Here is a 70,415-nt window from a genome sequence, read left to right as displayed (position 1 = left end):
TGAATTTAATGAAATTTGAATGGACCTAAACGGAGACTAGATGAATTACTTATGAATTTTAGAAGTTTTCTGGGTTTTTTAACTAAACAGAAAAGTCCTAAATCAATTATTGCGCAATTAATGGGGCTGCTCACGTTGCCGAATCTCTGGACGTAGTCATGGACCGATTCGTCTATTTTTTGTCGGACAATGGTGAGATCGGTCAACGTCATTTCCTGCACTCCTGCGAAGAAGTACTTGTGGAACTACTTCTCGAGATCGATCCAGCTCCTGACCGAGTTTGGTGGTAGGGACGAGAACCACGTGAAGGCCGACCCGGACAGTGAGAGCGGGAAGAAGCGCACTTTTAGCGCATCTTCATCCAAAGTGGGCCAGGAATCGGCTGACATGCTCGATGGTTGATGTCCCATCTTGTCCCGAGAATTTGAAGAAGTCCGGTACCCTGTACCGGTGTGGTAATGGCACCCTCTCAAACCAGTTTGGGTATGGGCGCCGATACATAGTAGTTTGTTCCCTCGGCCTTAGGCCGAAGCGCTCCTGCATGACCTCTGCTATCCGGTCTGTCCAATCTTCATCCCTGAATGCCCCCTGGGCACTGGGTCGGGCTGACAGATTTGATTGTCGTACATCGGCTCTAGCCGATGTGGCCATGCTGGAGGTGGTTCGTACTTTTGGTTGTCCCGGTAGTACGGATCAGCGTGTAGGGTTGTCTTGGCCTGTCCGGGATCTCTTCTAATTGCACGCGGGGATGTTGCGGTACCGGCTCCTCATCCCTTGGATCTCTCTCTTCTTTGTACTGCCGATACCTGGGTCTTTCCTCGTCTGCGAAGTATCTAGGCCCCCTTTGGTGTGATTCTCCATCAGGAGCTCCATCAGGCACCTGCCGGATCAACCCCGATAGGGTATTCATCAGCACCCCCGATTGGTTGATGTGTGCATGGTGTACTGCTGAATCTACCATGTCTTGTAGATTCGGCTGGTTCTCCAGGGGTGGTTCCTTGCTCTTCCCTGGCTCCGACTCAGGTGTCGAAAGTCGGGACTTCTGCACCGGGCCTCCTCGAGTCATGCTGATGGACTCGAGGCGCAGCTTTTGGAATCTATCCATGTGTCGCTGCACCAGGGCCCGCTACTCGTCAGTGGGTTCTCCAAGGTGACAGGGAGAATGTTCTCGGCACTGACTTCCTTTGCTGCTATCGCTGTTGTCTTGACATGACGGACACTTGACTGGCTCGTGGCTGAATTGGGTTCTTGACGCTGATATAACAACCAACGGTCACACACGTAGGCATGGGAATCAATCTTAGACCATTCTAGTGCAGGACCTAATTGTTAGAAATACTGGGCATGCCAGTCAGTTTGATTCTGTCACTGACAAGATATATCATGGAAAACAGTTAACCCCGAAATCGCTATCGGCCGGACAGCCGATACTATCCCGAGACCCTAGCCGATAGACTAGTCGACCGGCTTTACAGGAATTTTACGGTAACAACTATAAACATGCCCAATCGGCTGAGTCGGAGGTAGGATAAATACTGAATAAACCCACCAGCCAATTAACCTCAAAAGATCGGACCTAACCGAGACAGTCTTGAGATTAATCAGCCGACCAGACTAGTCCAATACTTATCGCATGTAGAAACATAAGCCGATACGGGACTAAGCATTGAATTACTTGTAAACTAGAATGCCATACTAATTATGAGCATAAAACAATAACAACCAATAGCACACGTGACCAGATCAGATCTAGAAGATCGAACCTAATCGTGACAGTACAGATCTAATGGCAGCCACGCACAACATTAGGTTAATATTATAGCATGCGAATATTGAAATAGCAACCAGCGTAATCCACCAACTAATCTATTAATCCCAACCGATCGGACAGACTTCTGTAGCCTAATCGTACCAAACATACATAGATCAGACTTAACCGAGACAGTATGCAGCCCAGCACGATATAACCACAGAAACATGAAGATCAATGAAATTAATAGACCAATCGACAGACTACTTAGGATAATGCTGGCTAGAACTCCAGCAATAAGCCTCTGTAAACGCTCGATTCAATCTGACAACATAGATCCAGCAAACCAGATTGATCGGACCAAGCCGAGATAGAACCAAGTCAACTAGAACGACGTTAGCAGACTGAAAAGAGAAGTTCCTAGAAACCTTAGCGAGCACTAATACTACTTCAAGCCAAAACAGATTGAAATAATAATAGAACTCAGCTCGCCGATCAACCAAGCAGAAGATCAGATTTAACCGAGACAGTTCTGTCTTAGTCGATCGACGGGTTTTGAAAAACTAGAACTTACATTGCGAAGCTGACAAACCCCGCGCCGAAAGATCAAGCAAGTCGAAGGTTTTGTGGCGATGTGCCAAATTAGATTGATCTAGTGACGATTTACAAGGACCCCGGGCACTTATATTTATAGCCCTGGGAATTAACTAACCTAACCGGACAATAATCCGCTATTAACTAACTTACAGGGCTCGAACTCGAACCGGATAAAAGAATCCCAACCGCAATCTAAGATAGTCCTAATGATACTACACGGGCACATAATTAAAACCGAATCTATCCCTAAGATTTGATCCTAATCGGACTTTACCACTTGTCCGATTCGGACTCCATCGGCTGCAACTCTACTGCTTCTGGATTCCTGCCTTCGACCGATTCACCCCCTCTTGTCCGATTCGGTCTTTAACTATGCTTTCAACTCATAACGTCAATTTGCCAAAATCTAGCGTTAACAGCAGTGGATGAACACCATGTGGTGAGCTCTTCGCAGCGGACTTGACTAGTGCTGTGTGGGCAAGTTGTCCCCCACGTAGATAGCCCCTAGTGGGCTAGCAAGCTCCTCGAACCTCGGTAGATTCGGAAGGCGACCAATCCAATACTGTGACAACGTAACCCCTTCATGCCTCCCCTAGCCTGAGTGTCTAGGACTAGACAAGGCTATACTCCAAGCCCAACCTATGTCGAGTAAGGCCAAAAAGGTACTTTTATCACTAACTTTAACGTCGTTACTGTTGTGTGTCCAAAAGACGGGCAAACTGTGGCTTCATTTCAAAAAACCTGGCACAAAAATTAAAACCCTAACAAACAAGCGTAAAATCAATATTAGACATCAATACAGGGATAAGAACAAAATTGCCCCTTAAAAATATACCTGTTTTGAGTAATACCACTACTATTTGATTAATTGTGTGGATTTCATTACAATTTCACTACTACTTGAGATGTGCTATACTAATTATTAGCATAAAACAATAACAACCAATAGCACACGTGACCAGATCAGATCTAGAAGATCGAACCTAATCGTGACAGTCCAGATCTAATGGCAGCCACGCACAACATTATGTTAATATTATAGCATGCGAATATTGAAATAGCAACCAGCGTAATCCACCAACTAATCTATTAATCCCAACCGATCGGACAGACTTGTGTAGCCTAATCGTACCAAACATACATAGATCAGACTTTTGATAGAGGAGGCTTGTGGCAAGATGGTGGATGGCGAGAAGGACATTGTCATGGTGGTGGATGGGGAAAAGGATGGTGGCACACTGGTGGAAAGCCAGGAGCAGTGGATCTGGTTGTGGTGGATGCCCTTGCTTTCCCTCTGCGTATAACACCCCAGCCCGTTTGAAACCTGTTAGTAATGTGTGTGGCCCAAGTAGCCCAGAAGTCAAAGTGTAGTGGTTGTTTAGTACCACCTTGGAAGTTTAGGAGGGTGAGGGCCTGCTTATAAGCCTTGGTGCTCCAACCATGGTATCCCCGGGTTGACCCTTTTACACGAAGTGAGGATGAAAGTGTTGTAAGCGGGAGACCATGCGAACGTGGGTCTGCTCAACGTGTAGAGCGGACTAATGTGGATTTTGGACGTAGGGTGTTACAGTTGGTTTCAGAGCATAAACCTCCGTTGTATGATGCATGTGCTTTGGGCCATGGTCTGCACCGGAGGGGGTTCTGGGCCTCTACCATGTAAACGGTAGGCTGCCGGGGTGTCAGCCCTTAATGGGGGGTGAATGTAACACCCCAGTCCGTTTGAAACCTGTTAGTAGTGTGTGTTGGGCCCATGTGGTCCAGAAGTGGAAGTCCAACGTGGTTGAGGGCTTGCTTATAAGCCTTGGTGTTCTCCAACCATAGTATCCCTGGGTTAATCCTTTTACACGACGCGGACTAATGCGGATTTTGGACGCAGGGAGTTACACTCCGCCAGGCCATATCTCAGCCTTCCTTAGGCGCCACTCTCCCCCTTTAATCCATAGGCGGCAAATCCAATGGCAGCGGTGTATGGGAATGCTAGATTCATTCTACTCTCTCCCAACCCGATCCGATGTCGCGGTTAGGAGATGATCGAGCAGGAGGTTTGGCGGCTGTGGCTAGCAACGTTGACAATGACAAGCATCTGGTAGGGTCCATCGTATGTGCCATTGCCGGCTAGTGAGGTTCGTCTCCTTCATGAGTGCCAGCAAGCTGTCCGTGCATCAGGCGCACTAGCCCGCCATGGGGATGGAAGAAGATGGAGGCATCTTGGTCAAAAAAATTTACTGTGTGCATCTAAGGGGTACGTAGTAATATATCTTGGATAGATGTAAAATCCTAATGACAAACTTCTACTTAGTGGGATAGTAATGGTATTTTTCCGAATAGATAAATTTATGTTGGCATGCACCAATAAACCCAATGTTAATTAGGGTAGAAAGGTTGCATCTACTCTCCCATATCTACTCCCCCAACATTACCATCAAATGCGATCTCATGGGAAGACCTTCCCACCATACAACCGCAAAATAATGCTAGGTAAAGCAAAAACATGACACTATTGTCCCTCATCAGTGATGAGGAATAAACATTCTGTAAGGTTTGGACACATCATCTCTGTTGGATATTGGACCCAACACTAATGACCTCGCTCATCAGTGCCGGTCCTTGGACATCACACCATCACGTAATGTGTAGTGCAACACCTTCATAAAGGTCACAACATTTTGAATGCCACCACCTCTATTCTTTCTACCTAGAGAGTCTAACCCAAGGTTGCAATAAGGAATTATATTTTTCAAGTCGTTTCTTCACATTGTTAGATCCATCAACCAAATCCAAAGCTCAAGGTTTCAGTTCCCATCTCATTCACGCATCTTTTGAATCTAGTTATTCGCATAATTCATCCATTCGATCCGGCGCGTGTCTTTTGAGTCGACATTTTCACATACTTGGATCAAATTAAACCGGCTATTCGGCCAAAATGAACTCTCGGTCAAACATAATTATTTGTTAGCTACATATATGAATGCATGGATTCCATGTGCATTGGTGTGCCTTTTCTTGTTGAAGATATTGTAGTTGCTCATGGCACCGCGGTCGTCGTCTCTGCACTGACATTGGGAGATTTTGCTGTTTCCGTCGTTTGTTTGGCACTGCTACCCGATGTATTCGTCATCGTCGCCATCACCCCAGTCCCAGGAAATAATTCCTGGAGGGAAGCCTCCATCAGATCCAACAAGCTCCAGATATAGTGGAACTTGGTTGCGAGGAGGGCCTCGCTATTTGACGACGACCTGTCAGGGCAGGCACTCTTGCAGGGCGGCGGCTGATGGCCTCCATGGAACAACACGGTCAGGTTCTGATGGATGATGGGGGGTCTGTCTTCGAGGCGGATAAATCCACATTTCAAGATGGCATCGACTTCATTGACAGTCCTGTTGCAGCTCAAGAGGCACTTGCCTGGGGCTGTGGCATCCTCCCCTTTCTTTTCCAGCATAGCTTCCGCGAGCGATGTGGCCTCGTAGGTTTCGGTGCTGATGTAATCGAATAGTAGAGTATAAAGCTCGTGGTTGTCTGACACCTTGGCGACGTCGTCCGGGAGTGTTGGGAAAACCTTGAGGCAAGACGCCTTGTCTGTGGTCTTGGAGCACAATGCCTTAGGGTCATATGTGCTGCCTGTTCCGGCGTTCACTACAACGATGAGGAGGAGTTGCAGCAGCAGCAGTGAGCGAGGCGATGTGAGATATGGGGTGGCCATTATTTGCATTGCTAGGACAAGAATTAAGGGTGACATATATGTGTATGGTGATGCCTTCTTATATACCCTATGTACATATATGGAAGTTCTTCTCCCTTCATTTGCATGGCCGGCTAATAAGCTGGAGAGATTCACAAGTGTCAGGTTCAGTTTGGTTTTCAATACTGTCCGTTCATTCTTGTTCCACTCCATTTTTCGCGTGTAAGAATGTATTTTTATTCAAATTTATTCTTTACACCCTACCCATCCGTTTGCCCCTAAGTGTCCCTCCCATACACCGTGTTAGGTGGAGAGAGCGCATGCTCCAGGCTTGCCAACGACACCTTGTCTATTTTTTACCTTTCTATATTTCATCATGCGTCGGGAGTTGGGAGCGCAGGCTCCTGGCTTGCCACCTACACCTCATATTTGCTTTTGGTGTCCTAATCCACGAATCACGTTGGGGTTGTTCGTGCTTAAAACAAACAGTAGTTTCCCTCTCAATATGAAGTTAGAATGACTCATCGCCTTGAATGACTTTGTATAAGATTTTTTTCACAATGTTGTGAACGATAGTAAGAGATGATCGTGTTATTTACATATTACAAAGGACAGTGTCTTGTAAATTATCACGCTCACTCATGCCCAATCATGTTTGCACTTTACATGATGGAAATGAGTACTTTCCATTTCGAATGATCTTGATGGAAATGTGTATCAGGGTATTCATTTTATACATAACTAATGTCCTGGATTGGTACATATATATGTGCATATACTGCATATTTATATGTACATGTAACGAAACTGCAGACGAAGATGTTAGAAGACAACGAACTTTATATAGGTTTGGACCATTTGGAAGTAATAGCCCTACTCTAGTTTGATCGGACATCTAGTGCTTTTCACTGTACCAATCTCACGAGATATAAGATTTTTATTGTGGTAAACAAATATGGGTACTATTCTAGGATAACAAGAGACTTGGATGGTGCATTGCTTGGGTTTCACAAGATTCACACACTACTAGGTTTGAATTTTACTTGGGCTTGGATGGTGTTGCAATTTTGTCTTAGAGACTATTTGGCACACGATATCTTGGATGATTGATGATTTCTACCATACAAACGGAAATTTACCCTACGATGGAGATTGTTAAATATGTGATATGAATTTTAGAACTCACAAGAATAACAACACATCAACGAGTGAGGGAGGAGTGCTGTGAATGGCCATGCCCAGAAGTAATTATCAATGTCAAGGCTTAAAGCTAATGTGTAGGATGACCAATGTTTCAATGGACATTATCAAAATCAAAGAGGAAAGAAAATGAGTGGACAGAAACATCGGCGCCCATGAAAACTAGCCAAAGCATGTGTGTAGGTCCTGTGCTGCTACATAGAGAACCATCCATGCCGCGACAAGGTAGGAGCTATTGCCTCTTCACCACTAATCCATTGTCCTAGGAAAGACATATATATTCTGGTTAATCGAAGGTAGGAGTCGAGTTGTATGTACAATTATGTTTGATATACATGAGGAAGTCTCTCTGTTTCTAGCAAAATCATCTCAAGGCATGGCATCTTGCATGCATGTCCGGCTATCGCTAATGGCCCTCCTCATCCTGCTCGTCGCTAGTGGCACCATAGTCATTCAACCAGCCCATGCTGAGGCGACGATGGTGGCGCACAATGTCCCAGTGAGCATCCTGGCGCCATGCTCACGTACCAGAGACAAGAATGCATGCATTGAGTTCTTGTCGGCCTTCCCAGAGGCCCAGAAGGCGACGACGGTGGCCCCTCTCGCTGAGCTGTACCTACAGGCCATCGCGAATAGGACGATGGAGGGGAAGGAGATGGCTAGCAAACAACTAGCCATTGAGAAGGGGAAGGGCGTACCTCCTGTGTGCCTTGAACAATGCGCCACCAGCATCGATGCCATGTCCAATGCCCTGGCATCCTTCTTCTCTACCACCACCAAAAAGGATGTGGACGACGTCAACAAAAAGTATAGGGAGATGGACCGTTTTCTCACGGAGTTTCTACGAAAACCGATTGCTCGTAAGCAAATGCCGATTTGCCAGAGCGTGTGCCCCATAAGGTCCTGCTCGTTGGAAGAGATGGCTGTTGCCGACAAGTTCAAAGAAGCCTGGAAGCTGCTCAGTAACGCGGATGGCCTCATCACGCAGATCGTTCCTGCAGTTCAGGACAAAGCCACGAGCTCCTAGATATATATCTAGCTCATTTTGATTTGCTGTCCTATCTGCCATCATTTTGCTTTCAAAATTGCTTGGTAGGTTGGCAAACCAAACAAACTTCCGAAGCTGATTGCACTTGTGCACAAGCTGGATGCTTTTATTTGCATAATAAAATTTCCTGGTACTAATTGTTACATGTCCTTGCTGCGCTTGAAATTGACAATGAAACAAACCCACCTTCATCGATTCTACAGTACTATCTTTCGAGGTGCAAAAACTTGTCCAAGATTTGACTGCACTACAATTTTGGCAAGGTTAAACCAAAACAATGAGTACTCCCAATTCTGACACCACGATGATTTATTATTTTACATATTTCTGGCCTTACACCAAATTACATAGTAATATTCATACACTCAAGAATCTCAGCGCAATTATATTAAATTTGTGGATAGCATAATTTGAACCTTTTTTGGGAAAGTACATTGCACACCGGTATTTCATACTGTTAACACCAAAATTTGGTAAATTTTCTTATTGGATTCGGATAAGAAAAGGTACAATCTCTGATAGAATTTTTTATCCGGAAGAGTTCGAGTTCAACAGAGAATCATGAGGACCAAGGCTTGACGGCGTAATTTTGTCTACTAGTTAGAGTTAGTTAGGATTTTATCTCTAAGAGATTAGAGTCCGATCGGTACTTGTTTGTTTTCTTTTATCTATTAGAATCCATGTCGTATTCAATAGAAATAGAGTTTGTTATTTCTTTTTATCTATTAGGAGTCGTGTGTTGTATTCGACATGGACTACTATCCACCCGAGGATATAAATATGTGTGCCCTGGGTCATTGTAAATCATCTACATATCAAATAGATCAATTACACTCGGTGCATCGCCACCCTCCTACCCGAGTTTTCAACTCCGGTGGAACTTGGCACCTGACGCGAGGCTGCATCGCTTCGATCTCCGGGGGAGGGGTAGGTCCATCGTTCTGCCGGGATACAATAATCGCATCTGCTAAATTAGGACTGTCTCGGTTCAGTCTGATCTTCTAATTTGGTCGTGATATTGCTAGTTATCGTATCAGTTTCAACTTGAGTTACTTCTGTATCTTGAGTTGATCTGGTCAACCACTTTGCGCGATCTACCTGGGTTTGATATTTGCTGTTTGACATATTCAATCTAGTACTGTCTCGGTTCGGTCCGATCTAGTAGATTACGTTTGTCAGATGGTTTATATCAAATCGATGTATTTTGTTCATTGTTTTATCGGAGTACCAGCCGATTAGTTACCAGTCATCGGCTCATTGGCTTGATAGCAATCTAAATCTGTTTAGTATCTATCCTGACATTGCTAGGTTTAATCTTGAACTGTCTCGATTGGGTCCGATCTTCTATGATTATTCTTAGTAATCTCAGCTAGGTATTTTATAGATCTTGGTTATTTGTCCGCCGTCTATAGCCAATGATCTTTACCGATGTACATGCTTAGCATATTTACATCAATAGAGTAGCCGATTGCTTTACTGCATTATTTTTATACCAATCGGCCTGATTTTGTTAGATCGACGGTTAATTATGTTGCATCGGCTTATGAATTACATGCAAATTGGTTTTAGCCGATCGCAACACATGATTCATTGTTTATTCCAAGTAATTTGTCAGTTTATTTATTAGTCCTATCGATCTTCATGTTTCCTATAATCATATTGTGCTCGACTGCATACTGTCTTGGTTACGTCCAATCTCTGCACGTTTGGTTTGATCTGGTTATAGGGGCTCGTCCGATCGACTAAAATTACTAAGTAAATTGGCGGTTTACGTTGGTCTAATATTTAATTTAACTCTATTTCTATCAAGTTTCTAGACGATCCAAGCTTTTTACATCCGATCGTTCATCCTATCGGCTAACCTGTCACACCCGCAGTTTTGTCCAAAGCCTAAAATCGTAAAAAGAAATCCGTAAATAACAATTGGCTTAATTAACTCAGGAAGAATCCCTCTAAAAGGAATTAATTTAATTAAATCGAGGCTCGCAAATCGACTAACTGGATTTAAATTCAAATTGCAGAAGTATAAAATTTGGCCAAACAAATTAATTTAAAACTCGGCAAAAGTGGGGTTTTTCCTTTTTCCCTCCTTTTTCCTCTCTTTTTCCCTTCCTTCTCAAATTGGGCCGAAGTCCAATTTTCCTCCCTCCTTTTCCTTCTCCTTTTTTTTCTACTCTCTTTTCCTTCCCGGGCCGGCCCAGCCGAGCCGGCCCGCTTCCCCTCGGCCGGCCCAGCCGACCGGCCGCTCCCTCCTCCCCGTGCGCCCCGCCTGGGCAGCCGCCCGGCCCAGCTCGCCCTCGCTCGCGCGCCGCGCTCGCCCGAAAGTCCATCGCCGCTCCCTCCTCCCTCAGGCCACTGACAGGTGGGGCCCACCTGTCAGTGACCGAGCGCCGCTAGCCCGCGCCGCGCCCGCGCCGGCCGAGTCCGAGTCTGCCGCCGCGCCGTAACCGCCGCCGCCGCAACGGCCTGCGCCGCCGCCTCGGTCGCGCGTCACGCGCCGTCGCCGAACGCCGGTCGTCGCCGTCGCGCCATCCGCCGCCGTGCCGCCCGCCGCTCCCGTCGCCGGCCGCGCTCGCTGCTCCCCTCTCTGCTCCCCTCTCGCTGACCGACGGGGCCGACCCGTCCGTCACCCCGCGCCCCTCCTCCCTCTCTCCTCCCGTGGGACCCGCGTGTCAGTCTCTCCCTCCCTCTCTCTCTCACCGACAGGTGGTCCCCACCTGTCAGCCGTCAGCCTTCTCTCTCCTCGCTGACGTCAGCAGCCCCATTAATTGCGCAATAATTGATTTAGGACTTTTCTGTTTAGCTAAAAAACCCAGAAAACTTCTAAAATTCATAAGTAATTCATATAGTCTCCGTTTAGGTCCATTCAAATTTCATTAAATTCATAAAATTGTCAAGAATCCATTAAAAATACTTTCTTTTGCTGTTTCAGTAGAGTTTATGCCTGTTTTATTTATTTTTGTGCTTTGTCGCTTAGATTCGGACCCCGCCGACGAGCTAGTTTACTTCGAGATCGTCGCCGAAGTTCCCCAAGGGCCAGAGCAAGGCAAGTGACACTCATCTTTGATCATATTGAACCCATTATTGCAAATTCCCCGCTTTATTAATTCAAATATGCATTGTTTTAATTAAAGTATTTACTGTATGTTAATTTCCGGGTAAACCTTATTATTATGTCGTTGTTTATCCAACTTTATTCACTGCTGGACCAGGGGTAAATTGATTAGAGTTAGGCCTAGGTTAATGCTTAGCCAGGCTTAGAACAAATAGCTCATGGGATCCACATTTAATCATGCTTAGTTCTGAATAGCTGAGATATTGATTCATTACCCGGTTCGGGTTACTGTCAACTAAAATATTGATAATGGTGGGCTGTGGCTGCATGGTTTTGAGAGTCACACCCATGGTAATTAAGGACCGGTTCACGGGAAACCCTAGAAGTAATTAAGTGCTAACCACATGCCGAAATGGGTATGGTGGGATTTGAAGCATGACTTCGAACTATTTGACGTACCGTGGCAAGGGTAGGCGTGATGGAGTATGGACGGGCAATCGTCGTGTAACGAAAGCCTCTGCTGCTTCCGGATCTGCCGAGGCACAAGAGGGGACTGCCGACTTGGTGTAAAGGAGGGGGTGAAACCTGAAGTGTGGTACGATTAAATAGGGAGGGTTGTGTAACGGGTCCTATCACGGTCTCCTTTCCGGTATACCATGGTGGTATGTCGGCGCACGTTCAAGTGTAGTGGAGTCGTATCTTGTGGGTACAGTAGTACACCTCTGATCAGAGTATAAACTATTTGAATAGCCGTGCCCACGGTTACGGGCGAGCTCCCAGCCTCACTGTGATTAGTGAACCTTTAATAACTTGAGTAATTGGTTTGTCACTCGGGACTACTGCAACGTGGTGTAACGTTGAGTAGTGGTTGGGCCTGTTGCAACGTGGTGTAACGTTGGACAGTGTTGTGGTACTTTACAACTGTTATTTACTTATGCTTTACTGTATTCAATTACCTTTTTTCTTTTAATCTCTGTTATTTGTTTAACTGCTGCTTTATTGCAACTAACCCTAGCCTGTCCTTGTTAATCCCTATGCATCATTTATTTCCCCCTTGTCCGTGTTACTTGTTGAGTACGGTGGTTTGTACTCAGCCTTACTTAACTTTCCCACCCCAGAGCTAGAAGTCGAGTCCGATGGAGGTGCCTCTCAGGAGTGAGCTGTTCCGCCGTCGAAGCGTTGCCTGTGGACTGGAGCCGTACCCGCTGGAGCTAGTCTACCTTTTTTTTTTCTTTCCGCTGCATTTCCGCTAGAATAAGTGTACTTTTCAGTTGTTTCTAAGAACGATGGTTATGTAATCAACATTGTCTTTTTGTGTACCCTGGCTGGTCCTGGACAGGGATTTAATACACAATTAAGTTCAGAAATTCGTGTGAGGAATTTCTGTGCGTGACATAACCATTGCAGCATTGACATCCGATCGACTGGTCTTTTAGTTACCTATCGGCTCGATAGCCGATCGGCTTGTTTTATTGCTTATCATGTCAGTTGCAGGATCAAACTGACTAGCACGCCCACGCACCTTTTAAGATTTAGGTCCTGGATAGGGATTTTAATACACAATTAAGTTCAGAAATTCGTGTGAGGAATTTCTGGGCGTGACAGTACATCAGGAAGTTCTCGGGACCACCAAGTCCAACGAAAAGGCCTCTTAGAAGTAAGAAGGTTATTTTAGCCCCAAGGAAGAAAAAGATCAAGACAATGGCAATAGCCTTGCCGATTCCTGCATCATCTGCCGAGTTAGATGCTACCATCGATGCTGCCGCTGAAGAAGTTTCCGACGCTGAGATCCGTCAGCAGGTGATTTCCTATCTCTTTCCGCTATGTCAGGTAATTGCTTCTTGAACTATAGTTGTTGCTTTATTCAACCGATCATCCCTTTGATTTTTTTCCCACAGTCTCCTATCAAATCATCAGCTGAAACCATCCCTGCGCCAACAGATGCTGCCGACCCAGCTCCTGCTACCGATGCAACATCTGGTCCTACAAGCCCCACTTCGGCGTCCATGAGGACCGACCTAGTTCCAAGATATGGCACTAGGCAAAAAGCAGTAGTTCATCGGCCTTCTCGGCGAGCAGCATCTTCAACACAGGTAACCTTCTGATGATCTCACCACCACCTGAGTTTGTGCCTTCTATGGCTATCAGCTTACTTCTTTTTCTGTATCAGCTTCCTGATGCCTTTGGCACAACAACTCCATCAGCCAATGCGGATCCGGCGCCGGCACCTGCCATCGAGAAAAAGTTCCCTTGCCTGCCAGCACGCCTACCGAGCCAGTTGACATTGCCTCCGTGGCTCAGGTAACCTTTCTTCAGCTCATCCCTTTGCTTTGCTCGGGCTTTGCCTTACTTGCCATTTTCGTCTCAGGACTTAGGCGATTTCTTCTCTTTTGATGTCGGCCAGTATCTAGACCCATCCGAAGCTAACGTCATCGAAACTGAGAACCTGTCAGCCGAACTCAGGGCACGGCTTCGTGATATTCTGGCGAGATTAGACTACCCCCTTGATACCTTGATCAACAACACCGGCCCAATCGGGTCAAGAATCGAAGAGGTGCAAGACGAGCTACCCGATGACCTGATCGACGCCATTGCCCCGGCGGGTTACATTGAGTCCCATAGACTTTCCGTACTTAGGGCTCGCCGACGGATCGCAGATCGTGCCTCGTAAGTGACAGCCTAGGCCAAGGTGTGTGTCGATCGGGACAGGGCCACCGCTGAAAAACTAAGCTAGAAGAGCTCCAATAGGCTACGCCTGGCATGTCGGCCACCATCACTGACCTGAAGATGCAGAAGGCTGACTTGGAAGCAAGATTGGCCAAGGTCGTAGAGCACCTTGCCGGCGAAGAAGCAAAACTAGCCAATATGCCATTGGTCATCTTCTCCCAAGAGCTAACCTTGAAGTCGGCTGTTTAGGCCACCATCCACGGCCGCCGATCTCTGAAGGCGGTTGCCGGTACTGATGCCGACGATTTGAAGATAATCCAAGAAGCTGATGATGTTCGCCTGCGTGCGATTGCCGCCCTAAATAGACACCTGGGGCTGTAATTATTTAACCTTTCCCCAGTAGTCAACTTCTTAGTATAACTTGATGCTTCAGCTTAATGATATAGCTTCTGCTTTTTGTTGTGAATCATCTTCTGTGTTGATCTGTAATTAATGTTCTGGTTTAAGGGCGATGTATTAACATCGGCCACCTTGAGGCGATACATGGTTGTACCGGCTTTCATGTCAATCGGGTTTAGCCGATCAAGTGTTTATCCACACGCTCGGGTAGTATTTCTTTAGGTATTTTTCATTTAACGCTCTTCCGAACACTTCTCCATCTAGCCCCTCTAGCATATATGCGTTCCCGGGCGCACTTTTGTGAATCCGAAAGGGTCCTTCCCAATTCGGTGACAACTTGCCGAAGACGTTGTCTCTGGATCCAATCGGCAAGATCAACTTCCATACCAATTCACCTTCTTCAAATGTTTTTGACTTAAACTTCTTGTTGTAGTGCCTTGATACTCGAGCTTTGTTTTCCTTTATCTTTTCTAGCGCCCTTAACCAAGATTGGGCAACTTTTTCTGACTCGCTCATCATGAGATTATAGTATACATTGGCTGTCAACTAATCTTGCAACGTCAATCTCCTGGAGCCGATGGTATTCTCCCATGGGAGTACTGCCTCGTGCCCATATACCACGGTATAACACTACAACAAGAACCCCTCTCTAGCAATACATGCTTACCAATGCATTGTACATCTGTTGTAAGAAAAAAAACTTAGCAACACATTCTAGTAGGTGAGGTGAGTTTGCAATGGATAATTCGCGTTCTAGCACATGCGTTGCAACATCTTACATAATTGGTAATAAATAATAGTATATATTGCTAGTTATGTGTTGCCATGGATGAGCTGCGTTGGTAAAACTTTTAGGACTAGATACGTCACTCTCATCTATAGTTAACCAAAAAAAATCTCATATATAGAAAAAATAACATATTTCAATCTTATCTATAGTTAGCCAAAAAAATCTCATTCATGAGAAAAATAACATATTTTAATCTCATCCATAGTTAGCCAAAAAAAATCTCTTTCGCGGAAAAATTACATATTTTAAAAAAGTCTCATATATAAAAAATAACATATTTTAATCTTATCCGTAGTTACCGAAAAAATCTAATTGATGGAAAAATAACATATTTTAATCTCATCCGTAGTTAGCCAAAAAAATCTCATTGACAAAAAAGTAACATATTTCAATCTCATCCATAGCAAAAAAAAAATCATTCGTAGGAAAAATAGCATGGTAAAAGTGCACAAGTCCAGGATCGAGCACACTACCTATAGATTGAAGCATTGAGTCACTAACCAAGTAATCAATGTTTGATATGAAGTGTACTTAACTTTTCTAATAAAGAGTATATACCAGAAGTGGATTAGTCATTCACGTTCATTTGACAAAATAATATGTTTTATGATAAGTTAAAATATTAAATTATTATACATGTACGTACTCAGGGGTACATGTCAATAATTTAAGAGAAAATTGACAAAATAATACGTTTTATTATAAGCTAAAATATTAAATTGTTGTACATGTACATATTCAGGGTACAGGTCAACAATCTAAACTAGAATAATATCGAAATATGTCATGAGTTCGTGAACCTAATCGAGAATTTTAAATCATTCTCACGCTCAGGCTAACTACAAATCAAGACCATGGTCCAATGGGTAGTGCGTCCCTCCACAAGCAGGAGGTTAGAGGTTCGATCCTCGCCTCCGGCTTTCTTCATTTATATTTAAATAATAACATAATATAAGTATAACTATAATTAAATATAATAATAATATCATAAAACTAGAGGAACATAAAACTAGCATAAATATATTGCTACAACTTATCTTCTTTATTGCTAAAATAGCCATGCTTATTGTCACATATTACGAACAGTTGTGCATGTGTTGTAATTGATGTTAGCAACGGCAACAAAGGCAACATATATTTAATGCGTTGGTGCAGAGCCTAGCAATACTTATTTGAACATTTAGACATATATATATATATATATATATGTATTGCTAAAGGGGGTTTTCTCTAGTAGTGTAAGGATCCGTGGCATGGCATCCGATAAGCCCAGAGCGAATCGGCTAGCAAAGTATGCCGTACGAATTGTTGGAACTCCTCTGAGATGAATACCGATCCTTGGTCAGTGGTTATTGCCTGCGGAATTTTGAACATGTATATGATATGTTCTTTTATGAAACTGATTACATCGGCCGAAGTCACTCTTTTGAGTGGTACGTCTTCGACCCACTTGGTAAAATAATCCGTAGCTGCCAGTATGAACTTGATGTCCTTTGTTTGACGGAGGATAGATCTGTCCGATCATGTCGATGCCCCAGCCTCTGAACAGCCAAGGTTTGATGATTGGGTTCATAGCCGATGCTGGGGCTCTCTACACGTTTTCGAATCTTTGGCAGTCTTGACAACTCTTGTAGTACGTGAAGCAATCCTCTAGCATGGTTGGCCAATAATACCCTACTCTCCACAACAACCACTTCATCTTGTAGGCCGATTGATGTGTGCCGCATATGCCATCGTGCACCTCGCACATCACTACTTTGGCTTCTTCTTTGTCCAAGCATCTTAGCAACACCCCATCAATCGTCCTGTAGTACAACAAATCTTCAAGCAGTACATATTTGAACGCTTTATACCTAATTTTCCTATTGGCTGATGATGACAGGTCTTTCAGATAGTCGATAATTTCCTGTCGCCAGTCATTGGCATCTGCGCACGCTATGCTTGCTTCTTCCATCTACCGTATTTGTGCTATTTCTACCTCTGTTTCCGAGTTCGTCGGCCGGTAGCCCGATGCTCCTTGGGTGACGGAGTTTACTTCGGTGTTCTGTTCTCGAGGAATGTGGGTCAACGCGACTGCTTGAAATCTGCTAGCAGTTCCTTAGCCGCTTCGTGGTAGGACTTGAGGACGTCATCTCTACATTCGTATTCCCCAGATAGTTGCTCGATTACCAACTGGGAATCTCCCATGACTTCGACTACCTCGGCCCCTATTTCCTTCAGCAATTCCAGTCCTTTGATCAACGCTTCGTACTTGGCCTAGTTGTTGGTTCGATACGGCTTGATTGTGTACGCAAATTCGAAGCATGCCCCCGACGGCGAGATTATCATCAGGCCGATGCCACATCCGTGCCTGCAGACCGACCCATCGAAGAAGACTGTCCAAGGTGTGACTTCGACGTAATCGGCTTCCTTGTGGTGCTCGACTATGAAGTCGGCCATTATTTGTCCTTTAACGCTTTGGCCGACTCACATTTCAAGTCATATTCCGTTAATGCCAGAATCCATTTACCCATCCTTCCTTTCAGAACTAGGGCCGATAGCATATGTTTTACTACGTCCGCTTTGCACACTACTGTGCACTCGGTCGCCAGCAAGTAATGCCTTAATTTGGTGCATGAAAAGTAGAGGCATAGGCATAACCTTTCGAGTTCTAGGTACCTAGTCTCGGCATCCAACAACTTTCTGCTTAGGTATACACCACCCTTTCTTTGCCCTCTATCTCTTGGATCAATACTAAACCGATAGTTTTCTGATCGGCCGATAAATAAAGTTTTAAGGGTACCCCTTTTACTGGTGGCATGATGACTGGAGGTCTCTTTAAGTATTGTTTGATCTTGTCGAACGCCTTATGGTGACTCTCCCCCACGAGAATTCTTGATCGGTTTTTAATTTTAGCAATGGAGAGAACGACTCAATTCTTCCGGACAGATTTGATATGAATCTCCGGATGAAATTAATCTTGCCAATCAAGGATTGTAATTTTGTTTTGTCCTCTGGGGTTGAGTGTCCTTTACCCCTTGGAGACACCCTTGGGTTATCTCAATTCCCTTCTCGTGCACCATGAACCCTAAGAATTCTCTGGTCGACACAGCAAAGGCACATTTGGTTGGATTCATCTTCGTTCCGTATTGCCTTGTTCTCTCTAGTATGCGCCGGAGGTTGCCCAGATGTTCTTCCACTGTTCCAGATTTGACCACAACATCGTCTATGTAAATTTCCACCAGGGAGCCAATCAAGTCGTGGAAGATGTAATTCATGGCTCTTTGGTAAGTTGCTCCGGTGCTCTTGAGTCCGAATGTCATTAAAACCCATTCGAACAAGCTGATTGCACCTGGGCATCTGAAAGCCGTCTTGTGGATGTCCTCTTCTGCCAGGAATATCTAGTTGTAACCGGCGTTGTCATCCATAAAGCTTATCATTTTGTGTCCTAAGGCCGCATCCACTAACTGGTTGGCTACCGACATTGGATATTCGTCCTTCGGGGTTGCCTTGTTCAGATCTCTTTAATCTACACAGACCCATAGTTTGTCATTTTTCTTGAGTACTGGGACGATGTTAGAAACCCACTCTGCATACCGACAAGGCCGGATGAATTTGGCATCGTGTAGCTTAGTGATTTCTGCCTTGATCGGTTCATGCATATCGGGTTTGAACCTTCTTGGTGGTTGTTTGATCGGCAGCCGATGTTCGACGATTGATCGGCTTAGACCTGGCATCTCATGATATTCCCACGCAAAACAATCCACGTATTATTTCAATAACTTTATTAATTCTTCCCGGAATTCCGAGGTCAGGTTTGCACTTATGTATGTCGGTCTTGGCCTATCTCCTGTTCCTATGTCTATTTCATCAAACTTATTGGCCGACGTAAATGCTTGACCTAGCTTCCCATCTAAGTCATCAACCGCTCCGGTCAGGGTACTCACTGGCACTCCTGATCGCGCATCGGCTGGATACTAGTGTCCGATACGATCAGGAATTCCCCCGACCAGGGCTTTTCGGAGATGCATTCATAGCCCTCTGCTTCCCATGTGGGGAGGTCCGTAGTGGCTATGTTTACCGACCCGTCGGCTGCGACCACTTCCGCTTGATCTCCATGCCATTGTATCAAGCTCTAATGCATGGTGGAAGGAATGCAGCAATTGGCGTGGATCCAATCTCGCCCGAGGAGTAGACTGTAGGATCCTTTCCCATCGTGACGATGAATGTGGTTGGCAACGTTTTGCTTCTGACTGTAAGTTCGACGTTGAGGCAACCCTTGGCCTCCGACGAGTTTCCCCCGAAGTCTTTCAGCATCATGTTGGTCTTGACAAGATCTTCAGAGGTCTTCCGCAGCTTTCTGTAGGTGGAGTAGGGCATCAGGTTTACTTCTGCGCCTCCATCGACTAGCATTTTGGCCATCGGCTTCCCGTCGACGTGCCCCTAGATGTACAGCGGTCGAAGGTGCCGATGGTCTTTCTCTGCCAGCTTCTCAAAGGCAGCTGGTTGTGGCGGTAGTACCAGCTGGGTTTTTGCCTCTTGTACTTCGTCATCAGACCAATCGGCCCTGTATTCTGCTGGTAGTATGACTACCATGTTTACGTTGGCCGATGGTTTGTGGATTTCTGACTTGACACGCCATTCTTTACGTGTTCTCTTGGGTTTCGGCGGCTGTTCCTCATCTTGATGTTGTAGGAGCTCATGTTGGCGAAGTCGTTGTAGCCGCCTTATCTGGTTTTTGGTGAACAGGCCGCTGGGACACCATTGGTTGGGCTTCATCAGCAGTTGCTTCTCTTGGTCGTCGCAGTACTGCCCGATCTCTTCTTCATCATATTCTTCATAGTTCTACTTCCGAGGGCCCAACCTATCATGCATCGGCACATGGCGTGGCGCCAACCGTGGCGGTGTCCTTGACCTCCTGGAGCGTGGCTGTCGGCTGGTGTAATCCCGCTCTTCGGGGTTGAATTCGAGGCAATCTCTCTTGGACGGCAGCCGTATCCTTTCCTCCCAGCAGTATTGGAAGAACGGACAATCCCAATGATCATCGTATTGGGATTGCCCGTAGTGTTGTTGGCTTCTCTCGTAGCGCCGATGGTACCTATTCATCATCGAAGTGGAGGTGATGTTGTTTGTTCCTAGAGGCCTCCTGGAACTGCTGCTTGACCCATAGCCGATGTCAGGATGGACCATGTTGACGGGGAATGGGTGTCCGTCTATCTTCATCGGCTTCTTGGTTTCTTCAAATTTGATACGGCCTTGTTCGACCGCCACTTGAATTTGACGCCGGAATATCTAGCAGTCGTTTGTGTGGTGAGAGACAGAATTGTGCCACTTGCAGTACTTTTTCTTTTTCAACTCTTCAGCCGATGGTATGACGTGTCCTGCTGAAAGCTGAAGGTGCTTCTCTTGCAATAGGAAGTCGAAGATTTTATCGGCCTTGTTGACGTCGAAGTCAAATTTTTCTGTTTCCTTTGCCCCCTTGACCCAGGGCAATTCACTGGCTTTTTATTTCTAGTCCATTCTGCTAAACCTATGTCAGATTCCTCCATGTCGGAATCCGATGACTCTTCAGCTAGGTAGGCGACGCGGCGCTAGAACTTGTCTTTCCTGGCCTCTTGGTATCGGACCTCATGAGCTGACACCTTTTGCACGAGGTGTGCCAAACTCTCGAACTCCGAGGCTAGGAACTTTTCCCTAATCTGGCCGAGCAAGCCCTGGAACGCTAGTTCGGCTAACTGTTGGTTGCATAAGTTTAGCCGGTAGCATCGGCTCCTCACGTTGCCGAATCTCTGGACGTAGTCATGGACCGATTCGTCTATTTTTTGTCGGACAATGGTGAGATCGGTCAACGTCATTTCCTGCACTCCTGCGAAGAAGTACTTGTGGAACTACTTCTCGAGATCGATCCAGCTCCTGACCGAGTTTGGTGGTAGGGACGAGAACCACGTGAAGGCCGACCCGGACAGTGAGAGCGGGAAGAAGCGCACTTTTAGCGCATCTTCATCCAAAGTGGGCCAGGAATCGGCTGACATGCTCGATGGTTGATGTCCCATCTTGTCCCGAGAATTTGGAGAAGTCCGGTACCCTGTACCGGTGTGGTAATGGCACCCTCTCAAACCAGTTTGGGTATGGGCGCCGATACATAGTAGTTTGTTCCCTCGGCCTTAGGCCGAAGCGCTCCTGCATGACCTCTGCTATCCGGTCTGTCCAATCTTCATCCCTGAATGCCCCCTAGGCACTGGGTCGGGCTGACGGATTTGATTCTCGTACATCGGCTCTAGCCGATGTGGCCATGCTGGAGGTGGTTGGTACTTTTGGTTGTCCCGGTAGTACGGATCAGCGTGTAGGGTTGTCTTGGCCTGTCCAGGATCTCTTCTAATTGCACGCGGGGATGTTGCGGTACCGGCTCCTCATCCCTTGGATCTCTCTCTTCTTTGTACTGCCGATACCTTGGTCTTTCCTCGTCTGCGAAGTATCTAGGCCCCCTTTGGTGTGATTCTCCATCAGGAGCTCCATCAGGCACCTGCCGGATCAACCCCGATAGGGTATTCATCAGCACCCCCGATTGGTTGATGTGTGCATGGTGTACTGCTGAATCTACCATCTCTTGTAGATTCGGCTGGTTCTCCAGGGGTGGTTCCTTGCTCTTCCCTGGCTCCGACTCAGGTGTCGGAAGTCGGGACTTCTGCACCGGGCCTCCTCGAGTCATGCTGATGGACTCGAGGCGCAGCTTTTGGAATCTATCCATGTGTCGCTGCACCAGGGCCCGCTACTCGTCAGTGGGTTCTCCAAGGTGACAGGGAGAATGTTCTTGGCACTGACTTCCTTTGCTGCTATCGCTGTTGTCTTGACATGACGGACACTTGACTGGCTCGTGGCTGAATTGGGTTCTTGACGCTGATATAACAACCAACGGTCACACACGTAGGCATGGGAATCAATCTTAGACCATTCTAGTGCAGGACCTAATTGTTAGAAATACTGGGCATGCCAGTCAGTTTGATTCTGTCACTGACAAGATATATCATGGAAAACAGTTAACCCCGAAATCGCTATCGGCCGGACAGCCGATACTATCCCGAGACCCTAGCCGATAGACTAGTCGACCGGCTTTACAGGAATTTTACGGTAACAACTATAAACATGCCCAATCGGCTGAGTCGGAGGTAGGATAAATACTGAATAAACCCACCAGCCAATTAACCTCAAAAGATCGGACCTAACCGAGACAGTCTTGAGATTAATCAGCCGACCAGACTAGTCCAATACTTATCGCACGTAGAAACATAAGCCGATACGGGACTAGGCATGGAATTACTTGTAAACTAGAATGCTATACTAATTATTAGCATAAAACAATAACAACCAATAGCACACGTAACCAGATCAGATCTAGAAGATCGAACCTAATCAGTGACAGTCCAGATCTAATGGCAGCCACGCACAACATTAGGTTAATATTATAGCATGCGAATATTGAAATAGCAACCAGCGTAATCCACCAACTAATCTATTAATCCCAACCGATCGGACAGACTTGTGTAGCCTAATCGTACCAAACATACATAGATCAGACTTTTGATAGAGGAGGCTTGTGGCAAGATGGTGGATGGCGAGAAGGACATTGTCATGGTGGTGGATGGGGAAAAGGATGGTGGCACACTGGTGGAAAGCCAGGAGCAGTGGATCTGGTTGTGGTGGATGCCCTTGCTTTCCCTCTGCGTATAACACCCCAGCCCGTTTGAAACCTGTTAGTAATGTGTGTGGCCCAAGTAGCCCAGAAGTCAAAGTGTAGTGGTTGTTTAGTACCACCTTGGAAGTTTAGGAGGGTGAGGGCCTGCTTATAAGCGTTGGTGCTCCAACCATGTTATCCCCGGGTTGACCCTTTTACACGAAGTGAGGATGAAAGTGTTGTAAGCGGGAGACCATGCGAACGTGGGTCTGCTCAACGTGTAGAGCGGACTAATGTGGATTTTGGACGTAGGGTGTTACAGTTGGTTTCAGAGCATAAACCTCCGTTGTATGATGCATGTGCTTTGGGCCATGGTCTGCACCGGAGGGGGTTCTGGGCCTCTACCATGTAAACGGTAGGCTGCCGGGGTGTCAGCCCTTAATGGGGGGTGAATGTAACACCCCAGTCCGTTTGAAACCTGTTAGTAGTGTGTGTTGGGCCCATGTGGTCCAGAAGTGGAAGTCCAACGTGGTTGAGGGCTTGCTTATAAGCCTTGGTGCTCTCCAACCATAGTATCCCTGGGTTAATCCTTTTACACGACGCGGACTAATGCGGATTTTGGACGCAGGGAGTTACACTCCGCCAGGCCATATCTCAGCCTTCCTTAGGCGCCACTCTCCCCCTTTAATCCATAGGCGGCAAATCCAATGGCAGCGGTGTATGGGAATGCTAGATTCATTCTACTCTCTCCCAACCCGATCCGATGTCGCGGTTAGGAGATGATCGAGCAGGAGGTTTGGCGGCTGTGGCTAGCAACGTTGACAATGACAAGCATCTGGTAGGGTCCATCGTATGTGCCATTGCCGGCTAGTGAGGTTCGTCTCCTTCATGAGTGGCAGCAAGCTGTCCGTGCATCAGGCGCACTAGCCCGCCATGGGGATGGAAGAAGATGGAGGCATCTTGGTCAAAAAAATTTACTGTGTGCATCTAAGGGGTACGTAGTAATATATCTTGGATAGATGTAAAATCCTAATGACAAACTTCTACTTAGTGGGATAGTAATGGTATTTTTCCGAATAGATAAATTTATGTTGGCATGCACCAATAAACCCAATGTTAATTAGGGTAGAAAGGTTGCATCTACTCCCCCATATCTACTCCCCCAACATTACCATCAAATGCGATCTCATGGGAAGACCTTCCCACCATACAACCGCAAAATAATGCTAGGTAAAGCAAAAACATGACACTATTGTCCCTCATCAGTGATGAGGAATAAACATTCTGTAAGGTTTGGACACATCATCTGTGTTGGATATTGGACCCAACACTAATGACCTCGCTCATCAGTGTCGGTCCTTGGACATCACACCATCACGTAATGTGTAGTGCAACACCTTCAAAAAGGTCACAACATTTTGAATGCCACCACCTCTATTCTTTCTACCTAGAGAGTCTAACCCAAGGTTGCAATAAGGAATTATATTTTTCAAGTCGTTTCTTCACATTGTTAGATCCATCAACCAAATCCAAAGCTCAAGGTTTCAGTTCCCATCTCATTCACGCATCTTTTGAATCTAGTTATTCGCATAATTCATCCATTCGATCCGGCGCGTGTCTTTTGAGTCGACATTTTCACATACTTGGATCAAATTAAACCGGCTATTCGGCCAAAATGAACTCTCGGTCAAACATGATTATTTGTTAGCTACATATATGAATGCATGGATTCCATGTGCATTGGTGTGCCTTTTCTTGTTGAAGATATTGTAGTTGCTCATGGCACCGCGGTCGTCGTCTCTGCACTGACATTGGGAGATTTTGCTGTTTCCGTCGTTTGTTTGGCACCGCTACCCGATGTATTCGTCATCGTCGCCATCACCCCAGTCCCAGGAAATAATTCCTGGAGGGAAGCCTCCATCAGATCCAACAAGCTCCAGATATAGTGGAACTTGGTTGCGAGGAGGGCCTCGCTATTTGACGACGACCTGTCAGGGCAGGCACTCTTGCAGGGCGGCGGCTGATGGCCTCCATGGAACAACACGGTCAGGTTCTGATGGATGATGGGGGGTCTGTCTTCGAGGCGGATAAATCCACATTTCAAGATGGCATCGACTTCATTGACAGTCCTGTTGCAGCTCAAGAGGCACTTGCCTGGGGCTGTGGCATCCTCCCCTTTCTTTTCCAGCATAGCTTCCGCGAGCGATGTGGCCTCGTAGGTTTCGGTGCTGATGTAATCGAATAGTAGAGTATAAAGCTCGTGGTTGTCTGACACCTTGGCGACGTCGTCCGGGAGTGTTGGGAAAACCTTGAGGCAAGACGCCTTGTCTGTGGTCGTGGAGCACAATGCCTTAGGGTCATATGTGCTGCCTGTTCCGGCGTTCACTACAACGATGAGGAGGAGTTGCAGCAGCAGCAGTGAGCGAGGCGATGTGAGATATGGGGTGGCCATTATTTGCATTGCTAGGACAAGAATTAAGGGTGACATATATGTGTATGGTGATGCCTTCTTATATACCCTATGTACATATATGGAAGTTCTTCTCCCTTCATTTGCATGGCCGGCTAGTAAGCTGGAGAGATTCACAAGTGTCAGGTTCAGTTTGGTTTTCAATACTGTCCGTTCATTCTTGTTCCACTCCATTTTTCGCGTGTAAGAATGTATTTTTATTCAAATTTATTCTTTACACCCTACCCATCCGTTTGCCCCTAAGTGTCCCTCCCATACACCGTGTTAGGTGGAGAGAGCGCATGCTCTAGGCTTGCCAACGACACCTTGTCTATTTTTTACCTTTCTATATTTCATCATGCGTCGGGAGTTGGGAGCGTAGGCTCCTGGCTTGCCACCTACACCTCATATTTGCTTTTGGTGTCCTAATCCACGAATCACGTTGGGGTTGTTCGTGCTTAAAACAAACAGTAGTTTCCCTCTCAATATGAAGTTAGAATGACTCATCGCCTTGAATGACTTTGTATAAGATTTTTTTCACAATGTTGTGAACGATAGTAAGAGATGATCGTGTTATTTACATATTACAAAGGACAGTGTCTTGTAAATTATCACGCTCACTCATGCCCAATCATGTTTGCACTTTACATGATGGAAATGAGTACTTTCCATTTCGAATGATCTTGATGGAAATGTGTATCAGGGTATTCATTTTATACATAACTAATGTCCTGGATTGGTACATATATATGTGCATATACTGCATATTTATATGTACATGTAACGAAACTGCAGACGAAGATGTTAGAAGACAACGAACTTTATATAGGTTTGGACCATTTGGAAGTAATAGCCCTACTCTAGTTTGATCGGACATCTAGTGCTTTTCACTATACCAATCTCACGAGATATAAGATTTTTATTGTGGTAAACAAATATGGGTACTATTCTAGGATAACAAGAGACTTGGATGGTGCATTGCTTGGGTTTCACAAGATTCACACACTACTAGGTTTGAATTTTACTTGGGCTTGGATGGTGTTGCAATTTTGTCTTAGAGACTATTTGGCACACGATATCTTGGATGATTGATGATTTCTACCATACAAACGGAAATTTACCCTACGATGGAGATTGTTAAATATGTGATATGAATTTTAGAACTCACAAGAATAACAACACATCAACGAGTGAGGGAGGAGTGCTGTGAATGGCCATGCCCAGAAGTAATTATCAATGTCAAGGCTTAAAGCTAATGTGTAGGATGACCAATGTTTCAATGGACATTATCAAAATCAAAGAGGAAAGAAAATGAGTGGACAGAAACATCGGCGCCCATGAAAACTAGCCAAAGCATGTGTGTAGGTCCTGTGCTGCTACATAGAGAACCATCCATGCCGCGACAAGGTAGGAGCTATTGCCTCTTCACCACTAATCCATTGTCCTAGGAAAGACATATATATTCTGGTTAATCGAAGGTAGGAGTCGAGTTGTATGTACAATTATGTTTGATATACATGAGGAAGTCTCTCTGTTTCTAGCAAAATCATCTCAAGGCATGGCATCTTGCATGCATGTCCGGCTATCGCTAATGGCCCTCCTCATCCTGCTCGTCGCTAGTGGCACCATAGTCATTCAACCAGCCCATGCTGAGGCGACGATGGTGGCGCACAATGTCCCAGTGAGCATCCTGGCGCCATGCTCACGTACCAGAGACAAGAATGCATGCATTGAGTTCTTGTCGGCCTTCCCAGAGGCCCAGAAGGCGACGACGGTGGCCCCTCTCGCTGAGCTGTACCTACAGGCCATCGCGAATAGGACGATGGAGGGGAAGGAGATGGCTAGCAAACAACTAGCCATTGAGAAGGGGAAGGGCGTACCTCCTGTGTGCCTTGAACAATGCGCCACCAGCATCGATGCCATGTCCAATGCCCTGGCATCCTTCTTCTCTACCACCACCAAAAAGGATGTGGACGACGTCAACAAAAAGTATAGGGAGATGGACCGTTTTCTCACGGAGTTTCTACGAAAACCGATTGCTCGTAAGCAAATGCCGATTTGCCAGAGCGTGTGCCCCATAAGGTCCTGCTCGTTGGAAGAGATGGCTGTTGCCGACAAGTTCAAAGAAGCCTGGAAGCTGCTCAGTAACGCGGATGGCCTCATCACGCAGATCGTTCCTGCAGTTCAGGACAAAGCCACGAGCTCCTAGATATATATCTAGCTCATTTTGATTTGCTGTCCTATCTGCCATCATTTTGCTTTCAAAATTGCTTGGTAGGTTGGCAAACCAAACAAACTTCCGAAGCTGATTGCACTTGTGCACAAGCTGGATGCTTTTATTTGCATAATAAAATTTCCTGGTACTAATTGTTACATGTCCTTGCTGCGCTTGAAATTGACAATGAAACAAACCCGCCTTCATCGATTCTACAGTACTATCTTTCGAGGTGCAAAAACTTGTCCAAGATTTGACTGCACTACAATTTTGGCAAGGTTAAACCAAAACAATGAGTACTCCCAATTCTGACACCACGATGATTTATTATTTTACATATTTCTGGCCTTACACCAAATTACATAGTAATATTCATACACTCAAGAATCTCAGCGCAATTATATTAAATTTGTGGATAGCATAATTTGAACCTTTTTTGGGAAAGTACATTGCACACCGGTATTTCATACTGTTAACACCAAAATTTGGTAAATTTTCTTATTGGATTCGGATAAGAAAAGGTACAATCTCTGATAGAATTTTTTATCCGGAAGAGTTCGAGTTCAACAGAGAATCATGAGGACCAAGGCTTGACGGCGTAATTTTGTCTACTAGTTAGAGTTAGTTAGGATTTTATCTCTAAGAGATTAGAGTCCGATCGGTACTTGTTTGTTTTCTTTTATCTATTAGAATCCATGTCGTATTCAATAGAAATAGAGTTTGTTATTTCTTTTTATCTATTAGGAGTCGTGTGTTGTGTTCGACATGGACTACTATCCACCCGAGGATATAAATATGTGTGCCCTGGGTCATTGTAAATCATCTACATATCAAATAGATCAATTACACTCGGTGCATCGCCACCCTCCTACCCGAGTTTTCAACTCCGGTGGAACTTGGCACCTGACGCGAGGCTGCATCGCTTCGATCTCCGGGGGAGGGGTAGGTCCATCGTTCTGCCGGGATACAATAATCGCATCTGCTAAATTAGGACTGTCTCGGTTCAGTCTGATCTTCTAATTTGGTCGTGATATTGCTAGTTATCGTATCAGTTTCAACTTGAGTTACTTCTGTATCTTGAGTTGATCTGGTCAACCACTTTGCGCGATCTACCTGGGTTTGATATTTGCTGTTTGACATATTCAATCTAGTACTGTCTCGGTTCGGTCCGATCTAGTAGATTACGTTTGTCAGATGGTTTATATCAAATCGATGTATTTTGTTCATTGTTTTATCGGAGTACCAGCCGATTAGTTACCAGTCATCGGCTCATTGGCTTGATAGCAATCTAAATCTGTTTAGTATCTATCCTGACATTGCTAGGTTTAATCTTGAACTGTCTCGATTGGGTCCGATCTTCTATGATTATTCTTAGTAATCTCGGCTAGGTATTTTATAGATCTTGGTTATTTGTCCGCCGTCTATAGCCAATGATCTTTACCGATGTACATGCTTAGCATATTTACATCAATAGAGTAGCCGATTGCTTTACTGCATTATTTTTATACCAATCGGCCTGATTTTGTTAGATCGACGGTTAATTATGTTGCATCGGCTTATGAATTACATGCAAATTGGTTTTAGCCGATCGCAACACATGATTCATTGTTTATTCCAAGTAATTTGTCAGTTTATTTATTAGTCCTATTGATCTTCATGTTTCCTATAATCATATTGTGCTCGACTGCATACTGTCTTGGTTACGTCCAATCTCTGCACGTTTGGTTTGATCTGGTTATAGGAGCTCGTCCGATCGACTAAAATTAATAAGTAAATTGGCGGTTTACGTTGGTCTAATATTTAATTTAACTCTATTTCTATCAAGTTTCTAGACGATCCAAGCTTTTTACATCCGATCGTTCATCCTATCGGCTAACCTGTCACACCCGCAGTTTTGTCCAAAGCCTAAAATCGTAAAAAGAAATCCGTAAATAACAATTGGCTTAATTAACTCAGGAAGAATCCCTCTAAAAGGAATTAATTTAATTAAATCGAGGCTCGCAAATCGACTAACTGGATTTAAATTCAAATTGCAGAAGTATAAAATTTGGCCAAACAAATTAATTTAAAACTCGGCAAAAGTGGGGTTTTCCTTTTTCCCTCCTTTTTCCTCTCTTTTTCCCTTCCTTCTCAAATTGGGCCGAAGTCCAATTTTCCTCCCTCCTTTTCCTTCTCCTTTTTTTTCTCTCTCTTTTCCTTCCCGGGCCGGCCCAGCCGAGCCGGCCCGCTTCCCCTCGGCCGGCCCAGCCGACCGGCCGCTCCCTCCTCCCCGTGCGCCCCGCCTGGGCAGCCGCCCGGCCCAGCTCGCCCTCGCTCGCGCGCCGCGCTCGCCCGAAAGTCCATCGCCGCTCCCTCCTCCCTCAGGCCACTGACAGGTGGGGCCCACCTGTCAGTGACCGAGCGCCGCTAGCCCGCGCCGCGCCCGCGCCGGCCGAGTCCGAGTCTGCCAGCGCGCCGCAACCGCCGCCGCCGCAACGGCCTGCACCGCCGCCTCGGTCGCGCGTCACGCGCCGTCGCCGAACACCGGTCGTCGCCGTCGCGCCGTCGCGCCATCCGCCGCCGTGCCGCCCGCCGCTCCCGTCGCCGGCCGCGCTCGCTGCTCCCCTCTCTGCTCCCCTCTCGCTGACCGACGGGGCCCACCCGTCCGTCACCCCGCGCCCCTCCTCCCTCTCTCCTCCCGTGGGACCCGCGTGTCAGTCTCTCCCTCCCTCTCTCTCTCACCGACAGGTGGTCCCCACCTGTCAGCCGTCAACCTTCTCTCTCCTCGCTGACGTCAGCAGCCCCATTAATTGCGCAATAATTGATTTAGGACTTTTCTGTTTAGCTAAAAAACCCAGAAAACTTCTAAAATTCATAAGTAATTCATATAGTCTCTGTTTAGGTCCATTCAAATTTCATTAAATTCATAAAATTGTCAAGAATCCATTAAAAATACTTTCTTTTGCTGTTTCAGTAGAGTTTATGCCTGTTTTATTTATTTTTGTGCTTTGTCGCTTAGATTCGGACCCCGCCGACGAGCCAGTTTACTTCGAGATCGTCGCCGAAGTTCCCCAAGGGCCAGAGCAAGGCAAGTGACACTCATCTTTGATCATATTGAACCCATTATTGCAAATTCCCCGCTTTATTAATTCAAATATGCATTGTTTTAATTAAAGTATTTACTGTATGTTAATTTCCGGGTAAACCTTATTATTATGCCGTTGTTTATCCAACTTTATTCACTGCTGGACCAGGGGTAAATTGATTAGAGTTAGGCCTAGGTTAATGCTTAGCCAGGCTTAGAACAAATAGCTCATGGGATCACATTTAATCATGCTTAGTTCTGAATAGCTGAGATATTGATTCATTACCCGGTTCGGGTTACTGTCAACTAAAATATTGATAATGGTGGGCTGTGGGTGCATGGTTTTGAGAGTCACACCCATGGTAATTAAGGACCGGTTCACGGGAAACCCTAGAAGTAATTAAGTGCTAACCACATGCCGAAATGGGTAAGGTGGGATTTGAAGCATGACTTCGAACTATTTGACGTACCGTGGCAAGGGTAGGCGTGATGGAGTATGGACGGGCAATCGTCGTGTAACGAAAGCCTCTGCTGCTTCCGGATCTGCCGAGGCACAAGAGGGGACTGCCGACTTGGTGTAAAGGAGGGGGTGAAACCTGAAGTGTGGTACGATTAAATAGGGAGGGTTGTGTAACGGGTCCTATCACGGTCTCCTTTCCGGTATACCATGGTGGTATGTCGGCGCACGTTCAAGTGTAGTGGAGTCGTGTCTTGTGGGTACAGTAGTACACCTCTGATCAGAGTATAAACTATTTGAATAGCCGTGCCCACGGTTACGGGCGAGCTCCTAGCCTCACTGTGATTAGTGAACCTTTAATAACTTGAGTAATTGGTTTGTCACTCGGGACTACTGCAACGTGGTGTAACGTTGAGTAGTGGTTGGGCCTGTTGCAACGTGGTGTAACGTTGGACAGTGTTGTGGTACTTTACAACTGTTATTTACTTATGCTTTACTGTATTCAATTACCTTTTTTCTTTTAATCTCTGTTATTTGTTTAACTGCTGCTTTATTGCAACTAACCCTAGCCTGTCCTTGTTAATCCCTATGCATCATTTATTTCCCCCTTGTCCTTGTTACTTGTTGAGTACGGTGGTTTGTACTCAGCCTTGCTTAACTTTCCCACCCCAGAGCTAGAAGTCGAGTCCGATGGAGGTGCCTCTCAGGAGTGAGCTGTTCCGCCGTCGAAGCGTTGCCTGTGGACTGGAGCCGTACCCGCTGGAGCTAGTCTACCTTTTTTTTTTCTTTCCGCTGCATTTCCGCTAGAATAAGTGTACTTTTCAGTTGTTTCTAAGAACGATGGTTATGTAATCAACATTGTCTTTTTGTGTACCCTGGCTGGTCCTGGACAGGGATTTAATACACAATTAAGTTCAGAAATTCGTGTGAGGAATTTCTATGCGTGACATAACCATTGCAGCATTGACATCCGATCGACTGGTCTTTTAGTTACCTATCGGCTCGATAGCCGATCGGCTTGTTTTATTGCTTATCATGTCAGTTGCAGGATCAAACTGACTAGCACGCCCACGCACCTTTTAAGATTTAGGTCCTGGATAGGGATTTTAATACACAATTAAGTTCAGAAATTCGTGTGAAGAATTTCTGGGCGTGACAGTACATCAGGAAGTTCTCGGGACCACCAAGTCCAACGAAAAGGCCTCTTAGAAGTAAGAAGGTTATTTTAGCCCCAAAGAAGAAAAAGATCAAGACAATGGCAATAGCCTTGCCGATTCCTGCATCATCTGCCGAGTTAGATGCTACCATCGATGCTGCCGCTGAAGAAGTTTCCGACGCTGAGATCCGTCAGCAGGTGATTTCCTATCTCTTTCCGCTATGTCAGGTAATTGCTTCTTGAACTATAGTTGTTGCTTTATTCAACCGATCATCCCTTTGATTTTTTTCCCACAGTCTCCTATCAAATCATCAGCTGAAACCATCCCTGCGCCAACAGATGCTGCCGACCCAGCTCCTGCTACCGATGCAACATCTGGTCCTACAAGCCCCACTTCGGCGTCCATGAGGACCGACCTAGTTCCAAGATATGGCACTAGGCAAAAAGCAGTAGTTCATCGGCCTTCTCGGCGAGCAGCATCTTCAACACAGGTAACCTTCTGATGATCTCACCACCACCTGAGTTTGTGCCTTCTATGGCTATCAGCTTACTTCTTTTTCTGTATCAGCTTCCTGATGCCTTTGGCACAACAACTCCATCAGCCAATGCGGATCCGGCGCCGGCACCTGCCATCGAGAAAAAGTTCCCTTGCCTGCCAGCACGCCTACCGAGCCAGTTGACATTGCCTCCGTGGCTCAGGTAACCTTTCTTCAGCTCATCCCTTTGCTTTGCTCGGGCTTTGCCTTACTTGCCATTTTCGTCTCAGGACTTAGGCGATTTCTTCTCTTTTGATGTCGGCCAGTATCTAGACCCATCCGAAGCTAACGTCATCGAAACTGAGAACCTGTCAGCCGAACTCAGGGCACGGCTTCGTGATATTCTGGCGAGATTAGACTACCCCCTTGATACCTTGATCAACAACGCCGGCCCAATCGGGTCAAGAATCGAAGAGGTGCAAGACGAGCTACCCGATGACCTGATCGACGCCATTGCCCCGGCGGGTTACATTGAGTCCCATAGACTTTCCGTACTTAGGGCTCGCCGACGGATCGCAGATCGTGCCTCGTAAGTGACAGCCTAGGCCAAGGTGTGTGTCGATCGGGACAGGGCCACCGCTGAAAAACTAAGCTAGAAGAGCTCCAATAGGCTACGCCTGGCATGTCGGCCACCATCACTGACCTGAAGATGCAGAAGGCTGACTTGGAAGCAAGATTGGCCAAGGTCGTAGAGCACCTTGCCGGCGAAGAAGCAAAACTAGCCAATATGCCATTGGTCATCTTCTCCCAAGAGCTAACCTTGAAGTCGGCTGTTTAGGCCACCATCCACGGCCGCCGATCTCTGAAGGCGGTTGCCGGTACTGATGCCGACGATTTGAAGATAATCCAAGAAGCTGATGATGTTCGCCTGCGTGCGATTGCCGCCCTAAATAGACACCTGGGGCTGTAATTATTTAACCTTTCCCCAGTAGTCAACTTCTTAGTATAACTTGATGCTTCAGCTTAATGATATAGCTTCTGCTTTTTGTTGTGAATCATCTTCTGTGTTGATCTGTAATTAATGTTCTGGTTTAAGGGCGATGTATTAACATCGGCCACCTTGAGGCGATACATGGTTGTACCGGCTTTCATGTCAATCGGGTTTAGCCGATCAAGTGTTTATCCACACGCTCGGGTAGTATTTCTTTAGGTATTTTTCATTTAACGCTCTTCCGAACACTTCTCCATCTAGCCCCTCTAGCATATATGCGTTCCCGGGCGCACTTTTGTGAATCCGAAAGGGTCCTTCCCAATTCGGTGACAACTTGCCGAAGACGTTGTCTCTGGATCCAATCGGCAAGATCAACTTCCATACCAATTCACCTTCTTCAAATGTTTTTGACTTAAACTTCTTGTTGTAGTGCCTTGATACTCGAGCTTTGTTTTCCTTTATCTTTTCTAGCGCCCTTAACCAAGATTGGGCAACTTTTTCTGACTCGCTCATCATGAGATTATAGTATACATTGGCTGTCAACTAATCTTGCAACGTCAATCTCCTGGAGCCGATGGTATTCTCCCATGGGAGTACTGCCTCGTGCCCATATACCACGGTATAACACTACAACAAGAACCCCTCTCTAGCAATACATGCTTACCAATGCATTGTACATCTGTTGTAAAAAAAAAACTTAGCAACACATTCTAGTAGGTGAGGTGAGTTTGCAATGGATAATTCGCGTTCTAGCACATGCGTTGCAACATCTTACATAATTGGTAATAAATAATAGTATATATTGCTAGTTATGTGTTGCCATGGATGAGCTGCGTTGGTAAAACTTTTAGGACTAGATACGTCACTCTCATCTATAGTTAACCAAAAAAAATCTCATATATAGAAAAAATAACATATTTCAATCTTATCTATAGTTAGCCAAAAAAATCTCATTCATGAGAAAAATAACATATTTTAATCTCATCCATAGTTAGCCAAAAAAAATCTCTTTCGCGGAAAAATTACATATTTTAAAAAAGTCTCATATATAAAAAATAACATATTTTAATCTTATCCGTAGTTACCGAAAAAATCTAATTGATGGAAAAATAACATATTTTAATCTCATCCGTAGTTAGCCAAAAAAATCTCATTGACAAAAAAGTAACATATTTCAATCTCATCCATAGCAAAAAAAAATCATTCGTAGGAAAAATAGCATGGTAAAAGTGCACAAGTCCAGGATCGAGCACACTACCTATAGATTGAAGCATTGAGTCACTAACCAAGTAATCAATGTTTGATATGAAGTGTACTTAACTTTTCTAATAAAGAGTATATACCAGAAGTGGATTAGTCATTCACGTTCATTTGACAAAATAATATGTTTTATGATAAGTTAAAATATTAAATTATTGTACATGTACGTACTCAGGGGTACATGTCAATAATTTAAGAGAAAATTAACAAAATAATACGTTTTATTATAAGCTAAAATATTAAATTGTTGTACATGTACATATTCAGGGTACAGGTCAACAATCTAAACTAGAATAATATCGAAATATGTCATGAGTTCGTGAACCTAATCGAGAATTTTAAATCATTCTCACGCTCAGGCTAACTACAAATCAAGACCATGGTCCAATGGGTAGTGCGTCCCTCCACAAGCAGGAGGTTAGAGGTTCGATCCTCGCCTCCGGCTTTCTTCATTTATATTTAAATAATAACATAATATAAGTATAACTATAATTAAATATAATAATAATATCATAAAACTAGAGGAACATAAAACTAGCATAAATATATTGCTACAACTTATCTTCTTTATTGCTAAAATAGCCATGCTTATTGTCACATATTACGAACAGTTGTGCATGTGTTGTAATTGATGTTAGCAACGGCAACAAAGGCAACATATATTTAATGTGTTGGTGCAGAGCCTAGCAATACTTATTTGAACATTTAGACATATATATATATATATATATATATATATATATGTATTGCTAAAGGGGGTTTTCTCTAGTAGTGTAAGGATCCGTGGCATGGCATCCGATAAGCCCAGAGCGAATCGGCTAGCAAAGTATGCCGTACGAATTGTTGGAACTCCTCTGAGATGAATACCGATCCTTGGTCAGTGGTTATTGCCTGCGGAATTTTGAACATGTATATGATATGTTCTTTTATGAAACTGATTACATCGGCCGAAGTCACTCTTTTGAGTGGTACGTCTTCGACCCACTTGGTAAAATAATCCGTAGCTGCCAGTATGAACTGATGTCCTTTGTTTGACGGAGGATAGATCTGTTCGATCATGTCGATGCCCCAGCCTCTGAACAGCCAAGGTTTGATGATTGGGTTCATAGCCGATGCTGGGGCTCTCTACACGTTTTCGAATCTTTGGCAGTCTTGACAACTCTTGTAGTACGTGAAGCAATCCTCTAGCATGGTTGGCCAATAATACCCTACTCTCCACAACAACCACTTCATCTTGTAGGCCGATTGATGTGTGCCGCATATGCCATCGTGCACCTCGCACATCACTACTTTGGCTTCTTCTTTGTCCAAGCATCTTAGCAACACCCCATCAATCGTCCTGTAGTACAACAAATCTTCAAGCAGTACATATTTGAACGCTTTATACCTAATTTTCCTATTGGCTGATGATGACAGGTCTTTCAGATAGTCGATAATTTCCTGTCGCCAGTCATTGGCATCTGCGCACGCTATGCTTGCTTCTTCCATCTACCGTATTTGTGCTATTTCTACCTCTGTTTCCGAGTTCGTCGGCCGGTAGCCCGATGCTCCTTGGGTGACGGAGTTTGCTTCGGTGTTCTGTTCTCGAGGAATGTGGGTCAACGCGACTGCTTGAAATCTGCTAGCAGTTCCTTAGCCGCTTCGTGGTAGGACTTGAGGACGTCATCTCTACATTCGTATTCCCCAGATAATTGCTCGATTACCAACTGGGAATCTCCCATGACTTCAACTACCTCGGCCCCTATTTCCTTCAGCAATTCCAGTCCTTTGATCAACGCTTCGTACTTGGCCTAGTTGTTGGTTCGATACGGCTTGATTGTGTACGCAAATTCGAAGCATGCCCCCGAGGCGAGATTATCATCAGGCCGATGCCACATCCGTGCCTGCAGACCGACCCATCGAAGAAGACTGTCCAAGGTGTGACTTCGACGTAATCGGCTTCCTTGTGGTGCTCGACTATGAAGTCGGCCATTATTTGTCCTTTTACCGCTTTGGCCGACTCACATTTCAAGTCATATTCCGTTAATGCCAGAATCCATTTACCCATCCTTCCTTTCAGAACTAGGGCCGATAGCATATGTTTTACTACGTCCGCTTTGCACACTACTGTGCACTCGGTCGCCAGCAAGTAATGCCTTAATTTGGTGCATGAAAAGTAGAGGCATAGGCATAACCTTTCGAGTTCTAGGTACCTGGTCTCGGCATCCAACAGCTTTCTGCTTAGGTATACACCACCCTTTCTTTGCCCTCTATCTCTTGGATCAATACTAAACCGATAGTTTTCTGATCGGCCGATAAATAAAGTTTTAAGGGTACCCCTTTTACTGGTGGCATGATGACTGGAGGTCTCTTTAAGTATTGTTTGATCTTGTCGAACGCCTTATGGTGACTCTCCCCCACGAGAATTCTTGATCGGTTTTTAATTTTAGCAATGGAGAGAACGACTCAATTCTTCCGGACAGATTTGATATGAATCTCCGGATGAAATTAATCTTGCCAATCAAGGATTGTAATTTTGTTTTGTCCTCTGGGGTTGAGTGTCCTTTACCCCTTGGAGACACCCTTGGGTTATCTCAATTCCCTTCTCGTGCACCATGAACCCTAAGAATTCTCTGGTCGACACAGCAAAGGCACATTTGGTTGGATTCATCTTCGTTCCGTATTGCCTTGTTCTCTCTAGTATGCGCCGGAGGTTGCCCAGATGTTCTTCCACTGTTCCAGATTTGACCACGACATCGTCTATGTAAATTTCCACCAGGGAGCCAATCAAGTCGTGGAAGATGTAATTCATGGCTCTTTGGTAAGTTGCTCCGGTGCTCTTGAGTCCGAATGTCATTAAAACCCATTCGAACAAGCCGATTGCACCTGGGCATCTGAAAGCCGTCTTGTGGATGTCCTCTTCTGCCAGGAATATCTAGTTGTAACCGGCGTTGTCATCCATAAAGCTTATCATTTTGTGTCCTAAGGCCGCATCCACTAACTGGTTGGCTACCGACATTGGATATTCGTCCTTCGGGGTTGCCTTGTTCAGATCTCTTTAATCTACACAGACCCATAGTTTGTCATTTTTCTTGAGTACTGGGACGATGTTAGAAACCCACTCTGCATACCGACAAGGCCGGATGAATTTGGCATCGTGTAGCTTAGTGATTTCTGCCTTGATCGGTTCATGCATATCGGGTTTGAACCTTCTTGGTGGTTGTTTGATCGGCAGCCGATGTTCGACGATTGATCGGCTTAGACCTGGCATCTCATGATATTCCCACGCAAAACAATCCACGTATTATTTCAATAACTTTATTAATTCTTCCCGAAATTCCAAGGTCAGGTTTGCACTTATGTATGTCGGTCTTGGCCTATCTCCTGTTCCTATGTCTATTTCATCAAACTTATTGGCCGACGTAAATGCTTGACCTAGCTTCCCATCTAAGTCATCAACCGCTCCGGTCAGGGTACTCACTGGCACTCCTGATCGCACATCGGCTGGATACTAGTGTCCGATACGATCAGGAATTCCCCCGACCAGGGCTTTTCGGAGATGCATTCATAGCCCTCTGCTTCCCATGTGGGGAGGTCCGTAGTGGCTATGTTTACCGACCCGTCGGCTGCGACCACTTCCGCTTGATCTCCATGCCATTGTATCAAGCTCTGATGCATGGTGGAAGGAATGCAGCAATTGGCGTGGATCCAATCTCGCCCGAGGAGTAGACTGTAGGATCCTTTCCCATCGTGACGATGAATGTGGTTGGCAACGTTTTGCTTCTGACTGTAAGTTCGACGTTGAGGCAACCCTTGGCCTCCGATGAGTTTCCCCCGAAGTCTTTCAGCATCATGTTGGTCTTGACAAGATCTTCAGAGGTCTTCCGCAGCTTTCTGTAGGTGGAGTAGGGCATCAGGTTTACTTCTGCGCCTCCATCGACTAGCATTTTGGCCATCGGCTTCCCGTCGACGTGCCCCTAGATGTACAGCGGTCGAAGGTGCCGATGGTCTTTCTCTGCCAGCTTCTCAAAGGCAGCTGGTTGTGGCGGTAGTACTAGCTGGGTTTTTGCCTCTTGTACTTCGTCATCAGACCAATCGGCCCTGTATTCTGCTGGTAGTATGACTACCATGTTTACGTTGGCCGATGGTTTGTGGATTTCTGACTTGACACGCCATTCTTTACGTGTTCTCTTGGGTTTCGGCGGCTGTTCCTCATCTTGATGTTGTAGGAGCTCATGTTGGCGAAGTCGTTGTAGCCGCCTTATCTGGTTTTTGGTGAACAGGCCGCTGGGACACCATTGGTTGGGCTTCATCAGCGGTTGCTTCTCTTGGTCGTCGCAGTACTGCCCGATCTCTTCTTCATCATATTCTTCATAGTTCTACTTCCGAGGGCCCAACCTATCATGCATCGGCACATGGCGTGGCGCCAACCGTGGCGGTGTCCTTGACCTCCTGGAGCGTGGCTGTCGGCTGGTGTAATCCCGCTCTTCGGGGTTGAATTCGAGGCAATCTCTCTTGGACGGCAGCCGTATCCTTTCCTCCCAGCAGTATTGGAAGAACGGACAATCCCAATGATCATCGTATTGGGATTGCCCGTAGTGTTGTTGGCTTCTCTCGTAGCGCCGATGGTACCTATTCATCATCGAAGTGGAGGTGATGTTGTTTGTACCTAGAGGCCTCCTGGAACTGCTGCTTGACCCATAGCCGATGTCAGGATGGACCATGTTGACGGGGAATGGGTGTCCGTCTATCTTCATCGGCTTCTTGGTTTCTTCAAATTTGATACGGCCTTGTTCGACCGCCACTTGAATTTGACGCCGGAATATCTGGCAGTCGTTTGTGTGGTGAGAGACAGAATTGTGCCACTTGCAGTACTTTTTCTTTTTCAACTCTTCAGCCGATGGTATGACGTGTCCTGCTGAAAGCTGAAGGTGCTTCTCTTGCAACAGGAAGTCAAAGATTTTATCGGCCTTGTTGACGTCGAAGTCAAATTTTTCTATTTCCTTTGCCTCCTTGACCCAGGGCAATCGTGATGGAGTATGGACGGGCAATCGTGGTGTAACGAAAGCCTCTGCTGCTTCCGGATCTGCCGAGGCACAAGAGGGGACTGCCCGACTTGGTGTAAAGGAGGGGGTGAAACCTGAAGTGTGGTACGATTAAATAGGGAGGGTTGTGTAACGGGTCCTATCACGGTCTCCTTTCCGGTATACCATGGTGGTATGTCGGCGCACGTTCAAGTGTAGTGGAGTCGTGTCTTGTAGGTACAGTAGTACACCTCTGATCGGAGTATAAACTATTCGAATAGTCGTGCCCATGGTTACGGGCGAGCTCCCAGCCTCACTGTGATTAGTGAACCTTTAATAACTTGAGTAATTGGTTATCACTCGGGACTACTGCAACGTGGTTGCCCACGGTTACGGGCGAGCTCCCAGCCTCACTGTGATTAGTGAACCTTTAATAACTTGAGTAATTGGTTATCACTCGGGACTACTGCAACGTGGTGTAACGTTGGGTAGTGTTTGGGCCTGTTGCAACGTGGTGTAACGTTGGACAGTGTTGTGGTATTTTACAACGGTTATTTACTTATGCTTTACTGTATTCAGTTACCTGTTATTCTTTTTTTAATCTCTGTTATTTGTTTAACTGCTGCTTTATTGCAACTAACCCTAGCCTGTCCTTGTTAATCCCTGCATCATTTATTTTCCCCCTTGTCCGTGTTACTTGTTGAGTACGGTGGTTTGTACTCATCCTTGCTTAACTTTCCCACCCCAGAGCTAGAAGTCGAGTCCGATGGAGGTGCCTCTCAGGATGAGCTGTTCTGCCGTCGAAGCGTTGCCTGTGGACTGGAGCCGTACCCGCTGGAGCTAGTCTACTTTTTTCTTTCCGCTGCATTTCCGCTAGAATAAGTGTAATTTTCAGTTGTTTCTAAGAACGATGGTTATGTAATCAACATTATCTTTTTGTGTACCCTGGCTGGTCCTGGACAGGGATTTAATACACAATTAAGTTCAAAAATTCGTGTGAGAAATTTCTCGGCGTGACACAGGTCACGCTGCATCTTCCGAGATTGGAGGTGCAGTGTAGCGTGAGATTGCGTCGCTTGTCATTCCCTTTCCTCCCGCTCCTGGCGTTCTTTTTCCTCCTCGAGTCGGCGCTCTTCTGCTAGTCGGGCTGCCTCCTCCTCTTGCCGCCTGGCTGCAGAAGAAGGTGACGCTGGCTTGCTGGCGGCGAATACCTCTCGGGCGGCACAAAGTTTCCAATGCTGCTACGAGTCTCGGACGTGTTAGCTTAAGGAGTCGGCGTCGCCTCGAGATTGGTTTCGACCTCCATCGTAGTCACGCCCTGACTTGCCCGCCGATCCGACCCGGGGGAGAGCATCTCGGTGTCATGTGACCCAGATTGGATCTGGGTCTGCCCTGATGCCTTCTTGTTGGGCTCAAAACGGCAAACCTCTTCGTCGCAGTCGAAGGAGCTTGAGTCGGTGTACGACAGCGCATTGAATTGGTCGGTCTGAAGCCTGAAGCCACTGAACTTGAAAGTCGAGCCCAGCGGGAACTTCCTCTTCATGATGTCCGAGTTGAAGTCCATCGAACTTCGCTGAAAAGAGCTTTAGATAGAAAAAGAAAAGATAGCGCACCCCCTACCTAGCGCGCCAACTGTCGACGATTGATGTCGGCAATAAATTTATAGGGTGGCTACCAAGATCGGAATTCGATGGTTAAGATGAAGAGGGAGACGATTTACCCAAGTTCAGGCTCTCGACGTGGCGAGATAATACCTTAGTCATACTTGGCGATCGTATTGCGTAGATGAATTTCTGTTGCCCTCAAGGGGCCGAGGGCACCCCGTACCCCTTATATAGTGGGGGAAAGGGTTACAGATATGATAGAGTCCTAATCTAGTAAGACTAAGACTAAGATCTATCCCAATTCAGTTACGGCTCGGGTCCGAAGTACTCGGCATGCAATCCGGTACGTGCTAGACTCCTAGCCGATACCATACATATATATTCTCCTTTCTATTCGGTACCCCATTGAATGTACGTATTCGTGTGGTCTCCGGATACGCCCGGTATAGGTATCCCACAGCAGCCCCCAGACCATAGCAGCGCAAGTCATCCATGCAGGTTTGAATGTCTTGGTCTTCACGATTCCCTGTTGAATTCAAACTCCTCCGGATAAAATTTCTATCGGTGATTGCATCTCTTCTTATCCGAATCCAATACAGAAATTTACTAAATTTTGGTGTTAACAAGAACCAAACAGGGCCTTAGTCCTTCTTGGTGATTGTTTGGTCTTTTCATTAAAAAATTCAAACGATATATTTGTAAACTCCTTTTGAGTGATTGTTTGGTTTTTTATAGGAAACGTCAAATGATATATTTGCCAACGAAAAGTAATTTGTAAATAAAATTTTTATATCCGTATTTTTTGCGATATAAGAGTCAATGCTGAAAAATAAACTTCAGTAAAAAAACCACAAAATCAACTCTAAATTAATAATAAAAATTTTAATTTTAAGCATAAACGAAAAGATTAGAGTGCTTACTCGTACAATGCCAGCCAAGTCTGGTTTCATTCCAAGAAGAAAAGTACATTAGTCTTTTGTCTTTTGGATGCCCTCGTAGGCAGCTTTCGTATAAAACCAAACATTAATTATTTTTGATCCATGTATGGGTCGATCTAAAACTTCCTACCCAACAATATCCATCCACCCTTCGCATTTCCACGTCACTAACCGGTGAGGCAGTTTAGCTAGTTTGCTCAGAAATAATGGGATCCAGGAGAGAGGGAGGGGGAGAGAGAGAGAGAGAGAGAGAGAGAGAGAGAGTAACACGTACGCACGCAATTAACCCGATGCGAGGTGGAGCTTACGTGCAACTGCAACCGGAGCTACCTTCCAAAACGCGCCGGATCGATGGAGCCAACCAGCTCTTGTCCTCGCTCGCGCGCGGGCACGGAAACCCATCCAGTTTATGTCCCGGACGCCACCACCTGCGGACGTGGCGGCCGGGCCGGCCACACCTCGCCCGTTGCAACCATCTCACCACCACCAAGTTGATCGATCATCTAACCCTCCACAGATAAGCATCACCGATCGAGAGATCAACCTACGTACGCACGCTGCACGTCCATCGTCACCAAATTAACTTGATGCATCAGCCTGCATGCATACTCCCATCGATCGATCGATCTGATCTGATCTGAGTAAGTTGCAGGTTTCGAGACGCCACCGCTCAGCATAAATACGTACGTTGCGTTTGTGGCCTGCAGGTGAACGGATTGGCATGAACACTTGCACTTGGTAGACACGGACATACGGTGCGTGCGATTTTTAATTTGTTCTGCTTGATCATCATATATATCCACTCAATCGATCGAACCGTACGAGGTCCTGAATTGAAGCTTGCTTTGCCTTGGCGTCGCCGTTCTCCGTTCCATCGTCTCTGGTAATATATACGTTGATTTTGTTATACTAGCTGGATAGTGTTACTTCGTCGGATCGAAAATATATTATAGGCAGGCTTATACGGTTCATGTAACTCCGTCCGATCGAAAATATATTTGTATATAGATTTATACGGTACGTATTACTTCGTACGATCGAAAATATATTTATAGGTAGGTTTATATCATATATGTTACTCCGTTCAATCGAAAATATATTTAGGATTTACGATGAGATTTGGTTAAGCTTCCTACCATTTCGATAAGCAATCATTTATTAAATGTTTATTTTAAATACAAAATAAATGATATACATACTACTGTCATAATATCATAAACATATTAGGTTTTATAAATTTGTTTTACCATAAAACTATTATTTGAAATTTTAGAAATTCGATCAAATCATGTTCTAAACTATAAATATTTTTGAACCGGAGAAGTACGTATATACGAAGTAATGTTGACTATACGTATGCAGATTATGGAGGAGGAAGGGCGGTTCGAGGCGGAGGTGGCGGAGGTGGAGGCGTGGTGGGGCACGGAGAGGTTCCGGCTCACCAAGCGCCCCTACGCAGCGCGCGACGTCGTCCTCCTCCGCGGCACGCTCCGGCAGAGCTACGCCTCCGGCGACATGGCCAAGAAGCTCTGGCGCACGCTCAAGGCCCACCAGGCCAACGGCACGGCATCCCGGACCTTCGGCGCGCTCGACCCCGTCCAGGTTCGCCGGCCGTCGTCGGCGATGTGCTCGATCTTAATTTCTCGTGTCTGACACGCGGCGCGCACGCGTTTGTTCTGGTGTAGGTGACGATGATGGCGAAGCATCTGGACACCATCTACGTCTCCGGGTGGCAGTGCTCGTCGACGCACACCTCGACGAACGAGCCGGGCCCCGACCTGGCCGACTACCCCTACGACACCGTGCCCAACAAGGTGGAGCACCTCTTCTTCGCCCAGCTCTACCACGACCGCAAGCAGCGGGAGGCACGCATGTCGCTGTCCAGGGCGGAGCGCGCGCACGAGCCGTACGTCGACTTCCTCAAGCCCATCATCGCCGACGGCGACACCGGCTTCGGCGGCGCCACGGCCACCGTCAAGCTGTGCAAGCTCTTCGTCGAGCGCGGGGCGGCGGGGGTCCATCTCGAGGACCAGTCGTCGGTGACCAAGAAGTGCGGGCACATGGCCGGGAAGGTGCTGGTCGCCGTCTCCGAGCACGTCAACCGCCTCGTCGCCGCGCGGCTCCAGTTCGACATCATGGGAGTCGAGACCGTCCTCGTCGCGCGCACCGACGCCGTCGCCGCCACGCTGATCCAGACCAACGTCGACGCACGCGACCACCAGTTCATCCTTGGCGCGACGAACCCGCGCCTCAGGAACAGGAGCCTCGCCACCATCCTCTCCGACGCCATGTCGGCCGGCAAGAACGGCAGGGAGCTCCAAGCCATCGAGGACGAGTGGCTCGCCACGGCGCAGCTCAAGACCTTCTCCGACTGCGTCAAGGACGCCATCGCGAGCCTCAACACCACCGACCAACACAAGCAGCGCAAGCTTCAGGAATGGAGCGCCGCCACCAGCTACGACAAGTGCGTGTCCCTGGAGCGAGCGCGTGACATCGCCGCGAGCCTCGGCGTCACCTCCGTCTTCTGGGACTGGGACCTACCAAGAACCAGGGAAGGCTTCTACCGCTTCCGGGGCTCCGTCGCGGCGGCCGTCGTCCGCGGTCGCGCCTTCGCGCCGCACGCCGACGTGCTCTGGATGGAGACGTCGAGCCCCGACATCGCCGAGTGCACCACCTTCGCCGAGGGCGTGAAGGCGGCGAGCCCGGGCACGATGCTGGCCTACAACCTCTCGCCGTCGTTCAACTGGGACGCCTCCGGCATGACGGACGCCGACATGTCGGAGTTCATCCCGCGCGTCGCGAGGCTCGGCTACGTCTGGCAGTTCATCACGCTCGCCGGGTTCCACGCCGACGCGCTCGTCACCGACACGTTCGCCCGGGACTTCGCGCGCCGCGGCATGCTGGCCTACGTGGAGAGGATCCAGCGGGAGGAGAGGAGCAATGGCGTGGAGACGCTGCAGCATCAGAAGTGGTCGGGCGCCAACTTCTACGACAGGGTGCTCAAGACCGTGCAGGGTGGCATCTCCTCAACCGCCGCCATGGGCAAAGGCAAGAAGCTACCTACCTAGCTGATGATGATGATGATTTTCTAGTACTATTTAATACTGAGTTAAGCCTTTTTTTTTCTCCTTTAATCTCAAGTTGATTTGGTAACACTTGTGTTTGATTGTGTGCTTGCAGGAGTGACTGAAGAGCAGTTCAAGGGTTCATGGTCAGGGCCCGGAAGTGAGAGCATCAGCCAACACGTTGCTGCCAAATCCAGGATGTGATGAGGATTCAGAAATAATTATTCAGATGAAAATTTTAAAACAGTAATAAAAAGACACTCTGAACTTCAGCCAAGGAGGCTTGATATACTACTTTACAAACCGAAATAAGGATGCATGGATAAAATAATGACAAAGATATATATGAATATTGAGTTACAACTCAAATTGGCACAATTTGTTGGGGGCAAATGTAATTGATCTGAAAGTTTATTAGAGAAAGTACTTTTTTTGCAACCAGGTGCCAAAAAAAAACAGGGTGGGGGCCACATCACTATAGTATTGTTATGCATGTATACCAAATTGTTGAGTTCACAGATGATGTGTTTGGACATGAATTTCTTAATAAAAAATCATTGCTTTCTCTTTCTTGATAATATATCCAACCGAAACTTATCGAAGTCCTAAAGAGTAAGCTTTAACAGTGGCGATTTCTTGTGTAACTGTTTCATGCTGGGGAAGGTTGATACTGACAAAGCAAGAGCACTTTCAAACATATGCCTGCCTGAATTCTCAAAAGAGCCTGTGCTTACGAATAACACTCGCTATATCAACTGCTTTTTTCTTGTTTTCTACTTAGCCCAAGGCTTTAAGATTGAAAGCACGACGATCGCTGCAATGACAAGAAGTATGATGATGGCAATGAACATGCACTTCCTGGACTTCTTCTGCAGGCTCTTTGCTTCGCGTAGCGCTTCGTTACCACCTTGTAGATGATCTACGGCTTTGTGAACCTGACAGTTTGAAAAACGCGTTATCAATCTTGGGAGAATTCGTTAACTTTTACCGAGTTTTCAGTAAGAGTGGCAACAAAATGAAGTGAGGTTGCGAACCTGATCCTCGATGTCGTTCAGTGTCTCTCCTTGTGCGTCGACGAGTACTGCCATGTCATTAAAGATCTGACATCAAATGTTATGTCATTAATAATGGGACAATTATACTGATGTGGGATAACAGTATCTTTCTAACTATGGAAGTCTCTGCACCAAACAAAAAATAAACATCCATATTTCCGGACATTACGATCTAAACTCTGCTGAAAATCACGACTATACAACAACACTAATGGTGTTTTTTTTTTCTCATATGGGATATGGTTAGTCCAGGGATTATATGAGCTCAGCTCTAAAAGAATGCAATCTTGCCGAAGCTACCTGTTGCAATTCAAGTAGTCTTTTTTCAATTTCCATGACCGCATCATGCCTTTCCTGAATTTCTTGCACCGTGGCTATAATCTGTAAGTAGGCGCAGAAAATAAATTTGAGTAGTTTGTAAGAACCTTCAGCCTTAATGCCATGAGAGGAACATCCAATGTAATTGGTGAAACAAATTAATTAAACCTGCCCTCGACCAATTCCCTGAATTGCTTTCTCGAATATCTGCTCGCTGCCGCCTGTCTCAATTAGGTGGTCAATCACCTACTCATGCTCCCACAATGAGATCAGAAGAGAAGAGAGAATCATGCATTTCACAACACCAAGCGTAGTAGCAGTAGTACCTGATCAGAAGGCTGCTCTCCAGTAACTGTTCAAGGTTCAGGTTTGTGAAGAAAGCGGTTATAGAATTACTCCCTTAAGTTTTTAATTGACATCGTTAAATTTTAAATCTACGTTTAACTATTCATCTTATTTAAAAAATTATATAACTATTGATTTTTTTTATGGTTAGATTTATTACTAAGCAACTTTAATTGTGATTTATAATTTTATATATTTGGACAAAATTTTTGAATAAGACAAAAGGTCAAACGTAAATCTAAAAGTTAACTATATCAATTAAAAAATTATAGGGAACATCTACGAGTGAGCATGAAACAAATTCTGAAAAGAATTGCTGACCTGTGAAAACCATCCTCCCAACAACTTGTCGGTGCTCCTCTTGGATAGTTTGTCTTAGATTCTGTATGAAATGTGGATTACTATGCTGCAAGGTCTTCAATTTGTTTGTTTCTCCTAAATGATGGGCATTAAACTCGAACGTTTACCTGGAAATCTTTTATTCTATCTTTCAGCCTATTTTTCAGTGCACTGCAATCACCATGAACAAAACTCACCGTTTTGTTTTGTTGAACAAAGGAAGTATAGAATTGTTTCTTAAAATTTACAAACACTTTTAGTTTATAGGTAGAGATTTGTTTTAGTCTAACAAAAAGTATCTCATGGTATCAAATTATTTTCGATCGTTGGATCTAACAGTACACATCCTATTTATCTAGATCCAATGGTGGAAAACGATTTGGTACATCAAGATACTTTTTGTTGGACTGGAGCAAATCTCTATCTGGTAATATAGACCCAAAAAACCAATTATACTCAAATTATTTGTGGCGATTCAAATATCAGTGTAAATCCTTCTGATAACGTTGATATTTTAATTATACTTTCTACCTAGTATTATTAGCTGATCCTAGGCACCGTTATCATCAGTCACTCGGTGGCTCCAAAATTATTAAATTTACTGAAGAAATGTCTGAACACCTTACACGGTCATTGACATCCTTGATCGGTCTACGCCTGTGCCCTTCCCACACCCTGGCATTTTTCTGTTCTCAAGGTTCTGCAAGCTCAAAAGAAGAGTGAGAGACCTGAAGAACTGGCGCATACTGCGTATCTAGACAACTAGAAGGTCAAAATCCTTACATTCCTATCCATTTCCTCTAACTTCACTTTTATGTTGCGTGTAATTTTCCCCACTTCATCGATGTCTTTCTCCATGCGCCTCTTGATTGCTGCATTGTGTTTTTTTGTTGCAGATGAATCTATTAGTTAGACTGTCCCAGTCTGAAATGTTGATACAAAGGTGAAGTTTGCACCTTTCGATAAGGAAGCTTTTGTTACTGATTTTGATTCCTCATTGGCTTCCTATATAGTTGAGCAGAAAGTATCAAATTGTCTATACTATCAAGATGATGAGGGAAACATAACGACAGGTATTGTTATGGATAATTAACATTTTGACAAAACATTGGTAAGGAAGTATACCTGAAGTTTGTGATTTATGTTGGACATCTTGTCCAAAAATATCTCAATCTCCTGGACCTGATGCAATAGAACTAAAAATAAGACGATTCCTAATCATTTTGGGAAATTAGCACTCATGGCTACAAGATCTTAGACAAGAATACATAAAAGTCTTGGTGTGGATGAAGAAGTTATGGGACCTCTTGAAAGAAGTCCTCAAGGCCATAATCTGATTTGTTCTTTGAATTTTGATACCCCATCTCGATGTCCCTCTCCAATTCAAAAGAATTCTGCAATCAAGTTGAACGGATCAACAGTGATATAAGCAAGAAGGGCAATGCTCTGGTGCATTTTACTAGTAGTATTATACTACCAGTAGAAAAAGGATATTTTTATATTTTGTTAATTACTTAATTAGCAGTATTTTGTAATTTTACTTTTTTTAATAAAGATCACAACAAAAATAACGATATTACCCCTTCATATTTCTACTACACCTAATATTATTGGTAATATAATTTAATAACAGCCGTCCGATAAAAATAGATCAACGGTATGGATTAAATTCTACAACAGTAATATACACCGGAGTCGGCCATAGGCAAGAAAACATTGAATTATTATATATCAACTGTAACAGATTGCTAGGTTTGACTCGTTTAGTACATCTTTTCAGACAGAGGGACAATCATCGTCCATCAAAGTCGGAAAATATGATCCGAGTTTGCCCTAAATCTCAAAAAGAAAAAAAAGTAAAGGGTTTTGATCCAACCAAATTACGCACTGGCCTAGGATGAAACTCGAAAAGAAGCAACAGTAAATACGATCATGTATTTATGACGGTTTGTTCTCTGATTGACTGTCTTCGGGACTTCGTCATGAAGAGAAGATCAAAATCAGCAGGGAGAAGGCAACGAAATAACAGCATATTGGAATAAATAACCATGCCAAGAACATTATTACCGTCAGAAGATTGTTCATGTCGTCCTCGCGCGCGCACGCGAGAGAGAGAGGTGAAGAAGAGTAGATACGTACGAAGAAACGCCTGCGGTAAGGACGGCTTTGGAGATATCGTTCCGGCGAGGAACGCCGGCCGCCAGCACTAGAAACAATTAACTGGCGGACAGACGGGTTTAGTACCAAAAACCTAGCAGAATCATTAGAGATAGAGAAATAGAGATTTGATATTAGGATATTTGATGTACTCTATTATTTATATCTATTATTCTTATCCTTATATATATGGGTATAAATATAATTTTTTTTCATTAGCATATAGGCATCTACCATGTTATGGAGTGTTAGAGTATACAGTAGTTATAGATCTATTAGTAAAGAATATTTTTTCCATACTTAAGAAGTACCACGAAGTACCACTTTTTTCTATGTAAAATCATAGAAAACAGTGATACCTGTACCTCTCAAGATAGTAAAATTGCTCATTAGTATAAGATTGATTTGCATGTACTTTTTCTTATATGTAATTCTTTTCTTGTATTCTGCATATATATATATATATATATATATATATATACCAGTCCTCTTACTAATATAATAATATTTTCTTTCTTCTCTACTATTCAATATAGAGTTGTCGAAGTGTTAGGCGGGAAGTATAAAATCGTCTCACGGAGAAGTGACTACGAACAAAAATAGAGATGAGCAACAGAAAACACTGAATATTTTTTACTTGAGGCCATGAGCTCCTTAATTTCCCTGACAGCTGGACAAGACCACAGGTCCAAATAAGTTAGAGATTTACTCTGGTCCAACAAAAATTAACTTGAGATACCAAATCATTTTTCATCATTGGATCTAGCTGAATAGGATATGTACTATTAGATCCAACGATTATAAATAATTTGGTATCGCGAGTTACCGGTATCTCGAGATATTTTTTTTGACTGAAGCAAATCTCGCTCAGTTCCGATGAATCGATATGTTTTACTACTGCCACTGCTGGAAGCAACACAGGCGATCGACCGGCCGGGCAAGCGTCTCGATCTGCGACTATGGCAACCGTGGCAGAACGGCGCAGCCATCCTTGAACCCAACGCATCAGCACCCATGCACCGCCCGCCGCAACAGGGAAGCAGGGTTTCGTCTGTTAGATAATCTGTTATTGTATGCAATCTGTATAGATAGAGATATGTATGCACCGGTTATAGATAAAACAGGTTGTTACCTATGTATTAGGCAAAGCCGGTGCTGCAGACTCGTCTATATATATGCTGTAATTAATCTGCCGATTCAGGCTAATCAGATCAGCACGTAATCGCCGTGTCATCCGGCGTTCCTCCATCTAGCTTCCGCTACCTCTGATTTATTATATCGTCTACCCTGCAGTGCAGTACAAAATGAAGAAAACAGGAAGGAATTTGGTTGGAAAGTGGCTGAACCGTTTGGAAACCTTGTTGAATTGAACCGGTTTTTATTGAGGTTAGGTACCGTTGGATTGGAACAGGAATTGATTGGGCCTAATGGTGAGGGAATAGTGTTGGCTTGCACTATTCTTCTTCTTTCTCAGAACTAACAGAGAGATACAGGAAATTTTTTTTATTAAATAAACCTTTTTAGCAAGTAATTTTATTACTAAATCACCGGGTAAATTTTTTTCCAAAACTGAACCTTTTAGCAACGCCAGTGATGGTGGCATGACAAGACAACACTGTCACGCAGACTGATCGGCGTGACATGTCATGGCAGTCGTGCCACGCCAATGTCAGTGGCGTGGCAATACAATGCTGCCACGCCACCTACAATAGCGTGGCAAGCCGTTTCGTCACGTCAATGTTGGTGGCGTGGTCAAAAGATCTATACGAGAAAAATATTTTCCCCGGATGTCTAGTAATAAAATTATTTATTAAAAAAGTTTTTAAAAAAAATCGAGATACAGAATACATAGAGGAGTTAGAAACATCAGTGTTTGGCTATAGTGATAGTGAGGTATCGGTGGGAAAGTCTTGAGAATAATGCGTTCCTGAGAGTCGCGAACTTGATGATCTCATCAGTGTGTAGAGATGATCTCTGTGCTTTCCGGAAAGCAGGTTCCAGATCTGGAGCTTCAGTGACCTTAGGCATCGAAGTGTTTCTCCCATGATGAAACGGTTTGGAACGAAGGAGCCTCACGTGTTCCAGGTCAAGGGGTTCATTTTTGTGGTTTCATGAAAGAGAAGAGGTGCTGATCGAGCTGGCCATGGCAGTAGGTGGGAGCTTGATGGCAGCTTACCACACTCACAGGAAACAATGGGAATCCGTAGGGGAGGTTCTCTTGCTGCTGGGAGGTGCTGGTAGCGCGAGGAGGCTGCAGGATTTAGCCGGAGACGGCAGATCACGTGGCGAGCCGACGACGGCTCGAAGGAATCGGAGAGAGAAGTGCCTAGCACGCAGGGCTTGGCTGACAAAGAGAAAGACAGTGTGAAAGAGAGAGATTTTTTTGAATTTTAAATTTTATTTATTAAATAATTTACAAATTTAATTTCATATTTTAAAAATCATAAAACTAATCCCTTGCCACCCTCTGGAGAGCGGAAAGGTGACGTGGCAAATAGCCACTCAGCCGCGAGGGACGGCTGGCAACGGCGACATGGAGAATTTTCCATTTAGCCTCTTGCCCATTTGTAAGGGCAGCAAGGGGCAAACTATAAAAATGTCATGCCGGAAATTTTTGGATTGAGCCAGGAATTTTTTGATTGAACTACGATTTGATACATATATATATATATATATATATATATATATATATATATATAATGTATATAATTATTTAATCACAAGTAGTATGTTGGCTCAGTGGTCATCGCCCCCCTCTATGTAGGAGACTAAGGGTCTGTTTGGGGGAGATTCTTTCAGCTGTAGCTTTTTTCAAAAGCTGCTTTTGATAGAAGCTATTCCCAAACGGTCCACGGCTTCTGAGAATTTGTAGTTACAGATTCTGGAAAATGAACTAGAATCTGGAGAAGCTGGATTTATGAGTTTTTCTAGATTCTCATAAGTTGGCTACCAAGCAGCTGCTTCTCAGAATCTAAAGCTCCTCCAAATAGGCCCTAAAGGTTGAATCCATATAGAGGCATATTTTTCTTTGATTTTTCTTATGCTCCTAAAAATAGGAGGAAATATGGTAGACGAGTAGTTGTTTGCGACGTCCCCTCTAAGGGCCGCAAGAGGTTGTGATTTTCTGAAATATAAAATTAAATTTATAAATTATTTAATAAATAAAATTCGAAAGAGAGTTGCCCGTGGAGGGTTGGGCTGACGATCACTCGGCCGGCCGGCCGGCCGGCTTGGCCGAAGGGAGATGGCTTCGGCCCAAGACAGAATAGAGATGGTTTTGGATTTTGGTGGGTTTCTGGTTTTTGGAATTCGTGGCGATGACTTGATAAGGGTTAATGTGAAGGAAATTAAATTGGCGGAGAATGTTGGTTTGCGCAACTTGGAGTGGCTTTGTTTGGCTGGACGGGCTACTAGCTAGATTGGCGCAGGAGTGGGTCGACCTGGGCCTATGGATAGAAAGTAAGAAGGATGGGCAGGGAAGATACTTCCTCCTTCCCTAAATATTCGATGTCTTTACTTTTTTATATATGTTTAACTATTCATTTTATATAATTTTTTTAAATATATGTAAAGCTATATATATATATGCATAAAAGTATATCTAACAATAAATAAAATGATATAAAAATAATTAATAATTATGAAATTTGTTTGAATAAAACGAATAGTTAAATATGTATAAAAAAAATCAATGGCGTCAAATATTTAGGGACGGAGGGAGTAGGTCGGAGGTAATGTTTGGGCCCAAATTGAATATGCAGAGCTTTGGAAATTTTGAAGAAATTTTGAGGTAGAGACTTTGTATGGGAAATCAAATAGAACTTGGTAGATAAATCTCCAAAGAGTGGGATAATCGAAGGCGCTAGGGTTTGAATGTCTTATAAATAAATATTTAGCAACAACGATATGGATCTTAGGAGGGAGGTGCTTTAGGTCAATGGTTACAATTACATGGGAAATGAAGTACAAAGTGGATATGAAAGAGCTCTGACTCAACGAAACAGAGAAGAACAATGACTTCAAAGCATTTTTGGGAAAAAAAAAGTTAACCTAAAAATTCTATTATGTTACAATTGGGCAAGGTCCTCATTACATGATTTAAAAATTGTAAGGGAACAGAGGTTCCTATTGTCTTTATTGTTGACCAAATCGCTCCCCGATAGGTGATCCTGATCTTTTTTTTTTTATTGCTAACCGTTAGCTCGTTGACCGGCCTTTCCACTCTCATATTTTTCAAGCAACATGTCAAATGTAACCTTCGGCTTCCTTCGTGTCTTAGAGGTCGAAGCTTCACTTGTGTTAACTTTCCACTTAGCCTCTGGGCGTTTTGGTATAATCATCCTTGTCCTTGGCACTCAAATATCATATTATTTTGTTCCTTCTACCAATTTAGCTTGATCCAGCAGAATCAATACCTTCTTGTTATTGAAGTTTACCATGTTAATCCGAAGAAAAATTTTACCATCCTTAGAAGGTACCATGAGGTACCACTGTTTTCTATATAAAATTTGGTACCTTCTAATATCTAATATCTAAGGTACAAAGATGTATCAAATTTTATATAAAAAATAGTGATACATCTTGGTACCCCTCAAGGACAGTAAAAATGCTCTAATCCGAAACAAGTCATGATCTAACTTCATCTTGGGACCTTCATTAAATCTCAACCATACTTTAGCTATGGCCGATGAACCAGTCGACGGAAAACATTACAATCATTAGCGGCGTGAGAATAAGAATAATGCCGCTTACAAAAAGCTCGCTTCTTCAACTCTTCTCAAGGTGGTATAACATGGCCTTTGGGTAAAGTTATTTTCTTTTCTCATAATAAATAATCAAATAATATTCTATCCGCATTAAAAGTATATTTAATTTCACTTTGTCGATCCTTTTTAATCTAGCGCAAACGAATGGTTTAATTTTATTTTTCCAAGACCACTCGGCGGTGTAAACATCGTGTTCTCCATCATTATCTATAGACTCATCATCTGAACAGTCAAGAATGTTCATACAAGGCAATTTCTTTACCTCTTTACCTCTTTACCATGGCTTTTTTGAGCCAACTCCTCTTGCAAAACTTGACTAACATCAAGAAATTGTTGGCCTTCTAACCTCTCTTTAATTAATAGGCATAAACAAACTATTATAAGCAAGATCGGCCAGATCACTTTCAGTTATCTTTAAGCTAAAATATCGGTTCTAGTATCTTTAAATCTTTTAATATAATCAGTAACAGATTCATCATATTTTTGCCTAACCGATGTCAAGTTTGATAATCTAAGTAGAACTTCTCCCGTATAAAAGTAATCATCAAATTTTTGTTTTAACTGACAAAGCCCCGGGTCCGGACGGTTTTACAGGAGCCTTCTACAGATCTTGCTGGCCGATTATGAGAGATGACATGATCAAGGTTTTTGACTGGTTCTATAGACATGGAGTAGGGAACTTTGGGGCACTCTCAACAGAGCAACGTACCTTAGTCCCCAAAAAAGAGGCGTCGTCTCAAGTAACGGATTACAGGCCGATAAGCCTAATGCACTCCGTGGCAAAGTTAATCTCAAAGGTCCTCTCCGTTCGGCTAGCGGCAAAAATGGATGGATTAATCTCTAACGCGCAAAGCGCGTTCATAAAGCAACGATGTATCCAGGATAACTTCTTACATGTCGGAAATGTTGCTAGGATGATGCAAGGTAGAAGGAAACCGACGCTGTTCTTCAAGCTTGACATAGCAAAGGCTTTTGACTCCATAGCTTGGGATTACCTACTGGAAGGGTTACAAAGGAGAGGGTTCAGTGCGTCTTCCACAATCAACCTGAATGGAGTACCGGGAGAACCCATAAGACATAAGAGAGGACTGAGGCAAGGTGACCCTCTGTCACCGTATCTCTTTATCCTTGCCATCGACCCCCTGCACCGGATCCTGGACAGGGCAACAGAGCTTGGTCTCCTGACGCCGCTAGCATGTGGAGCTGCTACGTGCCGGATCTCACTGTATGCTGATGATGCGGCAATATTCCTCAATCCAACTAGGGAAGACACATGAAACCTTTTCAGGATATTACAGCATTTTGGGGACGTCACAGGACTGCATGTAAACCTACAGAAGAGCTCTGTGGTGCCGATAAGGTGTGCAAACGTCGACCTCGACATGGTCCTGGGCGGGTTTGATGGAAAACTGGAGCGTTTCGCGATCAATTACCTTGGTCTTCCTCTATCTTCAGGGAGAATCAACAGAAACCATTTCCAACCAATTGTGGACAAGATAAAGAAACGAATGGCCGGATGGAAAGGAAATGTGATCTCTCAGGCGGGTCGGAGGATATTGACAAGTGTAGTTCTAAGCTCGATCCCAACTTACTGTCTGACGATCTTAAAACCACCAAAGCAACTGATTCAGGACATCGACAAAGCAAGGAGACGTTTTCTTTGGGCAGGCGATCAACAAATCAGTGGTGGAAAATGCAAAGTAAACTGGCCCAAGGTTTGCTCTCCCAAGAGTTTTGGCGGGCTAGGAGTTATAGACCTTCAAAAGTTCGCGCGAGCGCTACGCCTGCGGTGGCTCTGGTTTGAGTGGAAGTGCCCCAATAAACCATGGAGAGGATCTACACCCCCGTGCGATGAATTGGATAGGAGGCTTTTCGCTGCAGCGACACGGGTTACAATTGGCAACTGTATGACGGCGAAATTTTGGGAATCAAATTGGACTGGAAGCCACCCGCTGAGGCAAATCGCGCCCATCCTTTTTGGTCATTCCCGGAAGAAGGGGGTGACGGTGCGCGACGCCCTCACAGGTGACCAAGGGGTTCAGGACATCAGAGCTGGCCTCACCACAGTGGAAGCAGTACATGAGTTTTTCATGATTAACCAGGTTCTTTCCCCACAAACTATAGCACTCACGAGTGGAGTACCGGATGAAATAGTCTGGAGGTGGACGAGTAGCGGAAACTATACGGCTAGATCAGCATACCTGGCTCAATTCAATAGCAGAATAGGATCCCTGGACACCGTCATCTTTTGGAAAGCATGGGCGCCAGGGAAGTGCAAACACTTCATGTGGCTACTCGTGTAGAATAAATTATGGACGGCTGATAGATTGCAGCGAAGAGGGTGGCCTAATGAATATTTTTGTCAGTTTTGCTACAGGAACTTGGAGACTGTGCAACACCTGTTCGAAGATTGTCCCTTCGTACATGATGTCTGGCGGAAAATCCTACACTCGGCGGTATGCAATTGTCCAAACCTGCCATCTCATACAGACATGCCGTTGCTCCAATGGTGGCAAGAGCACACAAGGTCTCCAGAGAAAGAAATAACAAAGGCCCTTAAGTCGCTGCATATTTTGGTTGCGTGGGAAATCTGGTGCGAACGGAATAGGAGAGTTTTCCGCAAGGAATACATGGACATTGCAAGACTGGTTACCAAAGTCAAGGATGAGCTAAAACTGTGGGTGATCTGTGGACCGACTAGTTTAGCGAGAATAGTCCAGTAATCTGAATTGTTTGGGGAGGACAACGTGCCGTGTGTGCTTCTGTCCCTCCCTCTTTTTTCTTTCTGGCTAGTTGGCCCATCTGTACATTTCCTCATCCTTCTTAATATAGCACCAGTAAACCTGGCTTAGTTTTCAAAAAAAAAAAGTATGAATAGAATTGGCTTGCCAAGAAGTAAACAAAATAAAAGCAGTTCAAGATAATGATAATAAAATTAAGCGCAACCTGAGCTTCTTGCTGTCTAAACCGCCCAAACCGAGGAACTTCCAGCCATTAGAATCGGCTCCTCCGCTTCTGATCACAAATAAATAATGCATAAATCAATGCCGCAGATCCCGAACCTGAGCTCGGGGTAAGCCCAATCGAGCTTTGCGCCCTCGAGGTCACCTTCCTGCGGTGCGGCCAGATCGAAGAAGATCCATGGCGGAGCTGCCGAGAGTGGAGCAGTCTGGTCATTCCTATTTTTTCTTTTGTTTGGGAGAGAGAGGAGAGGCAGCAACCAAAATATTTTCAATATTTTCCTAGCTGCAAATTTGGGTATTCAACAGGAGTTTTTTTTTCCGTTCCGCAGAGTTTAGTTACTAATAGGAGATTATTTTGGAGAAAGTCAATGCTTGGTGCAGGAAGCAGCAGTTAACAGCCTCAACTACCTTTAATCCCTACTGGGAGACTGTTTTTCAGAAAGTCGATGCAGCTTGCAGGAAGCAGCAGTTAACAGCCTCAACTACCTTAAATCCCTGCTGGGAGATTGTTTTTCAGAAAGTCCATGCAGCTTGCAGGAAGCGGCAGTTACAGCGTCAACTACCTTAATTTAATCCGTAATGTGAGATTATTTTTCAGAAAGTCAATCCAGCTTGCAGGAAGTGCAATTATCAGCCTCAACTACCTATCATCCAGTATAAATACAAGCACAATCTCAGAGCACGATCGTCACTTGAGCACGGTGTAATATTAAGCTCCCTCTACGAACGGCATGCAGCCTAGTGATTACGTAAGACCTTAGTAGCACCTGAGATCTTGGGTTCGATTTCTCGTTTTTTAGGATTCTAACGCACCTCCGACGGACTACTGTATTCTCATAAAAAAACATATTAAGCTCCCGCACCTCCGACGGACTACCGTGTTCTCATAAAAAAAAACATATTAAGCTCCCTCTAGGTAAGAAGATCGAGTTGTCAGTCAACAAATCGATCTCAGTCTATATATATACTCCATATCGCTTCGCCCGTCTGCTTCCTGTGGCATATGATGGCATCATCAAGCGAAGTAGACCTCGCCGACTGCTTCAGCGTCTCCGGCCCGGTGCATATGATGGTGAAAAACGCCGCCGGTTCTGCTTCTCGGCTGGTCGACATTGACTGGTACGAAAGCCATCAATCGGTTGCCGGCCGGAATATACTCAGATTCATTAAGGTGTATTCTCTCCTATCTCAGTAGACGACATCGTTGATATTTTACCACATGTTTGACTATTTTTGTAATATTTTTTTAAATATGTAATGTAATTTATAATTAAAATATATTTAGTAATAAATACAATTATAACATAATAAATTATGAGTATATTTTTTTCTAAATAAGATGAATGTTTGTATGTACATAGGTATCCTGATACTTTTTGGGAAACTCATATTCAATACTTGGATGGTATGCATGTGGCTGTACGATATGCATGGGACGATCCACGGGTACAATTCATTATTAGATCTAAGTCAATTAAATAAAATAAGTGAAACTCGATCCTATCATGCATGCATGGATTATGCATGGACCAACCGCATCCATTGTGTCAATGAGTAGGGATGGCAATAGATCGGGTCGAGTGCAGGTAATGTGGAAACATATCTGACCCGATACCCGTATTTTTGTACCCGAAATGACTCGCAGGCAAGAACCCATATCCAAACCCATACCCGACGGCATCAGTTACCCGCCAGCTGCCCGCTCCTGTGTCGTCGTCACCCGCCAGCCTGCTCCTCCTCCGCCGGCCACTGGGATTCCCCCATAGACACCGCCGGTCGCGTTCTCCCCTGCGGACGCTGCGTCGGCCGCCGTCCACGTGTTCCCCCGTGAATGTCGTCGGCCGCCGTCCACGTGCTCCCCCCGCAAACACCGTCGGCCACCTGCTCCTCGGGAACGCCCTCGCTCGGCCGCCTGCCCGTCGCCGGCACGCCGCTTGCATGCCGCCCGCCCGCCGCCAGCACATCGGCCGCTCGCTTGCCGCCTGCACGCCGCCGGCCGAACTCCGAGGAGACCGCCGTTGGCACGTCGCCCGCCGCCCAGATCTAAAGAGTTTGGTCTCTTAGAGTTGGAGAGTTGAGAGTTGAGACTAGAGGAGATAGGAGGAGCAGTGGAATAGCGGGCTATAGAGTGTAGATGGAGGAGTTAGGGTTTTCATCTTGATATATATATATATTATGAAGTTTTAAATGGGCCAAGTGGGCTAGAAAAGAAAAAGCCTACTAAACATCCTCTATCTAATTTTCGGGTTAGGTACGAGTTACTCGCGGGTAAAATTTACAACACGGCTGTTACCCACTATATTCCCGGGTTGCGGGGCGAGCATGCTCACGGGCAAAAAATAACGCTCATACACATGCCCGTTGGGTCGGGTACCCATATCCATGGCCACAATTGCCATCCCTGTCCATGAGCAACAGTGTGAATAGGTAGACTGATCTGTATATATTATTGAATCGCATGAACTTTACCCGCATGAAAAAAGAGGACCACCGTCGTTGTGTCGCTGCATGTCTTGTCAAAGGTGTTTACATGCTAGAGGGGACGACATTAACCAGCGCAGGGTGCACACCAACAACCAGCTCGCACCACCATGGTGGGAGAGCGAGCTTTGGCTTCCGCCGAGTGAAGGAAGGACATCAAGGACGATCATAACGGCGTTGATAAATTCATAATAGGGGCTATATATGAGCATGTTTCGCCGCACAGCGAGCCCGCCCACCACCCGCGCGCGGTATGTGGTAGGTAGCCTTCCGTGGCACTATGATATATATTGCACCCCACGGTGCTCGTGGATCTGTACAACGATCGACTTGATGGTCCTCAGCTCGTCAACACCCTACCGGGGTCCAGGCGCAGCGAACAAGGAGGTTCGGGAGCTCGTCACCACCATCAACATGAGCACGAGCACGGCAGGTCTTGGTCATGCCACTGGTAACTGCATTAATTAATTTCTGTGTCTGTGGTTACAATATCCCCACCTTCCTCTTTAATCCGCCGCACATTTCTGTGTCTCTGGTGCTCGGATTTGTCGTCGACAGGCTGCTCCCGACAGCTAGAGCCGGCGAACTAAGACAAAGTGGGGGATAAAAACCATGAACGACTTGCTCAAGGCAGGACTAGGCATAGTCATGAAGCCCTACAAGGAGCGCATGGAACAGTCGTACTCGAGCAGCTAGCACCGTGGTGTCCGGAGATATACGTGCACGAGAGAGACATCATCTGCAAGGGATACATATATATATCGACTATATATTTCGAGCAGCGACAACAAACGCAAGAGCACACTTACGTACCGTTGCCAAGTCGGCAACGGGTCTTACCAAAAAAAAAATATTGCAACGGCAATGTCGTACTATGGCATGTTCTACTTCGTTCTTGGTAAGGAGAAGGAGCAGCCACGCATCCTTCCATCGGTGAGGCTCTGTAGGCCTGCTAATGGTTTGAAATCCAACCCGTAACCAGTCCAAACCAAATCAATGAGTTCTTGTAGCCTGAACCACTCCAGGCCACTAGCCATATGTTAGAATCCAACACAGCCTAACCCATTTCCCACCTCAGACCAAACCAAACCAATCCATTTCTTTCTTATGGGTTCAATCCACTTGCCAATTCATTTCTGCCCAATTCGAATCCAACACAACACTTGCTTGGAATCGAACACCCTACTCACCAGCCCCATCTCCTTGGCCTCCATGGCATTGATCCTGCGGCCGGTGAGCGCAAGGTCAGCGGCGTTCCCATACCCGACAATCCGCGGAAGCTGTTGCAGCGCGCCGAGGTCGGCGACGATGACCATGTCCACCTCCTTGAGCACAAACATGACGTCTTTGGAGCAGCACCGTATGTCGCAGGCGGCCACGACCTTGACGCCCCCGCCGACGCAAGCGCCGGTGGCCATGGCGGTGAGTTGCCGAGGCGCGGGGGATTCAATCCACTTGCGACTTGCCAAGGATTGATGCCGGACACCATGGAGGAAGGGTGGAGCAGATGAAGGCCACAACCTATCGCGTTGAACCACGGTGCATCGTTGAGACTTGGGGAATGGGTGTGATCCATGGTTTAAATCCATGGACTAAATCCATTTGAACCCGAAAGTTCTTCACCATTTCCAACCCAACCCAATCCACTTCCCAGTAAAAACAATCCAATCCAACCCAATAATTGCTGGAATCCATTCCAATCCAACCAAATCAAACCGAACAGGGAATCCAATATATAAAATCCACTTCAACCCAACCCATCTGCATGGACGAACCTTGCGGAGGAAACCTTGGGTTTTCGGGGCATTGGATTCTCACCAATGTTTTCGTTACTCAAGCCGACGTTCTCGCAGGAGTACGAGGCTGTGGAAGAACACACGCATGCATGGTGACGCTGACGCGCATGCTCTAGATCAGTGGTGGAAGCCGGACGGTGACCTGAGCTTGAGTGAAACGAGATACAGTTATCCATGAGCATATGCAGAGTTCTGCTACTGGTATCCCATTTTAAGTCCGCGTTCAAATCAAAGCGTGAATTCGTATTGTTTCCGTTGTATTTCATTTCTCTCAAAACATATGTACACAAAATTTGAATCGTATTCATTTCTCTCAAAACATATGTACATAAAATTTGAATCGTATATCATTTCTCTCAAAACATATGTACACAAAATTTGAATCGTATTCATTTCTCTCAAAACATATGTACATAAAATTTGAATCGTATTTCATTTCTCTCAAAACATATGTACACAAAATTTGAATCGTATTTCATTTCTCTCGAAACATATCGAAACATATGTATACAAAATTTGAATCATGAGTAATGCATAGCCAGTAGAGTGTCCAGTGCAGCAGTCCGTTGGCGATGGGCAGGCCGTGCGACAAATCGCGAACAAATGACTAGCACTTTACTTTTTTTATGACACGTTTAATTATTCGTTTTAATTGAAAAAATTACAAAAATATGTAAATTTTTCGTTCATAATTAAAATATATTTGGTAATAAATCTAATCATAATAGAATAAACGATAATTACGTTTTCTGAATAAGATATGGCATATCATTACGAGTAACAGGAACCACCATGCAACTCTTTTCACCTTCTGTGAATGTTACACCAGGTCGGACACACACAGAAGCGCATTGCAGCTCACAGCAATGCTAACAGAAAGATAAAGCTGTAAGTAGACAGCATACCAAGCATCCTCCAAAAGATCAAACTCGCAAAATTGGACCCAACACCTACCGTCAGCCGGCTCCTCGTTTCCTGAGGCAAGTGGGCCTGAAAAGCTCCTCTCCACCCCAGCCGCCTCTTGATCGGCATGAACAAGAACCCTAGCTGCCAATTGGACGGGTTGCGGAGCAACAGGGTGGTGAAGGTGGACAAGCACACCAATAGTGCGATCCGCTCACTGACTGGGCTCAGAACAACATATGCTCCCAGTGCGAATGCTAGCACCATGCTTCTTGTCGCCTGCTCCATCGAAATCACGGAGAAGAACATGTAGAGTGCTCGGAGCAGTGGATGGACATGTTCTGAGCCAGCATAAGTGAGCCAGATAGTGGACAACGTGGAGCCGACGAACGCAAGAGTGTTCGCCATCACAAATGCCTTGAAGGTATATCTGTGCGACAAAATTGGGGCGCCAGCATGTGGATGACCATCGGATATGTAACCGCCGGGCAGAGTGAAAACTGCTGCGAATGTGACTGTGGAGATCAGCACAGAACCAACAACTAGATTCTGCGAGATGTTGGTAAATTTCTTTAGCTCATTTCCAGAAGTTTTCCCGATGTTAAACTCATCTATGAATTGATCCAAGCGACGAGGACTAAGGACAGCTCCCGTCCACGCCAAACAACGAAGTATAATGACCTGTGGATTCTATCATAAGAAATCAACAATTCAGAAAAAGCAAAAGGTGCAAGCTAAAAGTATAAGCCAAAGACTTTGAAGCCAGACAATGTAAAAGTATATGAACCACAAAGCGGAAACAACAGAGTGATAAGGTTAAAGAAGTTTACCAGTGTATAACTAATTCCTTTGTCAGTTGCCAACACGGCAAGATCCAAGGCAGTGAGCCCCTTGTTGTTCACTATATTTGGCAACACGGCTTTATTTGACATAAGAAGGCTTACTATCATCTGGTCTGCATTCTTGATTGCAAGATGAAGAGCTGTGTTCCCTTCATAATCCATGACATTCAACATTCTTTCGAGTTCCTGGGTCCCACAGAAATGCCAAACAACTTTCCATTTTTTATGCTCAACAGCAATATGTAGGAAGTTCATTCCTTTGCTGTCAAGCATTTCATCACAATCTGGGCAGTATCTTGACAATTCATAGATCAGTTGACCATATCCCATTTTTGCAGCGATATGTACAGGAAACAAGCCATTTGAATCTGGAACATATGCTGCAGAAGTATCATATCCCAATAACAACTTCATCGCAGGAATATTTCCAACAGATGCAACATAATGAAGAGGAGTACTTCCAGAATCATCTACTTCTTTGACAAGTGTTGGGTTCCACTGCAACAATCCCTGTGCCATTTCTATTATTAAAGAACTTAGTAAATGTGTGAAGTAGACAAATGTAATATCTATATTATATCGACATTCTTGTTTAAAAAACTATAATACTATTGTAACACAAACTTTATTGTACACTAGTGAAGTACTGATAAGATAAAATGTACCCCAGTTGTTTTGTAGGAAAACGAAACATATCTATCTACTACATAGTTACATACGCATGAAACAACATATACGAATCATAGTCCAAATAAACCAAAAATATTTTGTACGTCGAAGAAACAAAAGGAAAATAATTGATCAGCGATGTTTCTAAGTTCTAACACATCAATGCCAGACAGAAGGTTCAAAATTGACAAAGCACTTTGTCATGTCAATTCATGGCTGAGCAGAACTTCGATGCTAACACGAAAAGATCCTCCTTGGTTTCTCTTTAGTCTGGTTGGATACGTTAAAATAGTATGGATGGACTTCTACAAGATAGAAGTAATTATTTGTTTTGTCAGTTAAAGAATAAAATCATATTATAATCTGAGTGTATTAGAACTACTATACCACACATACTATGCAGTAGTAAAAAAAAAGTTACTTCCAGTACGGCGTGAAGGTTTTTTTTCCCATTGTGCATTCGTGTATCGAGTATACCTAGGAGTTAAATTACTACAAGGTATGCATGATATATTATAGCTCGTTGTAGTGCATGCTTTAGCACTACCGTCAAGTACACCATAAGGCACATAAATATTTCAAGATCCAGAGATTTGATTACCTATGTATAATGTGAATATTGAATTTAAACTGTATTTTGCAAAATGTCTAATTAAAATGAGTTGAATCTCTAATTTAATCTATTCAGAGTAAATTTTATTAGAACAACATCTACCTACTGGAAACTAAAAAATTCTTGGTCAAGTTCCATTGTTTTCATCAAATTCTTATCTCCTGCTGATCCCTATCATTCATTTTTCCAATCAATACTGTTAGCACACATTCCCTCATCCTTGCAAATCTTTTACAATAAGAATATAAGATCCTTTTTCACACACAACATTATATCTTTTGGCCTCCTGATTCACATGCAGTGTAAACTGTAAAGCACTAAAGCAGACTATCCTGTCCAGGTGATGAGTAAGCACAAAAATTCCACAGCTGCCCTGAATCGTCTGTGAAACCCTCTAAATCAGTAGACAATAAGAGCCACCTCCACATAGCCCACTACCACAACTCCATTATGTTAAGTACTTAAGTCCCACCAAATTTCTCTTTGTTAAGTAGTCCCCGAAACCCAAAGTCACTATCAGGATGTAGCAACGAGCTAATCAACAATTTAGTACAAAGATCACAAACTAACTCGCAAAATTCAAAGCAGATCAATCATATGGATATAAAATATTGCAGGAAATAGACACCTCAATCATACTGCATCCACTTGCTTTAAAGCTACGATCTCTGATGCCCAATTCAAATAGAAAACAGTTAATTATATCCAAAAAAATCCTGATTCTACAACCGATTACTGCAGTCCCTGCATTAACAATAACCAACTAAACTAACTAGATTTGAATTTAAATAACTGCTCACTGGTTCGTCACTTTCAGTCACTGATCAATATAAAAAGAAAAAATAAACTTGAGTTTAACTGTATAATTCTGCAGGAAAGGACAGGAACTCACCATTGCTCGTGAGCACAGCTGCGTGCAGTACCGTGCGCCCGCCCCGGCCCGTGCACGAACCCAATACGGGCACTTCCTCATCCTCGTCGTCGTTCCTGTATGTCTTTGTAAGAAGGCGCACCATGCCAAGGGATCCGTCCGCTGCCGCCATGTACATGGGTGACTCCCCCGCCCCGCCGCACAGCCCCGCGAGCCCCGGGTCCGCGGTGGCCAGCGCGCGCGCCGCGGCCTCGTGCCCGCCACGCACCGCGTCGTGGAGCGGCGTCTCGCCGCGCCTGTTGGTGGCGCGGGTGAGGGCGCGGATAGACAGGGGGGAGGGGGAGGATGCGGGGGAGGAGGAGGACGCGGCGACGAGGAGAGCTACGACCTTGTGCGCCCCGGCGCGGGCGGCGAGGTGGAGCGGGGTGTCGAGCGCCGCGTTGCGCGCGGCGAGGAGGCCCGGCGCGCGGCGGAGGAGCAGCGACGCGAGCGCCGCGTGCCCTCCCGACGCGGCCACGTGGAGGAGCGTGTTCCCTCCCGCGGTGGCGACGGCCTCCACGTCCGGGGCGGCCGGGTCCGCGAGGAGCGCCTTCACGAGCCGGCGCTCGTCGCCGCTCCGCGCGACGCGGAGCAGCGCGGGGCCCATGGTTGGCGCGGCCGCCCCCGCCGTCGCCGGCCGAGGGCTCGGGCGAGAAGCGGTGGTAAGGGTGGACCGCGGAGAGGCCTCCGCCGCCGCCGCCGCCGCCGCCGGCGATGCCATCTCGCGGTGTTCGTCGGTGGCGGCACTTCCCTTCGCACTAATTCGAGTGGCTTGCTTTGCTTATGCTTTTGCTTGCAACTAGATGCGGAAATGGACTATGTGTCGTCTTGTTTTTGCAGTTTACCCCTGCAAAAAGGTGGTAATTATTCTGGAATATTTCCTTTGGGCTTTTTGACTTTTTGTAGTACAAAATGGATGTGACAGGTCAGCGAATTTTGCAATTAGTACTTTGGTAACCATGATCTCATCAAGCTTCCCCAACTAAGTTTACATTCAAAACTTGCGGGACTAATCACCATCAGACCAAGACCTGGTCATAAACTATGATCATGCATGGTAGCTACTTGTTTTAATTAGCAATATCTATTTGACAAACATAGGTATACCTGAAACATGTAGGAAGTAGAAACTCCACATTCAATATTACCTATAGGGTACCCAGTGAAGTTATAGAATAATGTATTACTAATTAATAAATAAATTTAGATAAAACTAAAAATCTTAACTTATACAATAATTAGTCATACATATATGCTATAATTTAATACATGGCTCACCTCTCTCACACGGATCTTTGGAGTCCGTGTTACAACTACCTTAAAATATAGTCCGCTTTTTCTTTTCTACACTACACGTTGACAAAGAAGTAGGGTTGGCTCTCATATAATAGCTAGCCATACGCATACTTAAAAATACATTAAATAAAAAGGTAAAATAAAGAGATAAGAGATAGAAATTAATTATAGCGTGTTGACTATAATATAATATATAAGCTTATATGTAGCAAGTTGGTTCTACTATTAAATTTACGCTTAGCACAACCCTGGTGGTGTGTTAATTCTTATAGCCCACCTATTTCATATTATTGTATTATTGTACTCGCTATGTAAAGATAACATGCAACATGTGTCCTGGTGGTGTGTTAATTCTTATAGCCCACCTATTTCATATTATTGTATTATTGTACTCGCTATGTAAAGATAACATGCAACATGTGTTTGGTTTATCTAATCTAACTTAATTTCTGATCTTCATGTTTACCTCTGCTAATACGGAATTAAATTGGTTTACTGGCATGATTAAGAAGCCACTGAATTAAATTGATATACTCTTTTTTTATTCTTCTGTCTATTTTTTTTTCTTTTATTTTCTTCTGAGATCGATCATTTTACAATCTCCTACAAGTGCTTCTAATGATCAGGTGATCAGAGTTTTTTTTCTAGGGACAGAAAACTTAGGCGTCCTCTCCTCCATTATTCCTGTCTTTGTACGGCACCGGTGAGGATTGCACCGGGGAGGATTGGGTGTATGTCGAATTTGGTTAGGTAGTATAGATTATACCGATCACCGAAACTAACTTCTGCTCTAACTCTTATCTGTTTTTTTTCTTCTTATAGAAAGACACCGTAAAGTCATGGTGGATTTTATTCCTGCCTCTCGATCTCAATTTTCTGTTATCTGGTGTCTAATCAAAAATATCAACCAACAACATGGATAAGCGTAGTAGAAAATGCACTCATTTGTGTTCTCTCTCCTCATGTATTCGTGTATATTCACTACACCGTTTACAAGCTTTCCCACTACGATGGCCTTGATCAGGGAAACACGCCCAAAATCCAGGATCTTAGGGCATAAACAACAGGATAGACGGCTGTTATCTATAAGTTATATATAGATAAGAAAATAGACAAGTTATATAATATGTTGTCTATTTCGCTGTCTATACAATATTTAATGCATTATTTTCTATGTTTATATTTATTGCATGTAACCAATACATTAATAAATTATCAAAACCATTTTGGAGCATGGGACAGAGCCTCGCCTAGCCACACGACGGCACAGCCGTGTCCGAGCTGATCAAGGTCTTTTCTGCAAAAAAGACGTCTTGGAGACGGGGCTAGGCGTGGCGTAGTACTTGCCCTTAAATACATATACCTGTTCTCACTTTATCCAAAGTGGATTCGCGTGTTTCATGCTCTGGTGCTGCGTGCACAAGCATCAATTATACTATACCATGTATTCCAACAGTATCTACGCAACACCCACCTGAGCTGGCACGATGTGCGATGTAGGAGTATCTTGTAGCAAAAAAATGTTCAGCAAAATTTGTAGCCCCCTCCCCCCTCGTTTGTGCAGGGATGGGCTTGGTAAAACTTACTATGAGATACTCGAATAAAGTGTATTCCTGTGTACCTGTCCTTATACTTATTTGTATAGAGAAGAGAGTTAGTAACGTAAGATACAAAGATAGCAACCGAGATGTGTAATGGCAAGTGTATTTTATATCCAAGTTTTCATGGCCAATTGGATACAGTTAGTTTGATTGGAGAGATGTTTAGTCGTACTCGGTTAGAGTTTTATCTGCTGTAACCCTGTTCATTTGTATAAAGGGCAGGCAAGGGTTACTTTGAGGATCACGGCATAACTGATTATAAAACATATTTCTTACGCATTTGTTTAGAGTTTTTCTGACAATTAACCTTAATATAAGAACTAGGATATTGCCTTGTTCCAGAAATCTAAATCTTAATAACATATATTACTAAGTACCATCGATTTTTGCTTTTCACTTACCACCCGTATATTTAGGATCCACGGAGAACAACTGCCTTGTCAATCCGAATTTCTTAGCACATCGATGTTGGTCCTTGCAAATATATGGACATAAATAAAACGAAAATGTTTCGCGTACGACCCGGACGTACGATCCGTGTACGATGGGAATGAAAGGCCCGTCCGCTGCATCCATTCGATCGTACACGGATCATACGTCCGGGTCGTGTCGTATAGCACTTCTGTAAATAAAAGGAGAAAAAGTCGGTGATGGAAACGACAGCCCAAGCCATTCCATCAGTGAAATGGGATCGACAAAACGAGTGCTCGGGCCGCATCGATTGGCTTGTTGACAGAGAAAGCAAAACGGTCTATCAAATAAAAAATAATTCGTGAAACAAAAATTATACACGTGTAAAACAAATACTATAAAATAGATTATAATAAATTAATAAACTACGATCTCAGCTTAAAAGTTCAAATTTATTTTCTCTATTTCAAAATATGCGCACTTCTAAAATTTAAATTTTATACCAGGATATAAATATTTTTACATCTATTTTTATGATTTGAATTGAATCATTCTGATAATTTAATAGTCATACAAATACATAGGAAAAAAATCTAATCAATTTAAAAATTAACTACTAAAATAAAATAACTAGATATAATCTTTTAGTAGTACTATCTTTCCGGTCTTTACTAAGGCTATATTTAGTTGGCAAAAACTTTTGAGGGGAATGTCACATCAATGCGTATGGTTATATATTTGAAGTATTAAACGTAGTCTAATTATAAAACAAATTTTAGATTCCGCCTAGAAACCGTGAGACGAATCTTTTGAGCATAATTAATCCGCTAGCACATGTTGGTTACTGTAGCACTTATGACTAATCATGTTCTAATTAGGCTCAAAAGATTCGTCTCACGATTTCCCTCATAACTATGTAATTAGTTTTAGTGTTCATGTATATTTAATGCTTTATTTAGATATCGAAAGATTCGATATAATGTTTTTGGGTGAAGTTTTTGGAAACTAAACAGGACATAAGTTACCAACAAATGATTATAGCGTACATTCTTACAAGCAGAGACAGAAGCAATACCATCGAAACCCGTGGCAGGTCGGCCGCGCGCGGTGCCGGTGCGTGCGTGCGTACGTGGCCGCCAATAATAATATATTCCCCACCACCACGACGGCAGCCACCGCGGCAACGGCTCGTGCTGGGAATGTGGAGGGCATCGTGAGGTTTCGATGCCTTTTTTGGTCTTTTGTTGGAGGGGAGCGAGCGAGCGATGGATCGATCGACGCGACGCGGCTGGGACAGGCACGGGCACGGGCACGGGCACGGGAGCGTCCCGGTGTAGTAGCCGCCTGCTCTCTTTTATTTTTTCTTTCTTTCTTGAAAAGGTGGTAGCCGCCCGCGTGTTCATCGCTACCTGTACAGCGTTGCCATGTGATCTGCA

At 44.7% G+C, this 70,415-nt stretch overlaps 8 protein-coding genes across 9 annotated transcripts; 3 read left to right on the top strand and 5 right to left on the bottom strand.

The window, feature by feature from the left end:
• Window positions 1-5,062: 5,062 nt before the first annotated feature.
• LOC102719733 lies at window positions 5,063-6,081 on the bottom strand. Its single transcript, XM_006665075.3, has one exon. The coding sequence runs from the start codon at window positions 6,054-6,056 to the stop codon at window positions 5,373-5,375; it is 684 nt and encodes a 227-aa protein (XP_006665138.2). The 5' UTR covers window positions 6,057-6,081; the 3' UTR covers window positions 5,063-5,372.
• Window positions 6,082-7,515: 1,434 nt separating this feature from the next.
• Window positions 7,516-8,419, top strand: LOC121054954. Its single transcript, XM_040526149.1, has one exon. The coding sequence runs from the start codon at window positions 7,549-7,551 to the stop codon at window positions 8,251-8,253; it is 705 nt and encodes a 234-aa protein (XP_040382083.1). The 5' UTR covers window positions 7,516-7,548; the 3' UTR covers window positions 8,254-8,419.
• A 15,884-nt stretch (window positions 8,420-24,303) lies between these two features.
• LOC121054962 lies at window positions 24,304-25,322 on the bottom strand. Its single transcript, XM_040526204.1, has one exon. It carries the CDS (start codon window positions 25,295-25,297, stop codon window positions 24,614-24,616), a length of 684 nt encoding a protein of 227 aa, XP_040382138.1. The 5' UTR covers window positions 25,298-25,322; the 3' UTR covers window positions 24,304-24,613.
• Window positions 25,323-26,756: 1,434 nt separating this feature from the next.
• On the top strand, window positions 26,757-27,741 carry LOC102717491. The gene has a single exon (XM_006665068.3). It carries the CDS (start codon window positions 26,790-26,792, stop codon window positions 27,492-27,494), a length of 705 nt encoding a protein of 234 aa, XP_006665131.2. The 5' UTR covers window positions 26,757-26,789; the 3' UTR covers window positions 27,495-27,741.
• Window positions 27,742-43,304: 15,563 nt separating this feature from the next.
• LOC102709097 (isocitrate lyase) lies at window positions 43,305-45,999 on the top strand. The gene is made up of 4 exons (XM_006657717.3): window positions 43,305-43,332; window positions 43,812-44,051; window positions 44,135-45,497; window positions 45,630-45,999. The coding sequence occupies exons 2-4, from the start codon at window positions 43,815-43,817 to the stop codon at window positions 45,716-45,718; spliced, it is 1,689 nt and encodes a 562-aa protein (XP_006657780.1). The 5' UTR covers window positions 43,305-43,332; window positions 43,812-43,814; the 3' UTR covers window positions 45,719-45,999.
• A 187-nt stretch (window positions 46,000-46,186) lies between these two features.
• On the bottom strand, window positions 46,187-49,801 carry LOC102718942 (syntaxin-132-like). The gene is made up of 13 exons (XM_015839294.2): window positions 49,639-49,801; window positions 48,876-48,965; window positions 48,697-48,753; window positions 48,528-48,576; window positions 48,355-48,443; window positions 48,198-48,271; window positions 47,700-47,742; window positions 47,554-47,614; window positions 47,214-47,239; window positions 47,056-47,133; window positions 46,870-46,950; window positions 46,549-46,614; window positions 46,187-46,449 (listed from the first exon to the last, which is right to left on the bottom strand). The coding sequence occupies exons 1-13, from the start codon at window positions 49,654-49,656 to the stop codon at window positions 46,288-46,290; spliced, it is 894 nt and encodes a 297-aa protein (XP_015694780.1). The 5' UTR covers window positions 49,657-49,801; the 3' UTR covers window positions 46,187-46,287.
• A 9,372-nt stretch (window positions 49,802-59,173) lies between these two features.
• LOC121054999 (delta(3,5)-Delta(2,4)-dienoyl-CoA isomerase, peroxisomal-like) lies at window positions 59,174-61,356 on the bottom strand. Its single transcript, XM_040526315.1, has 2 exons — window positions 61,129-61,356; window positions 59,174-59,500 (listed from the first exon to the last, which is right to left on the bottom strand). The coding sequence occupies exons 1-2, from the start codon at window positions 61,354-61,356 to the stop codon at window positions 59,174-59,176; spliced, it is 555 nt and encodes a 184-aa protein (XP_040382249.1).
• A 1,124-nt stretch (window positions 61,357-62,480) lies between these two features.
• LOC102718099 (protein ACCELERATED CELL DEATH 6-like) lies at window positions 62,481-66,443 on the bottom strand. 2 transcript variants are annotated; one of them, XM_006658565.3, is made up of 3 exons: window positions 65,654-66,443; window positions 63,468-64,000; window positions 62,481-63,327 (listed from the first exon to the last, which is right to left on the bottom strand). In XM_006658565.3, exons 1-3 carry the CDS (start codon window positions 66,390-66,392, stop codon window positions 62,593-62,595), a joined length of 2,007 nt encoding a protein of 668 aa, XP_006658628.2. In that variant the 5' UTR covers window positions 66,393-66,443; the 3' UTR covers window positions 62,481-62,592. The 2 variants fall into 2 exon arrangements, with proteins under 2 accessions (XP_006658628.2, XP_040381958.1); XM_040526024.1 differs by having other exon boundaries at window positions 62,481-63,318.
• Window positions 66,444-70,415: the final 3,972 nt, after the last annotated feature.

The sequence above is a fragment of the Oryza brachyantha genome, chromosome 7 (genome assembly GCF_000231095.2).
Source record: "Oryza brachyantha chromosome 7, ObraRS2, whole genome shotgun sequence".
NCBI lineage: Eukaryota > Viridiplantae > Streptophyta > Magnoliopsida > Poales > Poaceae > Oryza > Oryza brachyantha.
The sequence above is the reverse complement of the archived record's forward strand: the minus strand, read 5'-3'. Positions and strand labels throughout refer to the sequence as shown.

Bases quoted from the DNA above. Each gene is read 5' to 3' on its own strand.
- LOC121054954 (XM_040526149.1), top strand. From the start codon at position 7,549: ATGTTTGATATACATGAGGAAGTCTCTCTGTTTCTAGCAAAATCATCT.
- LOC121054962 (XM_040526204.1), bottom strand. From the start codon at position 25,297: ATGCAAATAATGGCCACCCCATATCTCACATCGCCTCGCTCACTGCTG.
- LOC102709097 (XM_006657717.3), top strand. From the start codon at position 43,815: ATGGAGGAGGAAGGGCGGTTCGAGGCGGAGGTGGCGGAGGTGGAGGCG. The intron at 44,052-44,134 runs GTTCGCCGGCCG...GTTCTGGTGTAG, and splicing joins GCGCGCTCGACCCCGTCCAG to GTGACGATGATGGCGAAGCA. The intron at 45,498-45,629 runs GCAAGAAGCTAC...GTGTGCTTGCAG, and splicing joins AACCGCCGCCATGGGCAAAG to GAGTGACTGAAGAGCAGTTC.
- LOC121054999 (XM_040526315.1), bottom strand. From the start codon at position 61,356: ATGGCCACCGGCGCTTGCGTCGGCGGGGGCGTCAAGGTCGTGGCCGCC. The intron at 59,501-61,128 runs GTGAGTAGGGTG...CAAACTCTTTAG, and splicing joins AGGCCAAGGAGATGGGGCTG to ATCTGGGCGGCGGGCGACGT.
- LOC102718099 (XM_006658565.3), bottom strand. From the start codon at position 66,392: ATGGCATCGCCGGCGGCGGCGGCGGCGGCGGCGGAGGCCTCTCCGCGG. The intron at 64,001-65,653 runs GTGAGTTCCTGT...CTTTAATAATAG, and splicing joins AGCTGTGCTCACGAGCAATG to AAATGGCACAGGGATTGTTG. The intron at 63,328-63,467 runs GTAAACTTCTTT...TTCTTATGATAG, and splicing joins AAGGAATTAGTTATACACTG to AATCCACAGGTCATTATACT.
- LOC102718942 (XM_015839294.2), bottom strand. The intron at 47,743-48,197 runs GTAAGGTGTTCA...TGGTGATTGCAG, and splicing joins TCAAGGATGTCAATGACCGT to TGCACTGAAAAATAGGCTGA. The intron at 47,134-47,213 runs GTACTACTGCTA...GAGCATGAGTAG, and splicing joins GAGAGCAGCCTTCTGATCAG to GTGATTGACCACCTAATTGA.
- LOC102719733 (XM_006665075.3), bottom strand. From the start codon at position 6,056: ATGCAAATAATGGCCACCCCATATCTCACATCGCCTCGCTCACTGCTG.
- LOC102717491 (XM_006665068.3), top strand. From the start codon at position 26,790: ATGTTTGATATACATGAGGAAGTCTCTCTGTTTCTAGCAAAATCATCT.